The following is a 62,109-nucleotide window of genomic DNA, read 5'->3' as shown; positions in this document are numbered from 1 at the left end:
CAAATGGCATCAAGTCATTCAACAAACACTTGTTCAGCCTGGGCAACATAGGGAGCCTTCATCTCTACAACAAATAAACATAAAAAAATTAGCTGGGCTTAGGCCAGGCACAGTGGCTCACGCTTATAATCCCAGCACTTCTGGAGGCCAAGGCGGGTGGATCACGAGGTCAGGTGTTCAAGACCAGCCTGGGCAACATAGTGAAACCCTGTCTCTACTAAAAATACAAAAAATTAGCTGGGCGTGGCTGGGCGCAGTGGTTCACGTCTGTAATCCCAGCACTTTGGGAGGCAGAGGCGGGCAGATTACCTGAGGTCAGGAGTTCGAGACCATCCTGGCCAACATGGTGAAACACTGTCTCTACTAAAAATACAAAAAATTAGCTGGGCGTGGCTGGGCGCAGTGGCTCACGTCTGTAATCCCAGCACTTTGGGAGGCAGAGGCGGGCAGATTACCTGAGGTCAGGAGTTTGAGACCAGCCTGGCCAACATGGAGAAACCCTGTCTCTACTAAAAATACAAAAATTAGCCAGGCATGATGGCACACGCCTGTTATCCCAGCTACTCGGGAGGCTGAGGCAGAATTGCTTGAGCCTAGGAGGCAGAGGTTGCAGTGAGCCGAGATCATGCCACTGCACTGCAGCCTGTCCTGCAGAGCGAGACTGTCTCAAAAAAAAAAAAAAAAAAAAAAAAAATTAGCCGGGCGTGGTGGCAGGCACCTGTAATCCCAGCTACTTGGTAGGCTGAAGCAGGAGAATCGCTTGAACCTGAGAGGCAGAGGTTGCAGTGAGCCAAGATCGTGCCACTGCACTCCAGCCTGGGCAACAATGTGAGACTCCGTGTCAAAAAAAAAAAAAAAAAAGTTAACTGGGTTTGGTGGTGTGTGCCTGTGGTCCTAGCTACTCAGGAGGCTGAGGTGGGAGGACTGCTTGGGCCCAAGAGGTGGAGGCTGCAGTGAGCCATGACTCTGCCGCTGCACTCCGGGCTGGGTAAGGGAGTAAAGTAAGTCTCAAAACAAAAACAAACTCATTTTCTGAGTGTCTTCAATGTGCCACATGCTGGTTCACAAAGGTGAAAAGCCACAGTCTTGCTCTGAAGCAGTATTAAGTCAAGCAGGGAGGCCGGGCGCCATGGCTTACGCCTGTAATCCCAGCTACTTCGAAGGCTGAGGCAGGAGAATCGCTTGAACCCGGGAGGCGGAGGTTGCAGTGAGCCGAGATCGCGCCACTGCACTCCAGCCTGGGCGACAGAGCGAGATTCGGTTTAAAAAAGAAAAAAAAAAAAAAGAACGGAAAAGAAAGGGGCGGGGGCAGGATTAGGCATCGTGGGGCCAAGATGCTTGATCTCACCTGAACCAGTGCTGAACCAGCCAACTGGGAAGAGGAGCCGCTTGGGGGCGACCGAGAGCCCATCCGTTTCCCCTTTAAGACCAGAGCGGAAGACTACAGTGAGAAGGCCCTTTGTGTCGGCGGGAAAGAAATATGCCTGCCCCTTTAAGAAGGCGGAGACGCCCCAGTGGCGGCGTCTTCGAATGCGGCCTAAGGCGCCTGCCGCCAGTCTCCCGGCGACTTTCCCTATATCGCAGACTCATCCCTCTGACCCCAGCCTGGAAGCACTGTCCCTCGGAGTCCGAGACTTCCACCTGGGTCGTGTCCAAGGCCCCGGCGACTCCCCGGACTCGGGGTGCCGAGCCATCCTCCCCGCCGAGGCCCACCCGCCGTCGCTATGGTAATGCCGCGCCCAGCTTGGGGGCTGGCGGGCCGCAGGGCCCCCTGGCCTCCGGAACTGCTCGTGGGGTTCCAGCCCCTCGCCTGCGCAAGTTGCAGGACCGGGGTCTGGGTGGGGGTTCGGCGGAGTCGGGAGACCTGGGCTGTCGTCAGGGCTTGTCATGGACGCGCCGGAGACCCTGAGAAAGCATTCTCCTCCCCCGGGCCTCAGTTTCCCTCCTGTTGCCTTCCTACCCTCCTGGGAAAGCCCCCTTTCCAGTGCGCTCAGACGTCACTACCGCTTGGGTCCATCCCTTTCCCCTCCCCGCCCCACACTTTCCACTTTTTTTTTTTTTTTTTTTTTGGACGAAGTCTCGTTCTGTCGCCCAGGCTGGAGTGCAGTGGCGTGATCTCTGCTCACTGCAACCGTCGTCTCCCGCCCACCCCTTTCACTCTGATCCTTAGAGTCTTGGGAACTGTATCGCCAGCTGTAGCTCCTGCGGCTCTGGCATCTGGGGTTAGGCACCACCTCTGATCTGGGTTTGACACTCATCAGAAACTGGCTACAGCAGCCCTGCTGGCTAGAAAGAAGGAACAGTGGACTGGGGCACCCTGCTGTCCTGGGACCCTAGTTTTTGGGCCTTGGGTTAGGTAGGGAAACTACTGGCTTTATTTGTAGAAACAATGCCACTGTGCGGACGTGTTTGGATTTATGGTAGTTTCTCTTATGTTTGACATAAGATTGGTCAGGCGAAACCTTTGGGATATTGCAAAATCCTTAGGCCCAAGCCAAGTGCCGTGGCTGACACCTGTTTTTGTTTGTTTGTTTTCTTGAGACAGAGTCTCACTCTGTGGCCCAGGCTGAAGTGCAGTGGTGCGATCTCCGCTCACTGCAACCTCCACTTCCCAGGTTCAAGCAATTCTCCTGCCTTAGACTCCCAACAAGCTGGGATTACAGGCGGGCACCACCACCCCAGCTAACTTATTTCTATGTTTAGTAGAGACGAGGTTTCACTTTGTTGGCCAGGCTGTTCTTGAACTCCTGGCCTCAGGTGGTCCACCCGCCTTGGCGTCGCAAAGTGCTGGGATTACAGGAGTGAGCCACCATGCCCAGCCTGTGGCTGACACCTATAATCCCAGCACTTTGGAGGCCACAGTGGGAGGATCACTTGAGCCCAGGAGTTCAAGACTAGCTTGGGCAATGTAGTGTGGCCCCGTATCTACAAAAATTTAAAAATTAGCCTGGGCGCAGTGGCTCATGCCTGTAATCCCAGCACTTTGGGAGGCTGAGGCAGGCAGATCACAAGGTCAGGAGTTCAAGACCAGCCTGGCTAACATGGTGAAACCCTGTCTCAACTAAAAATACAAAAAAAATAGCCAGGCATTGTGGCTTGGCCTGTAATCCCAGCTACTTGGGAGGCTAAGGCAGGAGAATTGCTTGAACCCGGAAGGTGGAGGTTGCAGTGAGCCAAGATCGTGCCGCTGGACTTCAGCCTGGGCAACAGAGCAAGACTCCGTCTCAGGAAGAAAAAAAAAAAAGAAAATTAGCTAAGCATGGTGGTGCACACCTGTAGTCCCAGTTACTCAGGAGGTTGAGGTGGGAGGGTCACTTGAGCCTAGGAGATTGAGGCTGCAGTGAGCTATGATCTTGCCACTGCACTCCAGCCTGGGCAATAGGGGAAGACCCTGTCTCAAAACAAAAGACAAAAACAAAATGTTGACGCCCATGTGCACAGTCCTGGAGAACTGCCCTTGCTCCCCTAGGCAGCCTTCCCTTTGCCCCCTTTCTTCCCTTCCAGGATTAGTGCAGATGGTTCTGAGTGGATTATGTTACAAGAAAGTTGTTTAATCTTTCTTTCCTTTTTTTTTTTTTTTTTTTTTTTTAAGACAGAGTCTTGCTCTGTCGCCCAGGCTGGAGTTCAGTGGCGCAATCTTGGCTCACTGCAACCTCTACCTCCCGGGTTCAAGCAATTCTCCTGCCTTAGCCTTCCAAGTAGCTGAGATCACAGGCATGCTCCACTAGGCCCGGCTAATTTTTTTTTTTTTAAAGACAGAGTCTTGCCCTGTTGCCCAGGCTGGTGTGCAGTGGTGCGATCTCGGCTCACTGCAACCTCTGCCTCCCCAGTTCAAGTGATTCTCCTGCCTCAGCCTCCTGAGTAGCTGGGATTACAGGTGCCCACCACCACTCCCAGCTAATTTTTTGTATTTTTAGTAGAGACAGGGTTTCAATATGTTGGCCAGGCTGGTCTCGAACGCCTGACCTTGTGATCCGCCCCCACCTCAACCTCCCAAAGTTCTGAGATTATAGGTGTGAGCTACCACGCCCGACCTAATTTTGTATTTTTAGTAGAGATGGGGTTTCACCGTGTTGGTCAGGCTGGTCTTGAACTCCTGACCTCAGGTGATTCACCAGCCTTGGCCTCCCAAAGTGTTGGGATTATAGGCATGAGCCACCGTGCCTGGCAGAAAGTGTTTTAATCTTTTTCTAAGAGGCGGGTCTCACTATGTTGCCCAGCCTAGCCTCAAACTCCTGGGCTCTAGGGATCCACCCACCTCAGCCTCCCAAGTAGCTGGGACTGCAGGAATGAGCCACTGCACACAGCTAAGTAAGTTTTTTAGAATACTTGGGTCTTTTTTTTTTTTTTTGATACAGACTCTCACTCTGTCGCCCAGGCTGGAGTGCAACCTCTGCCTCCTGGGTTCAAGCGATTCTCCTGCCTCAGCCTCCCGAGTAGCTGGGATTACAGGCATGAGCCACCATGCCCAGCTAACTTTTGTATTTTTAGTAGAGACTAGGTTTCTCCATGTTGGCCAGGTTGGTCTCAAACTCCTGACCTCAGGAGATCCACCTGCCTTGGCCTCCCAAAGTGCTGGGATTACAGGCATGAGTCACCACACCCGGCCCTAGATTGTTTAAGTCTTTAACGAAATCCCATTTCTTCTCATTCCTTAGTCCTTTCCCAGCCGTAGCAAAAACAAACAAAAAACAATATACCTGATGGTATTGTTAGTGCTGGGAAGAAGCAGAGTGAGGACAGAATGTGCTTGCAAATGGTATTTCTCAACCCCAGTTGGTTTGTTTTCTTTTCAGGCGTGCAGTTTGCAGAAGCTGTTTGCTGTGGAAGAGGAGTTTGAAGATGAGGTAGGGAAGTGTTGATGATCAGAGGTGGCAGACGAGGTCTTAAAATGTAAACACTCAGGTTCAGAACATTTTGGATTAGCCTGTACCAGCCTCCTTTTAGTTGACATCTGTATGTTTTTGCCTATGAGGTGCTGAGAAGTGATGAGAAGTGTAAACAACCTACTTAACTGTCTTAGAAACAAAAAACCAGAGCAATGAATTGCCTAATTGTCATACCTTTAAATTATAAGGGCTCTTTCCTGGAAGCTGTGTCATCTAGCTGATTTAATTCACCTCTGTGATAACATACTTGCGGTGGGAAGGGCTGTGTATGTAGAGCCAGAACCATGTAAGAGATAGCATAGTTACTGGATGGCAGGAGGCCAGGGGTCAGCAATTGGCTATGTGAATCAGGGCAAGTTACTTTATTCTCTGGTCTTCTGTTTTCTCTTCTACAATATGAGGGACGCTCTTCTGCCTCAGATGTTCTTCCCTTCCCTCTGTCTAATCACAAGATGAGGGGTGAGACTAGATCCAAAGCTTGCACGTTAGAATTACCCTTGTCTAGGCTCTACCACACACCAATTAAATCAGAATTTCTGGGAATGGCCCAGCCAGGGATATTTCTTTTTTTTCTTTTCTTCAACATTTATTTTAAGTTCAGGGGTACACGTGCAGGTTTGTTACATAGGTAAACGTGTGCCATGGTGGTTTGCTGCACAGATCATCCCATCACCTAGGTAATAAGCCCAGCATGCATTAGCTATTCTTCCTGATGCTCTCCACCTCCCTGCCCCCGGCAGCCCCCACTGTGTGAACTTCTTTCTTTTTTTGGAGACAGGATCTCTTTCTGTCACCCAGGCTGGAGTGCAATGGCACAATCACGGCTCACTGCAACCTCAACCTCCCAGGCATAAGTGATCCTCCCACCTCAGCCTCCTCAGTAGCTGGGCCTACAGGTGTGTGCCACCATGCCCAGCTAATTTTTCATTTTTTTGTAGAGACAGGGTCTTACTAAGTTGCCCAGGCTGGTCTCAAATTCCTGGGCTCAAATGATCCTTCTGCCTCGGCCTCCCAAAGTGCTGGGATTACAGGTATGAGCCAGCGGGCCCGTCCTGATTTTTGTTTTTACAAATAATTCACAACTGCCAGTTTTGTCAAGGAGATGTGTCCTTGTCTTTGTCTTTCAGCTTTGGAGATATGTGATTACAGGCTGAAAAAGTGACTGTTAAAATGACCCTCTTGGGTCTTACAAGGTGATGATGGGACTGCTAAGCGAGTAATGGAATTAGAGTAAAGGAATCTGACAGCTGAAGTTTCTGTTCCTTGAAAATGGCAGATCAGTCCCTTCCCCCTTTCTAAAGCAGGTGATGTCATGTCTGAGAGTGAGCTCTTTGGGAGAAAAAAGATCATCAACCTCCAGAGTCATCAGGATTTTATTACTGCTATAGTTCTGGTTATTATTATTATTGTTGAGTCCTGTGGTGGTCCTGCCTGAGTATGGGACTCACTTAATAATACACAAAGCAGGAAAAAGCCTTTCTCTAGCCCAGACAATCCAGTGCAGTAGCAGAGGGTGGGGGTGGTGGGGACCCTCCTGTCAGTTAAATCAGCAGTTCTGACTCAAAACCACCCTCAGAACAGGTCTGTTGCTCTTGAAGGTGTCAATCTCACCTTGCTTCCCAACTGGAATCCATACTTTATTTAACTTGCCTGAAAAGCTATATTTAACTTCTGCCTTTTTTGCTGGCTCCAAGTCCTCTCTGGCTTACTGAAGGGTAGCTATCTCTGTGTAGTGTGTGTGTGTGTGTGTGTGTGTGTGTGAGAGAGAGAGAGAGAGAGAGCACACGAGTGTGTATTGGGGATGAGGAGTGAGCTAAGGACAGGCAGCATGACCAGCTGGATAGATCCCTGTTTAGATAACAGGCCAGACACCAGAAAGTGGTCTCCTTGAGATGGTTGTTGTGTGACCTAGGGTGATTTGTCTGACTTCTTGGTTCCCTGGAACGTTTGCTTCTCCTGCTGTTCTCCTCTAACTGCCCCTCTCCCCATCCATGAAGACTGAAGAAAGAGGTTACCTGAAGACTTAGCCTTAGATTGGAGTGTTTTTGATAGAGCCTTGTGTAGGCCCATGGGTGAGGTCAGAGGTGGTAAGAGACACCACTATTGGCTTTCATGCTTTGGTTTCTTTTTCTTTTTCTTTTCTTTTTTTTTTTTTGAGACAGAGTCTCACTCTGTCACCCAGGCTGGAGTACAGTGGCACCATCTCAGCTCACTGCCAACCTCTGCCTCTCAGGTTGAAGTGATTCTCCTGCCTCAGCCTCCCGAGTAGCTGGAACTACAGGTGTGCACCCCCATGCCCAGCTAATTTTTTTATTTTTAGTAGAGACGGTTTTGCCACGTTGGCCAGGCTGGTCTCGAACTCCTGACCTCAAGTGATCCTCCTACTTTGGCCTCCCAAAGTGCTGGGTTACAGGCATGAGCCACCATGCCCGACCCTCATGCTTTGGTTTCTTTCAAGTATCTACACACAAACATACACGCCATGTGCCTGAATAGTAAAAGCAGAGGGGTTCTTGATTTCCAGATGCCAAGACCTACCATCTCTGCTTCCTTGTAGGATTTCTTGTCTGCTGTGGAGGATGCAGAGAACCGGTTTACTGGCTCACTGCCTGTGAATGCTGGGCGCCTGAGACCTGTCTCTTCTAGGCCACAAGAGACTGTGCAGGCACAGTCCTCCAGGCTGCTGCTGTTACACTCCACTGCTCCCTCAGAGGCTTTGGGCCTGCCGGACTTGAACCTCTGCCTCCCTGCCTCCAGCACACCCAGTGCCAACAGCCGTCCATCATGCATAGGAGCAGCTCCCCTAAGGCCTGTCTCTACTTCCAGCAGCTGGATTGGCAATCAGAGAAGAGTGACAGTGACAGAAGTGCTCAGAGAGCCAGCAAGACCTCAGTCCTCAGCCTTACACCCCCTACTCACCTTTGAGAGCCAACAGCAGCAAGTTGGTGGCTTTGAGGGGCCTGAACAAGACGAATTTGATAAAGTCCTGGCAAGCATGGAGTTGGAGGAGCCTGGCATGGAGCTGGAATGTGGAGTCAGCAGTGAGGCCACACCAATCCTGCCTGCCCAGCAGCGGGAGGGTTCAGTATTGGCTAAAAAAGCCCGGGTAGTTGATCTGAGTGGATCTTGCCACAAGGGGCCTGTGCCTGCCACCCACAAAGCGGGTATCATGTCAGCCCAGGATGAGTCTCTAGATCCTGTCATCCAATGTAGGACTCCACGACCCCCTTTGAGACCTGGTGCTATGGGTCACCTTCCTGTTCCAACTGCCTTAACAGTTCCCACTCAGCAACCCCACTGGGAAGTCTGTCCACAACGCTCCCCTATTCAAGCACTTCAGCCTCTCCAAGCTGCTAGAGGGACCATTCAGAGCAGCCCTCAAAATCGTTTCCCTTGTCAGCCATTCCAGTCTCCAAGTTCCTGGTTAAGTGGCAAAGCTCATTTACCCAGACCTCGAACTCCCAACTCAAGCTGTTCTACTCCCTCAAGGACTAGCTCTGGATTATTTCCTCGGATACCCTTACAACCCCAAGCTCCAGTGTCTTCCATTGGGTCTCCTGTTGGTACCCCAAAAGGTCCCCATTCCTCCCTGGGTCCCCAGGGAGCTCTGCAGACACACATAGTCACCAACCACCTGGTGCAGCTAGTCACTGCTGCCAGCCGGACACCCCAGCAGCCCACCCATCCCTCCACCCGAGCCAAAACTCGCCGTTTCCCCGGCCCAGCTGGGATCCTGCCTCACCAGGTGAGTGAGCTGGCTTTCTAGGATTTGGTGGGCAAGGGAGAGAAGCAGGGTTCCAGCACTGTCCAGCCCTAGCATATCTTCCCTCTTGCAGAGAAGGAAGGAAGGAAGTGCAGAGAGGCTTTTCAAAGCTGCAGGAGAAATAAAAGGGAAGAACTGAATGCTAGAAAATCCACTGTGAAGAAGCGCTTAAGGCTCTGAGGACATCATAATTTTCTTTTTTCTTCTCCTTTTTTTTTTTTTTTGAGATGGAGTCTTGCTGCAACATCTAGGCTGGAGTGCAGTGGTGCAATCTCAGCTCACTGAAACCTCTGCCTCCTGGGTTTAAGCAATTCTCCTGCCTCAGCCTCTTGAGTAGCTGGGACTACAGGCCCCCGCCACCATGCCTGGCTAATTTTTGTATTTTTGGTAGAGACAGATTTTCACCATATTGGCCAGGCTGGTCTCGAACTCCTGACCTCAAGTGATCCGCCCGCCTCGGCCTCCCAAAGTGCTAGGATTACAGGCGTGAGCCACCACGCCTGACCCTCTTTTCCTTTTTTTAAGAAGACCCTCTTTTCCTTTTTTTAAGAATTAGAGATTGGCTATGTTGCTCAGGCTAGTCATGAACTAGGCTCAAGCCATTCTCCCGCCTTAGCCTCCCATATAGCTGGGACTACAGGTGTGCACTAGGGCAGGAAGTCATTCTTGTGCATTTGTTAAGGTCTTATGTGTTGGACAATTTGCTTGGAACTGAGAATACAAAGATTAAAAGAAATAGTTCCTGTCCTAAAGAACTTACAGTGAAATGGAAGAAACAGATGTAAACAAACAAACATGCACAAAGCACACAGTGTGAACAGGGGTCATTCCCTGGGTGCTGGGAAGACACTGGGTCTGCCTTAGGCTTGCTGAGTGGGCTTTGGATGGATGAGTAGGAGGTTAACAGGTGTGTGGTGGAGCGGGTGCTGTGCTCTGTGGATGTTCTGGCAGTGGGAAAGCAGGGAAGAGCATGTGTAAGGGCACAGAGGCAGAAGAGCAAGGTGCTCTCAGATCCACAGAATAGTTCATTGTGGGAGGTGTGGGGAAGCTGGGGCTGAAAAGGAGACAGCCCTGGTGAGACTTGGATTAAACTAGTCTTGGATCAGATCCCAGATAATTGGACTCTGAGGATCTGGACTGGTTGTGATAGGTGTGCCCTCTTCCTCCCATTTTAAGGGTGTTTGAAACAATTTCTGCCTGTTACTTGCTCTTCCCTAGCATGTTAGCAGATATCCAAAGAGGCCGTCTGTGTTCCTCCTGGGCTGGATCTCCCTGGAGGAAAGGGTTAGGATTTGGGGAAAGATGCCCCTTTGCTCATCACAGGCCTCTCAATTTTTCTTTCTTTCTTTCTTTTTTTTTTTTTTTGAGACAGAGTCTTGCTCTCTCATCCAGGCAGGAGTGCAGTGGCACAATCTTGGCTCACTGCAACCTCCACCTCCCGGCTTCAAGTGATTCTCCTGCCTCAGCCTTCCAAGTAGCTGGCATTACAGGCATGGGCCACCACGCCTGGCTAATTTTTGTATTTTTGGTAGAGATGGGGGTTTCTCCATGTTGGCCAGGCTGGTCTCGAACTCCTGACCTCAGGTGATCCACCCGCCTCAGCCTCCCAAAGTGCTGGGATTACAGGTGTGAGCCGCCACGCCCAGCCAGGCGTCTCTATTTGGGTCACTGCCCCCTTCGGGCAGCCCTGGTTTTTGCACCTGGGTGAGCTCCGGCTTCCTCACATTTTCAAACCAGTCCCCAAAGTATCTTTTTTGAGCTGCCAAAGAGGCTCCTGAGACTTTGTTAGGAGAGATGTAATATGTGTTAATAGTCCCTGATCATTTCCTGAACTCATTATGTAAACCAAACAATAAGCTGTACTTGTAAATAACAGCTGCTAAGCTTGCTCTCACCTTCTCCTTCCCTCCCCTCTTAGCAGAGTGGGAGAAGTCTGGAGGACATCATGGTTTCCGCGCCCCAAACTCCGACCCATGGTGCTCTGGCTAAATTCCAGACAGAGGTAACTTATGCAAATGTTAACTTTCTGGGTGTGATTTGAGAGTGAGGGGCGTCCCTGTGTGTTTCAGGAGTTAAGAATCAAGAGCTGATGCTGCTAGGCCTGTTTGCTGGTGTCACACACTAAAAGGCATTTGAGGCAGGTAGTTGGGGGAGGCAGCAATTTTACTGGCATTAAGTGAGGCCTGTCCTGGTGCCAGGTAGGTATTATCTGATGCCATGGGTCCAGCCTTCTTTCCCATCTAAGAAATAAAGGCCCAGCTAGCTCCAGCTTCCCCCAGGGGAGGAGACTGTGATAAGTATTATGAGATTGTGTCTCAGGAACCCTTCCTCTCAGGTTTCTGAGAACTGAGCTGGGAAGGATCTGCCTTCTCTTGCCTTTGCTGGGTTCCCTTTGGTGGGTGAGACCCTGCTTCCCTTCTCCGTGGGGTTCTGGTTGACCTGCTCTGCCGTGAAACCCAGTTTTGCTTTTAATTCTCCCCAGTATTTTTTCTCTGCTGTAGCTCCGCAGATCTGCCAGTCCATTTCAGATCCAAAGCAGCAGATACTCTCTGGATTCAAAGCATGTATTAATGTAAGAAGGTTAATTGTTAAAGCTAGAAGCATCCCAAATAGAATATGACTGGTTTCAAAATGGTTAAGCCACTCTGGAAGCCTATAAATATATGTGGTGGATCCCTACCCCTAAGACTTTTTGAGTCTGTTACAAAAAATAAGCGTAGATAGCCTTCTGCTTCAATGCAGTTAAAGTCAGGAGCTGATTTTATTTTATTTTATTTTATTTTATTTTATTATGTTATTTTATGTTATGTTATTTTATTTTATTTTGTTTTTGAGACAGATTCTCGCTCTGTTGCCCAGGCTGGAGTGCAGTGTCGTGATCTCGGCTCACTGCAACCTCCGCCTCCTGGGTTCAGGCTATTCTCCTGCCTCAGCCTCCTGAGTAGCTGGGACTGCAGGCGTGTGCCACCATGCCTGGCTAATTTTTGTATTTTTAGTAGAGACGGGGTTTCACCATGTTAGCCAGGATGGTCTCCATCTTCTGACCTCATGATCTGCCCGCCTCGGCCTCCCAAAGTGCTGGGGTAACAGGTGTGAGCCACTGTGCCCGGCCAATTTTTGTATTTTTAGTAGAGACGAGGTTTCACCATGTTGGCCAGGCTGGTCTCGAACTCTTGTCTTCAGGTGATCCACCCGCCTCGGCCTTCCAAAGTGCTGGGATAACAGGTGTGAGCCACCGCGTCTGGCCCAGGAGCTGATTTTATTAAAAATTTGTTTTTAATACCTAGTCCTACAGACAGGACCTGATTTTAAAAAGAAAAAAAAAGAGTATCTGCTGAATGAAACCTGTGATACGCGACAAGATTTTCACGTGCTTCAAATGCCAAAGCAATCAGAAAAAAAAAAAGAAAAAGAGAAAAAAAAGATGTCACATACCATTTTCTGGCCTTGGGGATAAATGAGAGGAGAGACTGTGGCCATTGTACTACAGTTTTTCCGAGGGGATTTGCCTTTCCTCTCTCACCCTTCCACCCTGTTTCAATCAAGAGTCTGTAGCAAGGTAGACCTATTCATACAGGCTCCCCCTCTGCTCTGTGGTACCAGATTGTTGCTAGTTCCCAGGCATCTGTGGAGGAGGATTTTGGGCGAGGTCCCTGGCTGACCATGAAATCCGCGCTAGGCCTGGATGAGAGAGACCCTAGCTGCTTCCTCTGTACCTACAGCATTGTCATGGTGCTGCGCAAGGTAAGGATTCTGGGTGCTGAGACCCAAAGGAAAGACCATTTTTCTCCCTCTTTCTGACCTACTGCCCTACTCCACCTTAGGAAGGGGCTGTTTGCTCCCTCGTACCCTATACAAGCAGCAGCACGAAGCCCCTTTGGTTGTATCTTCCACTTACCTACCTTTTCACTGTCATCCATAGGATTGGGCCCAGGCGGAAGGAGAGAGTGGGTTATGGTATGCCTCTGCACTTCCAGGCCCTGGATGGGGTGGGGTGAGCACACTGCCACCCTCAAATCTCCCTAGTGGTTAAGGGTTGTGTGCAGAGACATGTCAGTACATGTGCCAACATATCCCTGCCTGTGACTGTTATGATGGAACATTGTGTAAACACATATAAACAAAAGAAAGTGCTGGACACAGTGGCTCACACCTGTAATCCCAGCATTTTAGGAGGCTGAGGTGGAAGGATCACAAAGGTCAGGAGTTCGAGACCAGCCTGGGCAACAAAGCGAGACCCTGTCTCTACAAAAAAATACAAAAAAAAAAAAATTAGCTGGATGTGGTGTCACATGTCTTATAGTCCCAGCTACTAGGGAGGCTGAGGCCAGAGGATCACTTGATCTTAGGAGGTTGAGGCCACAGTGAACTATGATCATGCCACTGCCCTCCAGCCGGGGCAATAGAGCGAGAGCTTGTCTCCTTTAAAAAAAACCCAAGGCCGGGCGTGGTGGCTCACACCTATAATCTTGAGAGGTCAAGGCGGGCGGATCACCTGAGGTCGCGAGTTCAAGACCAGCCTGACCAACCTGGAGAAACCCTGTCTCTACTAAAAATACAAAATTAGCCGGACGTGTTGGCACATGCCTGTAATTCTAGCTACTCAGGAGGCTGAGGCAGGAGAATTGCTTGAACCTGGAAGGCAGAGGTTGCGGTGAGCCAAGATGTGCCATTGCACTCTAGCCTGGGCAATAAGAGTGAAACTCTGACTCAAGAAAAAAACAAAAACCAAACAGGTCAGGCGGGGTGGGTCACGCCTGTAATCCAGCACTTTGGGAGGCTGAGGCGGGCAGATCACTTGAGGTCAGGAGTTCGAGACCAGCCTGGCCAACATGGTGAAACCCCCTCTATTGAAAATACAAAAATTAGCCAGGCTTGGTGGCACACGCCTGTAAGTCCAGCTACTCAGGAAGCTGAGGCTGGAGAATCGCTTGAACCCAGAGGCGGAGGTTGCAATGAGCCAAGGTCGTGCCATGGTACTCCAGCCTGGGCGACAGAGCGAGACTCCATCTCAAAAATGAAAAAATAGGCCGGGTGCAGTGTCTCATGCCTGTAATCCCAGCACTTTGGGAGGCCGAGGTGGGTGGATCACGAGGTCAGGAGTTCAAGACAAGCCTGGCCAACATGGTGAAACCCTGTCTCTACTAAAAATACAAAAATTAGCCGGGCGTGGTGGTGGGCGCCTGTAATCCCAGCTACTTGGGAGCCTGAGGCAGGAGAATCGCTTGAAACCAGAAGGTGGAGGTTGCAGTGAGCCGAGATTGTGCCATTGCACCCAGCCGGGGAGCGAAACTCCGTCTCAAAAAAAATAAAAATAAAAAAGAACAGAGGCAGGAGAGAGAAATGAAGGACCTCCCAGCTCTAGGTCTGCCCGAGAGAGATGGGATACCTCCTTGTCCTCCACAAGGAAGATCATCACTATAACTATACTCTGACCCCTCCTAACCCCGGTTGCCCTGGCACACTTGGAGACTTGGAAAGTCACAGGTGGGCCGTGGAAGGCTCAGCATATGCCTCTCCTTGTAAGCAGGCAGCCCTGAAGCAGCTTCCTAGGAACAAGGTCCCCAACATGGCGGTGATGATCAAGTCCCTGACTCGGAGCACAATGGACGCCAGTGTGGTTTTCAAGGACCCCACGGGTAAGGAATTAGGTCCTAGGTTGTCTGATGAGTGGGCTCCATTGAGGCCAGGAAATGAGGTGGAATCACCCTCTCCCTTTGCAGACAGGAAAACTGAGGCAGTGAGCAGCCCACTTCCCAGCCAGGGCCCATACCAGTCGCCGTGCTGCCCTTGACCCTGAGACTGATGGGCCATGTGGTATTTGCAGGAGAGATGCAGGGGACGGTGCACAGGTTGCTGCTGGAGACGCGCCAGAATGAGCTGAAGCCTGGCTCGGTGCTGCTGCTGAAGCAGGTATGGGGAGCAGCTCTCCACACCACTGCACCCCGGATAGAGCCCTCAGTGTCTGTCTCCTTACCTGTTTGGCTGCCTTCCTCTACAACACCAGGCACGGAGTGGCTGAACCATTGCTAGGCCCTGGCTTGAGCTGAGGGAAGGCCTGTGGCCCTTGAGCTGGCCCCCATTCTTCAGGGTGGATAGGAATGGAGGGTTGTGTTAAGGGGAGATTGTGGCAAATGGTTCTCTTCTGGCACCAAGGCTAGGCAGAGGACACCAAGTGAAAGGCGGGTGGGAGCCAGGTGTCCATCTGGCAGCTCCCAGTGCTCCATCAGGACACTGACCTTCCCTTTCCTTGACTCCAGATTGGAGTGTTTTCTCCTTCACTTCGAAATCACTACCTCAACGTGACACCCAACAACCTGGTCCATATTTACAGCCCGGATTCTGGGGATGGGAGCTTCCTCAAGCCATCTCAGCCCTTCCCCAAGGTAAGAGGAGCAGGAAGAAACGGGGGACTGGTAAGGCCCTCCTTCTGCCTGGATCTTCTGATTTCTTCCTCTCTTCCACCCTGGGGAGCAGAGGTCTGAAGGGGGCAGGTGCTCTGAGGTGAAAAGGTATCTTTGGGGACAGGACCATCTCCTATCCCTCATCCAGCCGCCTGGCAGATGGCTCAGTAACAGTACCTAGAGGAGCAGCTGGCTTCTTGGTGATCCCTGAGCATCTGATGGCAGGCTTGAACATCTGAGAGGATAGGAGTCACTTGAGAACTAACCAAGTGGAGGGCCCACCAGGGGGTGGTGGCAGTAAATGACCGAGGGTCAGATCTGCTACAGGTGGCAGTGTGGAGAACAGTGAGCTACAAATGGCCTGTCAGGTGAGCCAGCACCTGCTCTGTGTCTTCCCTCTTGGCATCTGCCTCTGCTAAATTAGGGGGAAGCTGCACAGAGCACTGGTGGGGACATCCTCTTTAGGAACCGAGATGAGCATTTGGCATTTATGGGAGGTAAGCATGGGCTTCCAGGCAGATCCACTCCAGGTTGAGAGTGGAGAGCCTGGGCTTGACATGCCCTGCCCCCGCCACCTTCCTGGGATCTTGTGTACTGAAAACGTGTACTGTGACCTTGGGCAAGTCCTGTTGCCTCCCTTGCAACAGCTTCATCTATAGTACGTTTGACTTGATGACCTCTAGTCATCTTAGACAGAGGTTTTCATCTAAGCTCCAACTTTCCACTTCCATTTTCCTCATCTTTCCCCTTAGCCCCTCCACATTCTCTCAAAATCACCCCACTTCTAAACTCTTTCTTTTTCTTTCTTTTCTTTTCTTTTCTTTTTGAGACAGAGTTTTGCTCTGTCACCCAGGCCAGAGTGCAGTGGCGTGACCTTGGCTCAGTGCAACCTCTGCCTTCCAGATTCAAGCGATTCTCCCACCTCAGCCTCCCGAACAGCTAGGACCATGCCCAACTAAATCTTTTTGTATTTTTTAGTAGAGACAGAGTTTTGCCATATTGGCCAGGCTGGTCCCGAACTCCTGACCTCAGGTGATCGGCCTGCCTTGGCCTCCCAAAGTGCTGGGATTATAGGCATGAGCCACCGTGCTCGGCCTATTTTTCTTTTAAATTTCAAATTATCTATACTTATTGAAATAAAATAGCACAGAATAAGCAAAAAATGGATCCTACCCTTCCCCACTCCTATTTCCTAGGACTAACCATGGTTAACCATTTAATTACCAGTATTTATTTATTTTTATTTTTTTTTGAGATGGAGTCTCACTCTGTCACCCAGGCTGTAGTGCAGTGGCATGTTCTCAGCTCACTGCAACTTCACCTCCCGGGTTCAAGTGATTCTCCTGCCTCAGCCTCCTGAGTAGCTGGGATTACAGGTGTGTGCCACCACACCTGGCTACTTTTTGTATTTTAAGTAGAGACGGGATTTCACCATGTTGGTCAGGCTGGTCTCGAACTCCTGACCTTGTGATCCACCTGCCTCGGCCTCCCAAAGTATTGGGATTATAGGCGTGAACTAGGCGTGCCCGGCCTAGTTTTTGTGTTTTTAGTAGAGATGGGGTTTCACCATATTGGCCAGGCTAGTCTCAAACTCCCGACCTCAAGTGATCCTCCTGCCTTGGCCTCCCAAAGTGCTGGGATTACAGGTATCAGCCACCGTGCCTGGCCTTAATTACCAGTTTTAATTACCTGCCCATATATTAGCTATATATTCCTTTGGGGATTGTTAACAGCTAATTTTAAATCTCAGGCTAACTCTTCAATGTATTTCTGAATGGCCTCTTCACTCTCTGCTCTAGTTATAGAGAATCTCTAAAACATTAGATACCAACAGAACTAGGAAAGCAAATCAGCCAAAAGAGGTTTGTTTTTTGTTTTGTTTATTATCTGCTGCTTTGGGTGTTTGGTGTTTCAGCTGCCTCCCTTCAGCATGGGCCTGGGTGGCTGGCCCCTGCCATACTCTTCCATCATGTTTCTTTTTTTTTTTGAGCAAGGATCTCACTCTGTCACCCAGGCTGGAGTGCAGTGGCACGATATTGGCTCACTGCAACCTCTGCCTCCTGGGTTCAAGCGATTCTCATGCCTCAGCCTCCCGAGTAGCTAGGATTACAGGCGCGTGCCACCATGCCCGGCTCTGTTTTTGTATTTTTAGTAGAGATGTGGTTTCACCATGTTGGCCAGGCTGGTCTCGAACTCCTGACCTCAAATGATCCACCCGCCTTGGCCTCCCAAAGGGCTGGGATTACAGGTGTGAGCCACCACACCTGGCCCCATCATGTTTCTTTCCTGAGCCCCACACTGTTCCTTTGAGGTTGTCTGGGTAGAGGTGGTGCCATCTGAAGGGATTTCAGGGACACAGGCATTGGTAACCAGATCCTCTGTCCCCAGGATTCAGGGAGCTTCCAGCATGATGTGGCTGCAAAGCCCGAGGAAGGCTTCAGAACAGCACAGAACCTAGAGGCAGAGGCGTCCCCTGAAGAACTCCCAGAAGCAGGTAAGGCAGTCAGCCCATCTGGGATCAAGAGAGGTTCTATTTCCTGTTGAGTAGCTGAACCAGAATCTTCCTGGCTATATCTTGTTCCTCTTTCCATGAATCTTTGGATCTTATATAATCTTACAGAAATCAGATACAGTGTCTTGTTTGGCAAGGCTGCAGGCCACAAACTCGTTAACAGTGTGATAGGGCCATGTAAAACAAAGTGTCATCCACAGGTTTCCCCCATTTTCAGGTTATGTGCCATCAGCCACAAGGAGGAAACATCACCATCCCCTGTCCAGATGGACAGATGCTATCTTTGTGCCACACTCTGAGTCCTCTGTGGGCTGACGACCAGACCACAGAGGCAGATTTCCCATCCTGAGTAAGCTTAGAGGAGTGCTGAGGAGTCAAGACGTCCACTGGTTTTTGGGAAAACCAGGCTACAAACCAGAGAGGCCCAAATGCAGACCCCTTGTGGTTGGGCCAGCTGCTTCCTCAGAAGGCAGCATCACCCAGGTGAAACTAACACCATTCAGGATCTAGTTTTAGCTTTTTTTACTTTAATTTTTATTTTTGCGACAGGGTCTCATTCTGTTGCCCAGGCTGGAGTGCAGTGTTATGAACACGCCTCACTGCAGCCTCGGCCTCCAGGCTCAAGCAGTCCTCCCACCTCAGCCTCCCGAGTAGCTGGGACTACAGGTATGTGCCACTATGCCCAGCAATTTTTTTTTTTTTTGAGACGGAGTCTCGCTCTGTCACCCAGGCTGAAGTGCAGTGGCGCGATCTCAGCTCACTGCAAGCTCCGCCTCCTGGGTTCATGCCATTCTCCTGCCTCAGCCTCCTGATTAGCTGGGACTACAGGCACCCGCCACCATGCCCGGCTAATTTTTTGTGTATTTTTAGTAGAGACGGGGTTTCACTGTGTTAGCCAGGATGGTCTCGATCTCCTGACCTCGCGATCTGCCCGCCTCAGCCTCCCAAAGTGCTGGGATTACAGGCGTGAGCCACCGCGCCCGGCCATGCCCAGCAATTTTTAAATTTTTTGTAGAGACAGTTTTGCCATGTTGCCCAGGCTGGTCTCGAACTCCTGGGGCTCAAGCGATCCTTCTGTCTCTGCCTCCCAAAGTACTGGGATTAGAGGCATGACCTACCCTGCCCAGCCTGGTCTTTAGCTTTTCAATTCCAAAAATTCAATCCTGTCTGGCCCCAAAGTTCACAGGATTATATGTGGGCGGAAACCTACCCAGGTGCCGAGGCAAGAGACTGAAGGCACAAACTGTTCCAGTATAATACAGAAAATAGTTAGAATAAGAAAAGTTATACTAGAAATAGGATATAGAGATGATTATATATGGATATTACCAATCATTAGTTTTTAGTACTAATTTCTGTATTATTATTATAACTGAGAAAAAAAACAGCCAATATAGAGTCAAGAGCTGAAGGGACATTGTGAGAAGTGACCAGAAGACAAGAGTTGGGTGCCAGATGTAGGGTCCAGCCCTACTGGGCCTTGTGGGTTTTCTCTTCGTATGCAGAGATGAGAGATTGTAGAAAAATAAGACACAAGACTAAGAGAAAGTAGGAAAGACAGCTGGGCCCAAGGGGCCACTACCACCAATGCGTGGCAGTCCGGTAGTAGCCCTAAATGCGTGGAGTCCGGTAGTGGCCCCAAATGCCTGGATGCGCTGCTATTTATTGTATACAAGGCAAGGGGGCAGGATAAGGAGTCATCTCAAAAGATTGATGAAGTCAAGCAAGTCACGTGTCCACGTGACGGGGGCCTTTCCCTTTGTGGTAGCTGAAGCAGAGAGGGAGGACAGCATATGTCAGCATTTTTTCTATGCACTTATCAGATAAATCAAAGACTTTAATACTTTCACTAATTCACTACTGCTATCTTTCAAGAACTTAAAAGAAGAACCAGGTGTACAGGCGGAACACGAAAGTGGACAAGGAGCGTGACCACTGAAGCACAGCATCACAGGGAGACGTTGAAGCCTCCAGATGATTGTGGGCAGGCCTGGCTAATGTCAGGCCTCCCACAAGAGCTGGTGGAGCAGTGTTCTCGAACTCCCCGAAGGAGAGGGAGACTCCCTTTCCCAGTCTGCTAAGTAACAGTTGCCTTCCCAGGCACTGGCGCTACCGCAAGACTGAGGTCTGCTAAGTAACGGGTGCCTTCCCAGGCACTGGCGCTACTGCTAGACCAAGGTGTCCTCAGGCAGCCCTTATCAGGGCGTGACAGAGGACTTTCACTGTTGTCTTCTGCTCACTTCTCACAATGTCCCTTCAGCTCCTGACTCTGTACTGGCTGTTTTTTTTCTCGGTTATAATGATAATACAGAGATTAGTACTAAAAACTAATGATTGGTAATATCCATATATAGCTGGGCGCGGTGGCTCACGCCTGTAATCCCAGCACTTTGGGAGGCCAAGGTGGGCGGATCACAAGGTCAGGAGATCGAGACCATCCTGACTAACATGGTGAAACCCCGTCTCTACTAAAAATACACAAAAAATTAGCCAGGCGTGGTGGCGGGCCCCTGTAGTCCAGCTACTTGGGAGGCTGGGGCAGAAGAATGGCATGAACCTGGGAGGCGGAGCTTCCAGTGAGGCGAGATCGTGCCACTGCACTCCAGCCTGGGTGACAGAGTAAGACTCCGTCTCAAAAATAAAAAAAAATCCATATATAATCATCTCTATATCCTATTTCTAGTATAACTTTTCTTATTGTTTTCTTTATTATACTGGAACAGTTTGTGCCTTCAGTCTCTTTCCCCGGCACCTGGGTAGGTTTCCACCCACAATTATGGATAGGTGTTCTCACACTACCTAATTCACAGTATACCAATGGATAAACCACAAAGGCCATTATATCTTGTGAAAAAGCATATGTCTCTTATCCTGGAATCTTGCATTGCCTGGAAGCCTGCACTCTTTCTTTGTGAGACAAGCCAAGGCATCACCAGAAGGTTGCTGGTAGTGACAGAGAGTTGATTATAGAATATTAGGGCTGTTGGGCCGGGCGTGGTGGCTCATGCCTCTAATCCCAGCACTTTGGGAGGCCAAGGCGGGTGGATCACGAGGTCAAGAGATCAAGACCATCTTGGCTAACACGGTGAAACCCTGTCTCTACTAAAAATATAAAAAATTAGCCGGGCGTGGTGGTGGGCGCCTGTAGTCCCAGCTACTCAGGAGGCTGAGGCAGGAGAATGGTGTGAACCCGGGAGGCGGAGCTTGCAGTGAGCCGAGATCACGCCACTGCACTCCAGCCTGGGCGACAGAGTGAGACTCTGTCTCAAAAAAAAAAAAAAGTTTGTTTCAGGTAAAGTGGGGTTGATAACAGGAGCTAACTGGAGATGCCCTACCTATGAATGTTTATTGAGGCACAGAGCAAGCACTCAGTCAGTATTAGCTGCTGCTAGTAAATAATATTGCTAGGGATTATCGAGGTCAGCTGTGTCCAAGTTCTCGGACATAAGCACCATATCTGAGAACTGTAGTCTTACACAGGCACTTTGAGGAAGGGGGTGATATTTTCCACTGTCAGATGAGAAGCCAATTAAGGAACTGTGTAACTGAACACATCTAATGGCTTTTCCCAGCCCTCCTTCTCCTTCAGCCAATGAGAGTTCCACTAGGTGACCTCTGAAGCCTTCTTGTTTGGCACTATGACTGGATGGAAGGAGAGGAATCAGTGAGGCTCAGGGGAATCCTCTTCCTCGTCAGAATGGCCCAGGGATTACGCCCCTGCCTTTTGTCATGTACGGGTACAAGGGGAGCAGAGGGAAGATGGAAGTCAGGCCAGCCTCAGGCCCATTGGCATGGGTACCACTGCCTGGAGGAGCCGCCTGCCCAGCTATACAGCCAGGCCCAGGCCCTCCTGAAGGGCAGAAACTTTGGACCTGAGTCACATGGAACCCTGATGTTGTCACTAAGGCTACCCATCATTCCCCTCTTTGTAGATGACCTGGATGGACTCCTGAGTGAGCTTCCTGAAGACTTCTTCTGTGGGACCAGTAGTTGAGACTGCCCCAACGCAGGACAACCCACCATGAGCAGGCAGCTCTGGGCATGTGTCTGGTCACATCCAAGGGGGAGAAGAAGGCCAGCATGATTGGAGAGTGGACACAGCGGGGGGCTTCTGTGGTTGCTCCTACCCTGGGTGTTTTCCCTGAGAGCCCCCTCATCTCTGCGCTGCCCTCACTTTGGGCCTTCCTTTGCCGTTGGCACCAGAATCCAGCCGGAGACTGGCTCTCCAGCCAACAGGAAAGGCCTGTCACCCTCGCCTTGGATGTCCCTCTCCTGCCTCAGCTTAATTTTAGAGGATATTGGGCCTGGTTTTCTTGTCCCTTCATACCCTAGTCCCTGGACAGCTGAGGAGATGAAAGGAGCCACACCACAACAATGGCGGCCTGCCCCTCCACACAGGGGAGAAGCACGCTCAGGCTTCCTCTGCTTTGTCTCTTCAGACCTGTGGTTGCTCTGCTCATCCATTCCCGAGGTTCCCAGGTGCAGGACAGAGGTGTGGCCTATTGTACCTTGTTCTGAAATAAAGCAGCTCCTGCTTCTTCTGCCTCCGTTTCTTTTCCACCCCCTGCTGCTCCTGCCTAACTGCCCTGCCAGTGCTGTGTGGCCACAAAAGGGCTCAGGCAACTCTTTTTCTCTTTTTTTTTTCTTTTTTATATACTTTTAGACTTCTAAAATTTTTTTTTTTTTTGAGACGGAGTCTCGCTCTGTCACCCAGGCTGGAGTACAGTGGCGCTATCTCGGCTCACTGCAAGCTCCGTCTCCCGGGTTCATGCCATTCTTCTGCCTCAGCCTCCCAAGTAGCTGGGACTACAGGCTCCTGCCACCACGCCCGGCTAATTTTTTTTTTTTTTTAGTAGAGACGGGATTTCACCGTGTTAGCCAGGATAGTCTCAATCTCCTGACCTCGTGATCCACCCCCCTTGGCCTCCCAAAGTGCTGGGATTACAGGCGTGAGCCACCGTGCCCAGCCTTAGACTTCTAAATTTATAGATTTATTTATTGCAAAGATAGTACAGAGAGTTCCCACATACCCCACACCCAGTTTCCCAGTTAATATTATTTTATTTATTTATTTTTGAGCTGGAGTCTCGCTGTCACCCAGGCTGGAATGCAGTGGCGCAATCTCCGCTCACTGCAACCTCCACCTCCCAGGTTCAAGAGATTTTCCTGCTGGCTGGGCGCGGTGGCTCACACCTGTAATCCCAGCACTTGGGGGGGCCGAGGTGGGCGGATCATGAGGTCAGGAGTTCGAGACCAGCCTGGCCAACATGGTGAAACCCCGTCTCTATTAAAAATACAAAAATTAGCAGGGCGTAGTGGCACGTACCTGTAATCCCAGGTACTCAGGAGGCTGAGGCAGGATAATTGCTTGAACCCAGGAGGCAGAGGTTGCAGTGAGCCGAGATCACGCCACTGTACTCCAGCCTGGGTGCTGGGCGATAGAGCAAGACTCTGTCTCAAAAAAAAAAAAAGATTCTCCTGCCTCAGCCTCCGGAAGCTGGGGATTACAGGCACACGCCACCACGCCAGCTAATTTTTTTTTTTTTTTTTGACATGGAGTTTCACTCTTGTCGCCCAGGCTGGAATGCAATGGTGTGATCTCGGCTCACTGCAACCTCTGCTTCCTGAGTTCAAGTGATTCTCCTGCCTCAGCCTCCCAAGTAGTTGGAATTACAGGTGCCTGCCACCACGCCCGGCTAATTTTTGTATTTTTTGTAGAGACAGGGTTTCACCATGTTGGCCACGTGGGGCTTGAACTCCTGACCTCAGGTGATCCACCCGCCTCGGCCTCCCAAAATGCTGGGATTACAGACATGAGCTACCGTGCCCAGCCTAATTTTTTTATTTTTAGTAGAGACGAGGTTTTACCATGTTGGCCAGGCTGGTCTGAAACTCCTGACTTCAGGTGATCCCCCCACCTCAGCCTCCCAAAGTGCTGGGATTACAGGCATGAGCCACCATGCCCAGCAATTTTTTTGAGACAGGGTCTCTCTCTGTCACTCAGGCTGGAGTGCAGTGGCCCAGTCATAGCTCACTGCAGCCTCGACCTTCAGGGCTCAAGCAATCCTCCTGCCTCAACCTCCCAAGTAGCTGGGACTACAGGCAGCACCACTATGGCTGGCTAATTTTTACATTTTTCTTTTCTTTTCTTTTTTTTTTTTTTGAGACGGAGTCTCGCTCTGTCACCCAGGCTGAAGTACAGTGGTGCGATCTTGGCTCACTGCCAGCTCCGCCTCGCAGGTTCACGCCCTTTTCCTGCCTCAGCCTCCCGAGTAGCTGGGACTACAGGCGCCCACCATCACGCCCAGCTAACTTTTTGTATTTTTAGTAGAGACGGGGTTTCACCATGTTAGCCAGGATGGTCTCGATCTCCTGACCTCGCGATCCGCCCGCCTCGGCCTCCCAAAGTGCTGGGATTACAGGAGTGAGCCACTATGCCCGGCCTAATTTTTTAATTTTTCATAGAGACAGGGTCTCACTATTGTTGCCCAGGCTGGTCTCAAACTCATGTGATCCTCCTACCTTAGCCTCCCAAAGGGCTGGGATTACAGGTGTGGTCTCCCCTATTATTAACACCTTATGTTAGTATGGTACATTTGTCACAATGAATCATTATTAACTAAACTCCATACTTTATTCAGATTTACTCAGTTTCCCCCTAATGTCCTTTTCCCCTCAGAATCCCATTTCACAATCATCCTGACTCTTGGATGTGATAGTTTCTCAGACCTTCCCCGTTTTTGATGACCTTACAGTTTTGGGGAGTACCGGGCAGGCATATGGTAGGATCCCCCTCTATCAGGGTTTGTCTGATGTTTCCTCATGATTAGACTGAGGTTCTGGGTTTTGGAGAGGAAGACCAGAGGTCAGGTGCCATTCTTGCCACATCTTATGAAGGGTTCATGCTGACTTTGATCACCTGACTGAGGTAAACTTTGCCAGACTTCTCCACTGTAAAGTTACTCTTTTTTTCTTCTTTCTGTACTGGACCCTTTGGAAGGAAGTCACTGTGTGCAGCCCACATTTAAGAATTGGGGAATTATGTTCTACCTCCTTAAGGGCAGAATAGCTACACAGGTTTTTTTTTTTTTTTTTCTTGTTGAGATGGAGTCTCGCTCTGTTGCCGAGGCTGGAGTGCAGTGGCACAATCTTGGCTCACTGAAAGCTCTGCCTCCCGGGTTCACACAATTCTCCTGCCTTAGCCTCCCGAGTAGCTGGGACTACAGGCGCCCGCCACCATGTCCAGCTAATTTTTGTATTTTTAGTAGAGACGGGGTTTCACCTTGTTAGCCAGGATGGTCTCGGACTCCTGACCTTGTGATCCACCCGCCTCGGCCTCTCAAAGTGCTGGGATTACAGGCATGAGCCACCGTGCCCGGCAGTTTATTTGGAATTCTTCTGCATGGGAGATTTGCCTATTCTCCCTTATTTATTCATTCATCCATTTATATCAGCATGGACTTACAGGTATTTATTTTATACTTTGGGATATGATCTCAAACTACTTAATTTTGTTGCCAAGCGTGGCCGGGCATGGTGGCTCACACCTGTAGTCCCAGCACTTTGGGAGGCCGAGGCAGGCGGATCACGAGGTCAGGAGATCAAGACCATCCTGGCTAACACGGTGAAACCTTGTCTCTATTAAAAATACAAAAAATTAGCCCAGCATGGTGGCGGGCGCCTGTAGTCCCAGCTACCTGGGAGGCTGAGGCAGGAGAATGGGTGTGAACCCTGGAGGCAGAGCTTGCCGTGAGCCGAGATTGCGCCACTGCCTCCAGCCTGGGTGACAGAGCGAGACTCCATCTCAAAAAATAAAATAAAATAAAATTTTGTTGCCAAGCAACTCTTCATTGCTGTGACTTCTCTGTACCAATTTTCGGACTAGAGGTGGACAAGGGGCATGGGTGGGGTGTAAAAGGTCTAATTATACCAAGTTGCCAACCTTGTTTTCCTTTCTGGAAGGAGGAGTTGGGAAAACTCTCCCAACTCATGGGCAAGAGGAGGCAGGTTAAAGAGCCCGGTTTGGGCCAGATGTGGAGGCTCATGCCTGTAATCCCAGCACTTTGGGAGGCCGAGGTGGGAGGATCGCTTGGGCCCAGGAGTTCAAGCCCAGCCTGAGCAAGGTGGTGAGATGCTGTCTCTTGAATAAGTAAATAAAATAATAAATAGCCCTGTTTGACTGCCAGCCCCTCCTGCCTTAGCCTCAGCCTGCACTAAGCAGCTAGGAGACAGAGGCCTTCCATGGGCATGGGCTTGGCACTCCTCTGGGGGGAAGCGTTAATCTCCTTTTCCCAAAGAGGCTGATCCCATGGATTCCAGTTTTGTTGTTGTTGTTGTTGTTGTCGTTATTTTAGAGACATGGTCTCACTCTGTCACCAAACTGGAGTGCAGTGCAGTGGTGTGATCATGGCTCACTGCAGCCTCGATCTCCTAGGCTCAAGCAGTCCTCCCATCTCAGCCTCCCAAGTAACAGACTACTGGTGCGTGCCACCACGCCTAGCTAATTAACAACATTTTTCTGTAGAGATGGAGTCTTGCTGTGTTCTCCAGACTGGTCTTGAACTCCCGGGCTCAAGTGATCCTTCCCACCTCAGCCTCCCAAAGTGCTGGGATTACAGGTGTGAGCCACAGTGCCCCACTGGATCCCAGTCTTAAGGCTGAAGTGAGTAAGTGCTTTGAGAACTCCATGTTCACTTACCTGCTGATTACAGCAGGGCCCTGTTCTAGAGGCTTTTGTGCCACAAGGCCAGGGCAAGAAGGGGCTAATTCCCCTGCACCCTGGTCCCTTCACATTCCCATTGGGTTTTTCTACCTGAACCTACCATACATTTCCTTCTCTCCCACCTTCCACTCCCTGCTAACTCCCCATCTACACTGGGATCTTCCTGCACCTAAACCCCCACAGCTGGGAGTGGCGGCATGCACCTGTAGTCCCAGCCACTTGGGAGGCTGAGGTGAGAGAATCACTTGAGCCTAGATTGAGACCAGCCTGGGCAACATAGGGAGATCTTGTCTCTAAAAAAATAAAAGCCCCCGTGTGCCCTGGGCCTATTCCCCATTCTTGACACCCATGAGCCCTGGTCCCCCTGCTCAGTCCTGATCAATCCCACACTCACATCCTGGCTTCTCGTGTGCTTCACTACCCCACAGGCTCTGAGCTCCCAGAAGGCAGGCTGGGCATCTGATCACCTGGCCCTGTTCCCTCCAGGTTGAAGTCAAGGCCTCCTTTCTCTGCCCTCAGGAAGCTAACTCTACAGACAAGGGGACTGAACACAGTGGTATCTTGGGACTAAGCTGTTAGGGTACCTAGCTCCTTCAGGTCTGTGTGGCAAGAAGGCAGGGGAGGGGCTAGGCTATGACTCTTGTGTGCCTCAGGGAGGAAGGGGACACCCACCTGCCTTGGCCCCTCTTGGTCTCACCCAGCCTTGCCAGATTCTCAACCCTGGGAACCCAGCTGTGGGTGCCCAGCCAGGCCGTTGGTGTGGCAATTAACACACCAAATGGGTGCCAACAGGGTTCATCACAGCTGCATTTATAGAGGCATCTTTCTCTGAGGACCTCCAGGCTTTGCTTTGTATGATCTAATTCCTCCTCTGGGATCCCCCACCCTGGACTGCCACCAAGAGGCTGGAGCCAGGCAGAGAGTAGGTGAACAGTGGAGTAGGGGCAATGCCGGAAAAAGCCCAGGCTGCTGCCACCCACTTGGGCGGGTGGGTGGATGGACGAGTGTTTGCTCTGGCAGAGAATAGGGACCTTCGTTCAATGCACTACACATAAGAGGCCCGCCTGCCATGAGCCAAGTGCTCTGACTGCCAGGGCCTGCTCTGGAGCTCACATCCAGCATGGCAGACCCACATCAACAGCACAGATAGGTGCTTTACAGCGTGCCCCTGAGTCCTTCAGGAGTGCAGATTGGGCAGTGGCTGGAACTATAAGAGTCGGGCAATGGGTTGCCGAAGAGACCTCTCAGAGCAGGTGACCTTAGGGGTAGATCCTCAGGAAGGTGTTGAGGGAATTCTGAGCTAAGGGAATGGCCTGACAGGGAACGGTTGTGGGGAGCCGTGTGTGATGAGGATGCCTACCCTACGTAAGTGGCATGGGGCCAAACCAAGGAATTGGGGGCTTAGTTGAAAAGGGCAGGCCAGGTGCAGTGGCTCACACCTGTAATCCCAGCAATTCAGGAAGCTGACTTGGGAGGACTGCGTGAGGCCAGGATTTGGAGCCCTATTTTAAAAAAATGAAAGGACAGGTATTGGAAGGCAGCAGAAGTTTTTAAGCAAGGGAATTAACCATTTTAGACAGATCATTCCGGCAGCGGAGCAGAAGGGATATGGCCAGAGGAAGAAACACCAGGTGAAAGGCTGAGTTGATCCAGGTTTAAGGCATTACATCGAGGGGCTGAACTTGAGACAGCCCTGAAAATGTAAGAACAGGAGCTAGAACTTGCTTGTGGGAAGGGCCTAGGGAGAGGAAGAAATAAAAGATCACTGGGCAAGGCGCTGCTGCAGGGCCAGGAGGCAGGACAGGCAGCGGGAGAAGGGCCAGGAGGAGCCCCAGATGCAGAGGGGACAGACCAGCCCTGCCTGCAGGCCGCTGTGCACTGAGTGAGCTCAGGGTGAGCAGAGCTTTTGAGCCCTCCCCTTCCCCAGCTTGGCAGGCACATCAGCTTCTGTGGTTTCACGGCTTCATTCCTCCCCCTAGAGGCTCCTGGACGCACAGCTGCTTTCTCCTAAGAGTGAACAGGTCTGTGGCTTAAACATCTTAGGTCCATTCCCAGAGTTTCCAGCTCAACCCCTTGGCTCTCCTCAGGCCGGCCATGTGAGCCCCCTTAGCAGCTGGGTTAAAAAAATAAATCAAGGATGATTGAAGGGGCCGGGAGCTGTGGCTCACGCCTGTAATACCAACACTTTGGGAGGCCGAGGCGGGCAGATCGCCTGAAGTCAGGAGTTTCAGACCAGCCTGGCCAACATGGCGAAACCTACTACTAAAAATACAAAAATCGGCCGGGCGCGGTGGCTCACGCCTGTAATTCCAGCACTTTGGGAGGCCGAGGTGGGTGGATCACGAGGTCAGGAGATCGAAACCATCCTATCCTGGCTAATACGGCGAAACCTTGTCTCTACTAAAAATACAAAAAATTAGCCAGGCTTGGTGGCAGGCGCCTGTGGTCCCAGCTACTCGGGAGGCTGAGGCAGGAGAATGGCGTGAACCCGGGAGGCGGAGCTTGCAGTGAGCCGAGGTCGCGCCACTGCACTCCAGCCTGGGTGACAGAGCGAGACTCCATCTCAAAAAATAAAATAAAAATAAAAATACAAAAATCAGCTGGGCATGGTGGCATGCACCTATAATCCCAGCTACTCAGGCGGCTAAGGCAGGAGAATCGCTTGAACCCCGGGAAACGGAGGTTTCAGTGAGCCGAGATCACCCCACTGCACTCCAGACTGGGTGACACCATGAGAAAAAAAAAAAGGATGATTGAAGGCAGTTTCTACAGACTAGTCTGTCCTGCTTGGAGAATGGGGGAGGCTGCCAGGTGGCTGCAGCAGCTGAAGCCAAAAAGTGCACCATCTTTTTTTTTTTTTCTTCTTTTTTTAAGAGATGGAGAGGCAGGGGGTGGTGGCTCACGCCTATAATCCTAGCACTTTGGGATGCCGAGGCGGGCAGACCACGAGGTCAGGAGTTCGAGATCAGCCTGGCCAACATGGTGAAACCCTAAATTAAATCTCTACTAAAAATACAAAATTTAGCTGGGCATGGTGGCGAGTGCCTATAATCCCAGCTACTCAGGAGGCTGAGGCAAGAGAATCGTTTGAGCCTGGGAGGCGGAGGTTGCAGTGAGCCAAGATCGTGCCATTGCACTCCAGCATGGGAGACAGGGTGAGACTCTGTCTCAAAAAAAAAAAAAAAAGATATAGGTCTCACTGTGTTGCCCAGGATTGTCTCAAACTCCTAGGCTCAAGCAATCCTCCTGTCTTGGCCTCCCAAAGTGCTAGGATTACAGGCATGAGCCACCATTCTTGGCCCAAAGCACACCATCTATGTGGGGTCCTGGCTCTGCCTCTCACAAACTGTGACCTTGAGCCAGTAGATTACTTTGTTAAGCCTTAAATTCCTCATCTGTAAAACAGAGATAAGACCACCCATCTCAGGGGCATTCAACTGTGATAATTTCATTCATTGTCCAAACCAAGTTTACTAATTATTGGGTGGGCTGGGAAGTATGGTCCCCTGGGTGAAGGTGGATATGAATGTGATTTAAACACTGTGAAACTCTGTGCATATGTACAGAGTTATTGCTGTTACTGCAGATGCTGGGAAGAGCTGCTCACCTTCTCAGTAACTCTGCCTTGACCTCCCCTTACCTCCTGTGCTGAGGTCAGCCCTCTCTCCTCCATGTGGGCCAGTGGTGGCTCCTGCCCTCCAGCCGACATCAGAGAGGCTGGAGGCACCTTGTCTTCCTCCCAGCCCCGCCCATCTCCATGACTGACCTTTTCGCGCACCCTGGACCTTGCCAACCCAAGATGCTCGCTCTAGAGATGAAGGTGGATGCAGATGCTGGGGTTCGGGGGTGGCCTCAGCTGAGGGCCTGCTGACCAACCAAAGGGTATCAGCAGGGGCAGGGGCTGGCCCTCACCCTGGGCTGGGGGTTGGGCCAGCAGCTTCTCAGCACCAGGATCATGACTCTGAGCAAACCATGTTTACCAGAGCAGCAAAGGACCTATTTATAGCCTCAGCTGCTGCTTTCTCTGGCTCACGGTGGCGGGGGCAGGGTGGCTCCTCAGAGCAAGGGAGGTAGTCGGGTCGAGGGAACCTGGCTCTGCCCAGGTGCCACTGCCCAAACCCCTGGGCCCCATCCATGGCAAGAGAGACCTTCCCCTTCACCTCCTCCACGCTGCGCTCTCTCCGCCTGCAGCAGGAGTGGCTGGAATGGGAGGACCGGCGGCAGGCGGCTGCCCAGCAGTGCCGGAGCCGCAGGTGCCCGTCAAGTCCCCGGGCCCGACTCACTAGGCCTCACCGTTCCTGCCGAGACCCAGCTGTCCACCATGCCCTCTTCTCCGGCAACCTGCAGCAGGTCCAAGCCCTGTTCCAAGATGAAGAGGCCGCCAACATGATTGTGGAGACTGTGAGCAACCAGCTGGCCTGGTCGGCTGAACAGGGTAGGGGGCACCAGAAGAGGGCAGAAGAGGAGGGAGAAAGAAGGGGAGTGGGTGGGGAAGGGCGAGAGTCTAGGCCCCTCCTTCCCTGCAGACCACAGCCTATAGCAGCCCTTTCCACCACCTATCCTAGCTCCCTCTTAAACAGAGATGAGGCAGAGTTAGCAGTCTGTATGTCTTTTAAGAATTAGAAGTTGACCGGGCACAGTGGCTCACGCCTGTAATCCCAGCACTTTGGGAGGCCAAGGCAGGTGAATCACGAGGTCAGGAGTTCGAGACCAGGCTGGCCAACATGGTGAAACCCTGTCTCTACTAAAAATACAAAACATTAGCGCGGTGGCGTGCACCTGTAATCCCAGCTACTCAGGAGGCTGAGGCAGGAGAATTGCTTGAACTCGGGAGGCGGAGGTTGCAGTGAGCCAAGATCGTCCCACTGCACTCCAGCCCAAGCGACAGCGTGAGACTCTGTCTCAAAAAAAGAAAAAAAGGAATTAAAAGTTATATTCTTGGCCTGGGCATGGTGGCTCACGGCTGTAATCCCAGCACTTTTGAGAGGCCAAGGCGGGACTACTGCTTTAGACCAGGAGTTCAAGACCGTAGAATATATTTTGGCGAGGCCAGGCGCAGTGGCTCACACCTGTAATCCCAGCACTTTGGGAGGCCGAGGTGGACGGATCACGAGGAGATTGAGACCATCCTAACATGGTGAAACCCTGACTCTACGAAAAATACAAAAACTAGCTGGGCGGGGTGGCGTGAGCCTGTAGTCCCAGCTACTTGGGAGGCTGAGGCAGGAGAATCGTTTGAACCTGGGAGGTGGAGGTTGCAGTGAGCTGAGATCGCACCACTGCACTCCAGCCTGGCGACAGTGAGACTGTCTCAACAACAACAACAAAAAGGGCCGGGTGCAGTGGCTCATGCATGTAATCCCAGCACTTTGGGAGGCCAAGGTGCGCAGATCAGGAGGTCAAGAGATCGAGACCATCCTGGCCAACATGGTGAAACCCCGTCTCTATTAAAAATACAAAAATTAGCTGGCCATGGCAGTACCTGTAGTCCCAGCTACTCAGGACGCTGAGGCAGGAGAATCGTTTGAACTTGGGAGGCAGAGCTTGCAGTGAGCCAAGATAGCGCCACTGCATTCCAGCCTGGGGGACAGAGCGAGACCCTGCCTAAAAAAAAAAAAAAAAAAAAAAAAGAGAGACAAGTTCTCACTATGTTGCCCAGGCTCGTCTCGAACTCCTGATGTCAAGTGATCATCCCGCCTTGGCCTCCCAAAGTTTTAGGATTACAGATGTGAGCCACCACCCCAGGCCCCAAGGTGAACAAGCCTTTGACACTATTATCCATTCAAAGACGCTGAGATTTCCTTAATGGGAGTCACTCTACTTAGTTGGCCCCTGTGGTTTTATACAGCAATTAATTTTTTTATGACACATACTATGTTTTGTTACAGATTGGTAAGCTGTATTAAAAGGCTGTTCCAATTTATTCTTCCACTTCAGGACTTGAATAAGCCCCTTTCCACAGGTACAGCCTGGCACAGTGTTTGTGCTCAGCAAACCATGCAGAGGGAAGGCCAGTGTCAGCTGTCAGCTGGAACCAGCATCCCCACTCCCTGCCCTGCCCTGTCTTATACACTACCTCCCAAAACTATTTGCTCTCCCCAGGGTTCTGGGTGCTGACCCCCAAGACCAAGCAGACGGCACCCCTCGCCATCGCTACAGCCCGAGGCTACACAGACTGCTCGACACCTGATCCGGCAGGGAGCTGAGCTGGATGCCCGTGTCGGGGGTCGCGCTGCCTTGCATGAGGCCTGTGCCCGGGCCCAGCTTGACTGTGTGCGGCTGCTGCTGACCTTCGGAGCCAAGGCTAATGTGCTGACTGAGGAGGGCACGACTCCTTTGCACCTCTGCACGATCCCCGAGTCCTTGCAGTAGGTGCCTGGGGGCTGAGACAGTTTGGGGAGAAATGTGTGTGTGTGTCTCCAGCTCACAAGGCCAGAAGAGGGAACCTGACAACCACATGCAGCTTTGTGGTTCATAAAGCACCGCATATACACATCTTCACAATAACCTGGAGACACCTCATCCTACAGATGAGAAAAATGAAGCTCAGAAAGGCTTAGTAACTTGTCCAAGGTCACATCTGCTAAGCCCAGGAGGCAGAAGCCCTGTTGCTTTTTGGGAAAACTCTGTTCCAACTGCAGTCTCCAATTCCCTGTGAATCCTTTGTAGCCAAACCTAGCTGTTTTTTTTTTGTTTGTTTTTTGTTTTTTGAGACGAAGTCTTGCTCTGTTGCCCAGGCTGTAGTGCAGTGGCGTGGTCTCAGCTCACTGCAACCTCCGCCTCCTGGGTTCAAATGATTCTCCTGCCCCAGCCTCCCAAGTAGCTGGAATTACAGGTGTGTGCCACCACACCTGGCTAGGTTTTGTATTTCTAGTGGAGATGGGGTTTTGCCATTTTGGCCAGGCTGGTCTTGAACTCCTGTCCTCAAGTGATCCACCCACCTTGGCCTCCCAAAGTGCTGGGATTACAGGCGTGAGCCACCATGCCCAGCCCAAATTCCTAGTTGTTTTGAGGTATTAAGAAAGATCTGGCCGGGTGTGGTGGCTCACACCTGTAATTCCAGCTACTAGTAGGTCGAGGCACAAGAATCGCTTGAACCCGGGAGGCAGAGGTTGCAGTGAGCCGAGATTCAGCTGCACTCCAGCGAGACTGTCTTTAAAAAAAAAAAAAAAAAAAAAAAAAAGCCGGGCGCCGTGGCTCACGCCTGTAATCCCAGCACTTTGGGAGGCCGAGGCGGGTGGATCATGAGTTCAGGAGTTCAAGACCAGCCTGGCCAACATAGTGAAACCCCGTCTCTATTAAAAATACAAAAAATTAGCCAGGCTGGGCATGGTGGCTGGCGCCTGTAATCCTAGCTACTTGGGAGGCTGAGGCAGGAGAATCGCTTGAACCCAGGATGCAGAGGTTGCAGTGAGCCGAGATTGTGCCACTACACACTAGCCCCTGCAACAGTGTGAGACTCCATCTCAAAAAAAAAAAAAAAAGATCTATGGGCCAGATGCAGTGGCTCACACCTGTAATCCCAACACTTTTGGAGGCGGAGGCAGGAGGATTGCTTGAGTCCAGGAGTTTGAGAATAGTTTGGGTAACGTAAGTGAGGTTTTTGTCTCTACTAAAAATAAAAACTAGCCGGGTAGGGTGGCATGAGCCTCTAGTCCTAGCTACTTGGGAGGCTGAGGCAGGATGATCTTTTGAGCTCAGAAGTTCAAGACCAGACTGGGAAACATAGTGAGACCCTGTCTCTACAAAAAATAAAATTAGCCAGGCATGGTGGTGTGCATTGTAGTCCCAGCTACTCAGGAAAAGCACTTGAGCCCAAGAGGTCTAGGTTTCAGTGAGCTATGATCATGCTGCCACTGTACTCCAACCTGGACAACAGGGCGGGACCCTGTCTTAAAAAAAAGTGGGAGGAGAGGTATGGGGGTGCCTCACACCGATGTTAGGAAACACAGGGCTAGATTTTTTTTTTGGAGACAGGGTCTCACTCTGTTGCCCAGGCTGGAGTGCAGTGGCACAATCATGACTCATTTGCAGCCTCGATCTCCTGGGCTCAAGTGATCCTCCTGCCTCAGCTTCCAGGGTAGCCGGAATCACAGGCCAGTGCTACCACACCTGGCTATTTTTTTTTTTTTGAGATGGAGTCTTGCTCTGTCTCCCAGGCTGGAGTGTAGTGGCCCGATCTCGGCTCACTGCAAGCTCCGCCTCCCAGGTTCCCGCCATTCTCCTGCCTGAGCCTCCCGAGTAACTGGGACTACAGGTTCCCGCCAACACGCCCGGCTAATTTTTTTTTTTCCTGTATTTTTTAGTAGAGATGGGGTTTCACCGTGTTAGCCAGGATAGTCTTGATCTCCTGACCTCGTGATCCACCCGCCTCGGCCTCCCAAAGTGCTGGGATTACAGGCGTGAGCCACCGCGCCCGGCCCAACTGGCTATTTTTAAAAAAGTATTATTTTTAGTAGAGACATAGACTCTCTATGTGGCCCAGGCTGGTCTCCGACTCCTGAGCTCAGGCAATCCTCCTGCCCCAGCCTCCCAAAGTGTTGGGATTATAGGCATGAACCAATACACCAACCCTCCCACTTTTTTTAAGGTTGGCAGTTTCTTGGAGTCCCTGCATGAGGGTATTTGCACTTTCACAATCAGGTCAACAGACAGGGTGGCAGGTAAGGATTCAAGGGCTCCTGGAAGACTCTCCACTGCCCACAAGCTGGGGACCTCTCCCCACTAGATCTAGATGAAGTCCAAGAAGTGGTCCACATTTGCCAGCCCTTTCTTGGGTTCTTACAGGCATGTGGTGTGCCTTCCAAGAGACTTCATCTTTCTAAGTAAGATGAGAATCCCCACTTACTGGAACCCTACTGAGCGAGCTTTGGAGTGTTAGTTAAATTTAGTATTTGGAAGCCGGGCGTGGTGACTAACACCTGTAATCCCAGCACTTTGGGAGGCTGAGGCAGGCAGATCATGAGGTCAGGAGATCAAGACCATCCTGGCCAACATGGTGAAACCCTGTCTCTACTAAAAATACAAAAATTAGCCAGGCATGGCAGCGCACGCCTGCAGTCCCAGCTACTCAGGAGGCTGAGGCAGAAGAATTGCTTGAACCCAGGAGGCAGAGACTGCAGTGAGCCAAGATGGAGCCACTGCACTCCAGCCTGGGCGACAGAGCAAGATTCTGCCTCAAAAAAAAAAAAAAAAAGAAAAAGAAAAAGACTGGGCGTGGTGGCTCACACCTGTAATCCCAGCACTTTGGGAGGCCGAGGTGGGTGGATCACGAGGTCAGGAGATCGAGACCATCCTGGCTAACACGGTGAAACCCCATCTCTACTAAAAAAATACAAAAAAATTAGCCGGGTATGGTGATGGGCGCCTGTAGTCCCAGCTACTTGGGAGGCTGAGGCAGGAGAATGGCAGGAACCCAGGAGGCGGAGCTTGCAGTGAGCAGAGATCGCACCACTGCACTCCAGCCTGGGCAACAGAATGAGACTCCGTCTAAAAAAAAAAAAAAAAAAAAAAATTAGTATTTGGAAACAAAAATTAGCCCCACGATTAGAATTTACCAAGGAGATAATCCAGTAGCTTATGGAAGACTGGCTGCTACTCACATCTTGGCTACAGAGCAAAGCACCTACCTGGAATATGTGAGCAAGAATTTTGGCCATTTTGGGAAAGGGTATTTGGTTATCAGAGTTTCATCGAAGATGGTGGATCTGCTCCTGTTTCCAGCAGCTGCCGTTCTGGCTTTTAAATTATAAGTTACTGTTAGTTTGGTTTCATCATTATTAATTTAGTTTGTTGCATGTTTGGTTTACCTTGCAGTATGTAAGGATGCATGTTTGCCACAACAGTGTTCTGGCCTATAATTTTCCCTGGAACTGGGAAACATGCACTCTTTAAAACCTGTTTTTGTTTTTGTTGTTTTTCCTTTGGTTTTGTTTGTTTTCCCTAGGGGGAAGTGGAGGAGGATGGCCCCAAGTGCCTGCCTTTGCTTGAATGATTGTGGCCTGGTTTAGAAGAGTGGTCTTTTAAGTGTGGGGGCAGAAAGAAAATATTATAACTTGTATTTATTTTTTTTGGTGCATACTGTTTAATTTTCTATGCTTCATAACGTACACAGAAGTGGGTTTTCAAAATTTTGTGCTATCAAAACGGTAGGAGATAAGGCCCGGTGTGGTGGCTCACACCTGTAATCCCAGCACTTTGGGAGGCCAAGGCAGGAGGCTTGCTTGAGCCGAGGGGTTTGAGACAGCTGGGGCAAATGGTAAGACCCTGTCTCTATAAAAAAAAATTTTTTAAATTAGCCAGGTGTGGTGCTGCCCACCTGTGGTCCCAGCTACTTGGAGGCAGAGGCAGGAGGATTGCTTGAGCTTGGGAGGTCCAGGCTACATGAGCTGTAATCACACCACTGCACTTCAGCCTAGGCCACAGAGAGAGACCCTGTCTCCAAAAAAAAAAAAAAAAAAAAGTTAGGAGACAACTGACAACTGAATGATTCAGAACCAGACCTTGGGGTGGAGACAGAGTAGACTGTGGGAGGGACTGTCTGAGGCAGTGAGTACTATTTCTGGTGCAGCCACTAACTTGCTGTGTGTCCTTGGCTGCACAAATCACTCCTGGGCTTAAGTTTTTCATATGAAAACTGAAGATGCTTCTGGTAGCTCTCAGGACCTTCCAATTCTGTTGTCTGTAGCGGGGCTTGTGTGATTCTCATGGAGGACACCAGGTAGGACCTCAAGGTGAGAGGGGTGGAAAGGCAAGGGAGTGTCACCGCAAGCTGAAGGGGTCCCAAGCCTTCAGGATTTTCCTCGGGACCTTGCTCTCTTGTCCCCAGGTGCGCCAAGTTGCTGCTGGAAGCAGGAGCGACGGTGAACCTGGCAGCAGGCGAGAGCCAGGAGACGCCCCTGCACGTGGCGGCGGCGCGCGGCCTGGAGCAACATGTGGCTCTGTACCTGGAGCATGGCGCCGACGTGGGCCTGCGCACCAGCCAGGGCGAGACTGCGCTGAACGCGGCGTGCGCTGGGGCCGAGGGCGCAGGTAGCTGCAGGCGACACCAGGCTGCGGCGCGCCGGCTCCTGGAGGCTGGAGCTGATGCCCGGGCGGCCGGGCGCAAGCGCCACACGCCGCTGCACAACGCTTGTGCCAACGGCTGCGGGGGCCTGGCCGAGCTGCTGCTACGTTACGGGGCCCGCGCTGAGGTCCCCAATGGGGCGGGCCACACGCCCATGGATTGTGCGCTGCAGGCCGTCCAGGACGCCCCCAACTGGGAGCCTGAGGTCCTTTTCGCCGCACTGCTGGACTACGGGGCGCAGCCAGTGCGCCCTGAGGTGCGCTGGGAGGCCCTGACATAGGAGGCTCCTGTGTGGGGGAGCCCGCGGCTGGAACTGCTCTGCTTCTGGGGAAGACAGAGGGTCAAAGAGACTGAAAGCCTGCCCTCAGCGGCCAGGGGGCTGTCCCCAGCTTGGGAGAGGGAGAGAGGATTCTGGGAGAGAGAGTCCAAGGGAGGGAAGAGCCCCAGAGGAAAACTGGGGCCAAAAGGTTGGAGCATACTTGAGGGTGGGGTAGACAGAGGCACAGAAAAGGAAAGAGAGACTCAGACCTTAGCCCCCCAGATTAGGCTAGGATTGGCCATGTGGGTGAGGCAAGACTTGGGTCTGCCCTCGGGTGGGGGAGGCACGTGCCCAAGACCCTCTTTTGACCCCTAGATGCTGAAACACTGCGCCAACTTCCCTCGGGCCCTGGAAGTCCTGCTTAATGCCTATCCTTGTGTCCCATCCTGTGAGACCTGGGTGGAGGCGGTGCTCCCAGAGCTGTGGAAGGTATGTCTGCCTCAGGGCCGAGATGGGGAGGAGGGACGAGCCACAGGCCTATTCCTTCAGGACCAGCCTCATGGAGGGAGCAGCAGGAGGGCCCCTGGGTAGAGAGGATGGGTAGAGTGGCACCCCTGGGTTTCAGGGTACCCCCTCCCCCGGTACCCCAGGCTGACCCCTAACTCCACACACCTCTCCTGCCTCCCTCACTTGCATCAGCACAGACATTTATCTGGCATCTCTTAACTCGGTGGGCACTGTGCTAGGCTCTCTGGGGTGGGAGTGGGCACAGACATAGTGCAGACCCTTCCCCGAAGTGGAGCCCCAGCCCCCATTATCACTGCAGGGGCTCTATGGTTCTGAATCTGAGTCCTTTGAGACACATGAAACACCCAGGTGGGTGCATGCTGCAAAATCCCAGGACCCCCACCGCTGGGTTGCCCCCAGATGGTAGGGCAAGGGTCATCTGACCTTCTTTCACTCCTGGCCTAGGAGCACGAAGCCTTCTACAGCTCGGCCCTGTGCATGGTGAACCAGCCAAGGCGGCTGCAGCACCTGGCCCGACTAGCTGTGCGCGCTCGGTTGGGAAGCCGCTGCCGGCAGGGTGCCACCCGGCTGCCACTGCCCCCGCTCCTCAGGGACTACCTGCTGCTGCGTGTGGAGGGGTGCATCCAGTGAACCCCATGTCAGACTGTCCCATGGTGTGTTCTGCCCCTCCCACCTGTCCCCGCCTCCAACCCCGGAGGACCAGTTCCTGGCCCTCTTTTCTTTTCGAGACCTAGTCTCACTCTGTTGCCCAGGCTGGAGTGCAGTGGCGCTGTCTCGGCTCACTGCAACTTCTACCACCTAGGTTCAAGCGATTCTTGTGCCCCAAACTTCCGAGTAGCTGGGACTACAGGCATGAGTCACCACACCTGGCTGATTTTGTATTTTTAGTAGAGACAGGGTCTCACCATGTTGGCCAGGCTGGTCTCGCACTGACCTCAGGTGATCCACCCGCCTCGGCCTCCCAAAGTGTTGGGATTACAGGCATGAGCCACTGCGTCTGGTTGCCTGCCCCTCTTTTCTGTACTCCACGTGCTGTCCTGGTCCACCTCACTCCTCCATGGGCTTCTTGGGACACCTGCTGACCTCTAGCCGGACCTGAGCTTCAGACCTTCTCTCCAGCAGGAAGGGCTGCAGACTGGGCCTGTTCCCAGACTCGGCCTTCACCTCTCTTCTCCTCCTGTGTTTAAGTGGATGGCCCCTCTATCCATCCAGGTCCCATGCCAAGAACCAGTGATTCTAGTGGCCCACCACCTCCCTCTCCTGCCACCCTTATACCTGTTCAGCCTCCTAAAGAGGGACAAACTCTGTCTCTGCGTGCACTGGCTTGCCTGCCCTGCCTTTGTCACTCCAAGGGAGGTCTTGAGACCCATGCCCTGAATTGGTGCTGGAATGGTCTTTGGGAGTCAAACTCTGATCATGCCCTCCAGTGGCTCCTCTCACACTAAAATCAAAACTCAGTAAAACAAGCTGGGTGCGGTGGCTTACACCTGTAATCCCAGCACTTTGGGAGACTGAGGTGGGAGGATCACCTGAGGTCAGGAGTTCGAGACCAACCTGACCAACATGGTTAAAACCCTGTCTCTACTAAAAATACAAAAAATTAGGCCAGGCGCAGTGGTTCATGCCTGTAATCCCAGCACTTTGGGAGGCCGAGGTGGGTGGATCACGAGGTCAGGAGTCCTAGACCAGCCTGGCCAACATGGTGAAACCCTGTAAACCCTGTCTCTACTAAAAATACAAAAATTAGCCGGGCATAGTGGCGGATGCCTGTAATCTCAGCTACTCAGGAGGTTGAGGCAAGAGAATCACTTGAACCCGGGAGGTGGAGGTTGCAATGAGCCAAGATCGCGCCACTGTACTCCAGCCTGGGCAACAGAGCGGGACTCCGTCATTAAAAAAAAAAAAAAAAAAAAAAAAAAAAAAAAGCCAAGCAGGCGTGGTGGCGCATGCCTGTAGTCCCAGCTACCTAGGAGGCTGAGGCAGGAGAATTGCTTGAACCCGGGAGGCAGAGGTTGCAGTGAGCCAAGACCACGCTATTGCATTCCAGCCTGGGTGACAAGAGCAAAACTCTGTCTCAAAAAACAAAACAAAACAAACGAAAAAACAACTCAGTAGAACAGAGCCTCTAGCCTCTGCCAAATTATCTGGCCTCCTGACTTCCCTTCTTCCTTCCAAGGTTCATCTCCAGCCTTAGTAAACAAGTCACCAGTTGCTGGATGTGACCTGTTCCTGTTTGCTTTCAGGTGTTTGCATGCGTTATTCCTACCGCTTGGAATACTCTTCCACATTTTTTGGCCTGGTCAAGGCTGATCTGGCCCTCAGGACTCAGTTCCAATAGCACTGTCTCTGCAGAGGCTTCCTTGGTACTTATTTAAGTGCCTGTGGTTGTCTCGACTAGGCTGAGACTGGAACTATATTCCTTGAACAGGTATTTCAGTAAATGACTGCGGAAGGAGGAACATCCATGAGCCTGGGGTCCATCTATGTGCTCCCTCCGTCCCCAAGTGATGAATGGTGTCTTAAACAGTGGTCACCACATACGGTCTCTGAGGGCCCAGCCACCAACTGCCCGAATCCCCCAACTTCTTCCTCTTGTCCCAGAGTCAAAAGTACCACAATACAGCTTTTGGAGGAAGCTTTTCAAAGCAAGCCAGTTTTTATGAGAGCAAATAAATGATTAGTCCATGGAACCAAAGTATGGATGTTGTTTGACTTAAATGGGACAGAGGTCCCCATCATTCCATGTTCATTCCCCACCCCCTGGTGCTGTTCTGTGGTTTCCAAGTTTTCTGCATTGAGCGACTGTTACAAGAACAACACAAGGGCCAGGTGCTATGTAGTCCCACCTACAAGGGAGGCTGAGGCAGGAGGATCACTGGACCCCAGGAGTTTGAGACCAGTCTGGGCAAGAGTGAGACACTGTCCCTAAAACAATTTTTTTTTGAGACAGGGGCTCTCTGTGTTGCCTAGGTTGGAGTGTGGTGGCACGATCACTGCTCATAGCAGCCTCAACCTTCCACACTCAAGCAATACTCCTCCCAAGTAGGTGGTACTACAGGCATGCACCACAACGGGTCTCACTATGTTGCTGAGGCTGGGGAAAAAAAAGGCCAGGCACGGTGGCTCATGCCTGTAACCCCAGCATTTTGGGAGGCCAAGGGGGGCAGATCACTTGAGTCCTAGAGTTTGAGACCAGCCTGGGCAACATAACAAGATCCTGTCTCTAGAAATTAAAAAAAAAATAAAACACAAAATACTTAGCCAGGTGTGCTGGTGCATATGGTGGTTCCAGCTACTCAGGAGGCTGAGATGGTGGGAGGATCGCTTGAGTCCAGCAAGCAGAGGTCGCAGAGAGCTGAGGTCACAGCAAGCTGAGATTGTGCCACTGCACTCCAGCCTGGGCGACAGAGTGAGACCCCGTCTCAAAAAAAAATAAAAAAATGAATAAAAATAACAGAAACACAAAGCCTCTCATAGACCCAGAACCTATAGTACCTATCACAGGAGGGAACTGGGGAGGAGCTCCCAGCAGTCTTCTCCTGAGTCAGCAGTCTTTTTGCTGAGGGATCCTAGGGTCTCCAGTCCCAATACCAGTTGGAGTTACACAGTGGAGACAGGGATCCAAAGTCCTGGGGTCTGCCTCCTGCTGCAGCTGCCCAACCTTCCCTCCTCCAGGAGAGTCGTATCTTTAGGATTCCATTTCATCAACACAAAGACAGTTTTTTCACCTTGTTATGCAGAATGCAACACCCCCTTTCTGGATGAAAATTTGTGCTTTAGTTTTACAGAGCCAAAAGGCCTGACAGAAGAAAAAGAACTCCTCCCTAGAGAGGGAGGCTGGGAGCCTCACTCTCAGGGGCAATGCTGAACTTTCTACCCCTTTACAGCACGCCGACCACAGCCAGCTCAGCCTTTTCTGATATATTTACAACTACAAAAGATACCGTTAAAAAAGAAAAATATCTGGGTGCAGTGGCTCACGCCTGTAATCCCAGCACTTGGGGAGGCTGAGGCGGGTGGATCGCCTGAGGTCAGGAGTTCAAGACCAGCCTGGCTGACATTGTGAAACCCTTTCTCTACTAAAAATACAAAAAGTAGGCCAGGTGCGATAGCTCATGCCTATAATCCCAGCACTTTCGGAGGCCGAGGCAGGCAGATCACCTGAGGCCAGGAGTTCGAGACCAGCCTGGCCAACATGGTGAAACCCTGTCCCTACTAAAAATACAAAAATTAGCCAGGTGTGGTGGCACACACATATACTCCCAGCTATTCAGTAGGTTGAGGCAGGAGAATCGCTTGAACCTGGGAGGCGGAAGTTGCAGTGAGCTGAGATCTCCCACTGCACTCCAGCCTGGGTGACAGCAAAACTCTTGTCTCCAAAAGAAAAAAAAAAAAAAAAAATCAGGATACAAGGCCAGGTGTGCAAATCCTGTTGGTGGACAAATCGCCTCTTTGGGAGCAATTTGGCCACTTCCTTAAACACTGTTCCCAGTTACACAAAAGGCAGGCTACATACAGGAATATTCCTCTCAGTGTTGCTTGCAACAACTCATGTTGGAGTGGTTAGACAAATCCATATTACCCATGGCAGGAAAGAACTAGGGAGGGATTCCAAGTGACCAGCATGTGTACTGCCTTGGGAAGATCTCCCAGAGTGGTCTTTAGTGATTGATTGAAACGGGATCTTTCTGTATGCCAGGCTGGAGTGCAGTGACGCAATCACAGCTCACTGTAGCCTTGACCTCCTAGGCTCCAATGATTCTCCCACCTCAGCCTCCCAGGTAGCTGGGACTACAGGCACACACCACCGGGCCTGGCTAATTTTTAAATTTTTTGTAGCGACAGGGTCTCGCAATGTTGCCCTTGCTGGTTTCAAACTCCTGGACTCAAGTGATCCTCCCACCTCAGCCTCCCAAAGTGCTGCAATTACACTCTAGAGCCACCATGCTCAGCTGAAGACAATTATTTTCCTTTACATTTTTTTAAATTTTGAGACGGAGTCTCACTCTGTCTCCCAGGTTGGAGCATAGTGGTGCGATCACAGCTCTCTGCAATCTTGACCCTAGCGTCAAGCAGTCATCCCACCTCAGCCTCCTGAGTAGCTGGCTCATGGCTCACTGCAGCCTTAACCTCCTAGGGTCAATCATCCCACTTCAGCCTCCTGAGTAGCTGGGACCACAGGCACACGCCACCATGCCCAGCTAATTCATTTTTTTTTTAGAGATGGGGGTCTCACCATATTGCCCAGGCTGGTCTTGAACTCCTGGCTCAAGGGATCCTCCTGCCTCAGCCTCCCAAAGTGCTGGGATTACAAGTATGAGCCACTGTGCCCGGCTTTGTGAATGTACTTAATGCCACTGAATTGCAAACTTAAAAATAGTTAAAATGGTAAGTTTTATGTTACGTATATGTATATATTTATCTTTAGAGATAGAGGTCTCCCTGTGTTGCCCAGGCTGGCCTTTAACTCCTAGGCTCAAGTGACACTGCTGAGTCAGCCTTCAGAGTAGCTGGGACTACAAGTGCATGCCACTGTGCCTAGCTATGTTTATTTTACCACAATGAAAGGACTTACAAAAAAGAAGCTAGGCACTGAAGAGGATACACAGTTGGATTCCATTTATAGCAAGTACAAAAACAGGAAAAACTAATGTATGGTGACAGACGTCAGAATAGTGATTACTCTTTGGAGGTTAATGGCTAGAAGAAGACATGAAGGGGGAGATTCTGGGGTAATTCTTTCTTTCTTTTTTTTTTTTTTTTTCTGAGACAGAGTCTCGCTCTGTCACCCCAGCTGGCGTGCAGTGGCTCCATCTCAGCTCACTGCAACCTCCGCCTCCCAGGTTCAAGCCATTCTCCTGCCTCAGCCTTCTGAGTAGCTAGGATTACAGGCGTGCGCCACCACACCCGGCTAATTTTTGTATTTTTAGTAGAGACGGGATTTCACCATGTTACCCAGACTGGTCTTGAACTCCTGACCTTGTGATCCGCCTGCCTTAGCCTCCTAACGTGTTGGGATTACAGGCGTGAGCCACCGCGCCAGTCCTAATTATCTATTTCTTGATCTAAGTGCTACTTCTGCCAGTGTTCAGTTGGTAGAAGCCACCGAGCTTTTTGCTTATGTTTGCCCCTGTCTGCATTATTTATCCTTTAATCAGTAGTTCTCCAAAACCCCAAACTCCAGCGCTTTTTTTTTTTGGAGACAAGGCCTCGCTGTTGGGTGCAATGCAGTGGCTCAGATCATAGCTCACTGCAGCCTCGAACTCCTGGGCTCAAGCGATCCTCCCACCTCTGTCTCCCAAAGCGGTGAGATTACAAGAGTAAGCCACCCCGCCACCGGCCACAGTAAGTTTTTAGAAAAAATTTTAATTGTGGCCGAGCGCGGTAGCTCACGCCTGTAATGCCAGCACTTTGGGAGGCCGAGACGGGGGCGGATCACCTGAGGTCGGGAGTTCTTGACCAGCCTGACCAACATGGAGAAACCCTGTCTCTACTAAAATACAAAATTAGCGGGGCGTGGTGGCGCATGCCTGTAATCCCAGCTACTCGGCAGGCTGAGGCAAGAGAATCGCTTGAAGCCGGGGGGCGGAGGTTGCAGTGAGCCGAGATCGCGCCATTGCACTCCAGCCTGGGCAACGAGAGCGGAACTCCCGTCTCAAAAAAGAAAAAAGAAAAAATTTTAATTGCAAAAATCTGGATAAGTTCTTGAAAGCTGGACTTTTCCCCCTTTTTGTGTCCTAAGCCTGCGCCAAATCTGTGCCTTCTTTGAAATGATTTCCCGCCTTCTTTCTCCGGGTCCCACACTACCTGGGGCCGCACTCTTCAAGCACTGGATGCTGACTAACTCGTCTCCTTATCTGTCTTCCCGACTGGCCCAGAGCTGAGTTCTTACTAATCCCCGCTAACCTGGAGTTAGGTGCGCGTTGCAAAGCAGTAACGAATCCAATCAGCCCGGGAGGCAGACAGCAAGGCCGGAAGAACAAAGTTGGAAAGGGAAACGTCGCACCGGCTCTACCCAGCGGCGCCAGCCCGGGCATCCTTCCGCAGTCGCGAAGCCACGCCCCTTTCCCAAGTACCTCCCCGCTAACTCCTCCCCCCGGCCCCGCCTCTCACCCTGGATTGCCTAAGGCCCCGCCCACCAGGCGTGGCCCCGCTCTGGGAGGGCCGCAATCCCGCCAACAATGACTCCACCCCTCCTTCCGCTGAGAAACCTGTCCCTTTTATTTAAAGAATACCTTTTACGTCAGCCCGTCTTACGCAGCTTTGCGTCATCAGTGCAAGGCGCGGAGGCGGGACTTCCTGTCCCTGGTATAACAGCTTCCGGGAGGAGCCGGAAGAGACCGGACACTGAACGGAATCGCAGATTGCCAGCCCTTTTCCCGACCCCTACGGAAAGACGAGTCCAGGGGCCGTCCTGGCGAGGTCAAAACATTTAGTCTGGTCTTTTCAGGTGAGGACTTCCCCATCCAGGCACAGTGCCGGTCCAATCCCCCTTTAATTTCCCATGACTCCTCGCGTCCTGAAGCCCCGCCCCCGGTTCCCCAGCCCCGCCCCGAAGTTTGAGGGGTGTGGACGGCTTGTGACCCCCTTAGCCGACCCTACTCCTCACTGGCCGGGACAACTGGTCTTATCACGGAGGCTGGGGCCAGGCAGCCCTTCGATTCGGGTGGGCCCATGGACCCCAGTCCAACGCCGAGGGAATAGGACCATCCAAAAGCGGAACCTTCGCCTCAGAAAAAGGGTGCGGGACCCCTCCTCACCGTGCGGTCACGGTACGGACAGGGTAGATCACAGGCTGAGGGACAGAGCAAAGACCCCTGAGGCCGGACACCTGGGGTCCTGCCGGGCCCCTCCCCACGAGAGTTCCCTGTGTCTGTGCCAATCGTTTTCGTCTTTTTTCGCCGCAGTTTCTTTTTCTGTAAATCATGGTTAATGACATTAACCTTCTTACCATCAGGGGTTAGTTGTGGGTGTGATAAATAATTACTACCGTTATTAAGCAATTGCAATTTGCAGTGTGCCAGGCACTGTGCCAAGTATTTTGCTTCGATGATTTCACGTCATCTTCAAAACAACCTCATGAGGTAGGTACTGTTTTTAACCCCATTTTACTGATGAGAAAGCTGAGGCTCTGAGAAAGTTGTCTGAGGTGTTACAGCTAGTAAGACGCAAGACTGGGGTTTTAATTAGTTGTTTTTCTAACTCCAGGGCCGGTATATTAAATAAGGATGTTGATGTGTTCCACAGATAATTCTTTGAGCAACTACTGGGGCATTATATTGGACACTTCAGTACCAAGAGAAATACATACGATCCTTGTCTACCAGGAGTCTAATAGAAAGATGGACAGGTAGATAAGTATAATGAAGTTTTATAGGTGCTGTGAGAATAGTCTGATAATGGTAATCACCAGACTGGATTTGCCCAGGGACAGCTGTGAAAGCAGCAGATTCTCCAAGGGAAATAGTAGGTACTCCAAGGAGCAAGCAGGGACCCTTCCTGCCTTTCTAAGAAACTGCAGCAGCAGAACCTTCACAGTGAAAGAAGAGAGACTGAGATATGGATTGTGAGAGCTGTTATGGAATCTTTTTCAAATCACTCCACTTGGGGAGTGGTCATTGCAGGAGTGGGCCCATGGTGACCCAGGAAGGTGGTGCTTCTGGTGTCTGTCCCACGTTGCTCCCCAGGGCTTGCCAGAAGTTTCAGAGGCGGCACATAATGTCTGCTGCATAGTATCTGCCCGCGGTCCCTACAGAGTTATCGTTTTAGATTTGTCTGACTCTGCTTTTGATGGTAGGTCAGTTTTCTTTGGCTCTTGACATCTGGCAGCCTGGATCTGTGACCAGGAATGGAATAGGCTCAAATGAGACAATCTGGCAGGGATGGCTAAACAGTGCTTCCAAGGGGGCCCCACAGTAAAATATTCCAGGCTTTTGGGTCTCTCTGAAGCCACTTTGGAGGCTGCTTAGGAGGCATATTTGCTTGACCAAGCGATAGAAATCCTAGAGAAACTCAGGCCTCAGCAAAGATTTTTCCTCATTCACCAAAAAAGCAACAACAGTAGCAGCAGCAGCAGCAGCAAGGCTGTGGGCTTTTCCTGCTGATCCACACTCATTGGGAAGTTGGAGTTTGAGAGAGGAAGGTCACAGAACGTGAAAGCAAGAGTTTCACAATAGAGGCAAAGGGTAGGGTAGGTCTTTAACTTTAGGTTGGGGTGCCGGAATTAGGAAGGTTTGTGCCCCCTTCTACACAACACTGAACTCCTTTTTTTTTTTTCAGGGCTGGGTCAGTTAGAACCTAAACAAACTAGAGACCTGGTTGCAACCCCTCAGGCTCTGCTGATGCTGTCCCCCTTTGTTCCTGCAGCGTGGACCCTGCCAGCAGCCAGGCCATGGAGCTCTCTGATGTCACCCTCATTGAGGGTGTGGGTAATGAGGTGATGGTGGTGGCAGGTGTGGTGGTGCTGATTCTAGCCTTGGTCCTAGCTTGGCTCTCTACCTACGTAGCAGACAGCAGTAGCAACCAGCTCCTGGGCGCTATTGTGTCAGCAGGCGACACATCCGTCCTCCACCTGGGTCATGTGGACCACCTGGTGGCAGGCCAAGGCAACCCCGAGCCAACTGAACTCCCCCATCCATCAGAGGGTAATGATGAGAAGGCTGAAGAGGCTGGTGAAGGTCGGGGAGACTCCACAGGGGAGGCTGGAGCTGGGGGTGGTGTTGAGCCCAGCCTTGAGCATCTCCTTGACATCCAAGGCCTGCCCAAAAGACAAGCAGGTGCAGGCAGCAGCAGTCCAGAGGCCCCCCTGAGATCTGAGGATAGCACCTGCCTCCCTCCCAGCCCTGGCCTCATCACTGTGCGGCTCAAATTCCTCAATGATACCGAGGAGCTGGCTGTGGCTAGGCCAGAGGATACCGTGGGTGCCCTGAAGAGGTGAGTGGCCTGGGAAGTGGGAAGCTGCTTGTGCTCATCCCCCAGCCCTTGGTTGCCTCTAAGGAGGCTGGTGCAGACATGGGAGCTGCAGCAAAGTGTAAGATCCAGCCCCTACCAAGGGCAGGTAGATACTTTCTTAGAAATACACCCTTCAGGCCGGGTGCAGTGGCTCCCGGCACTTTGGGAGGCCGAGGCGGGTGCATCACGAGGTTAGGAGTTTGAGACCAGCCTGACCAACGTGGTGAAACCCCATCTCTACTAAACATACAAAAATCAGCCAGGCGTGGTGGCGCACGCCTGCAATCCCAGCTACTCAGGAGGCTGAGGCAGGAGAATCGCTTGAACCCAGGAGGTGGAGGTTGCAGTGAGCCGAGATTGCGCCACTGCACTCCAGCCTGGGCGACAGAGTGAGACTCCATCTAAAAAAACAAAACAAACAAATACACCCCTCATTAGTTAAGGATAAAGATGAGGGGGGCCTGTCGCGGTGGCTCACGCCTGTAATCCCAGCACTTTGGGAGGCCAAAGTGGGCAGATCACAAGGTCAAGAGATCAAGACCATCCTGGCCAGCATGGTGAAACCCTGTCTCTACTAAAAAAAAAATACAAAAATTAGCTGGGCATGGTGGCGCACTCCTGTAGTCCCAGCTACTCGGGAGGGTGAGGCAGGAGAATTGCTTGAACCCAGGAGGCAGAGGTTGCAGTGACCCGAGATCACGCCACTGCACTGCACTCCAGCCTGGCAACAGAGTAAGACTCTGTCTCAAAAAAAAAAAGGATAAAGATGAGGGAAAAAAAATCCACCCTCCAGTTTTTCCCCACTCCCCTGCTTTGTTGGTCCAGGCCTGTTTGCCTTCTCATTCCTCACCCTCTATCTTTTCTTCCATGTCTTTCATCCTTACAGCAAATACTTCCCTGGACAAGAAAGCCAGATGAAACTGATCTACCAGGGCCGCCTGCTACAGGACCCAGCCCGCACACTGCGTTCTCTGAACATTACCGACAACTGTGTGATTCACTGCCACCGCTCACCCCCAGGGCCAGCTGTTCCAGGCCCCTCAGCCTCCTTGGCCCCCTCGGCCACTGAGCCACCCAGCCTTGGTGTCAATGTGGGCAGCCTCATGGTGCCTGTCTTTGTGGTGCTGTTGGGTGTGGTCTGGTACTTCCGAATCAATTACCGCCAGTTCTTCACAGCACCTGCCACTGTCTCCCTGGTGGGAGTCACCGTCTTCTTCAGCTTCCTAGTATTTGGGATGTATGGACGATAAGGACATAGGAAGAAAATGAAAGGCATGGTCTTTCTCCTTTATGGCCTCCCCCCTTTTCCTGGCCAGAGCTGGGCCCAAGGGCCTGGGAGGGAGGGGTGGAAAGGATGTGATGGAAATCTCCTCCATAGGACACAGGAGGCAGGTACGCGGCCTCCCCTTCTCATCCACAGGAGTACAGATGTCCCTCCCGTGCAAGCACAACTCAGGTAGAAATGAGGATGTCATCTTCCTTCACTTTTAGGGTCCTCTGAAGGAGTTCAAAGCTGCTGGTCAAGTTCAGTGGGGAGCCTGGGCTCTGAGATTCCCTCCCACCTGTGGTTCTGACTCTTCCCAGTGTCCTGCATGTCTGCCCCCCACACCCAGGGCTGCCTGCAAGGGCAGCTCAGCATGGCCCCAGCACAACTCCGTAGGGAGCCTGGAGTATCCTTCCATTTCTCAGCCAAATACTCATCTTTTGAGACTGAAATCACACCGGCGGGAATGAAGATTGTGCCAGCCTTCTCTTATGGGCACCTAGCTGCCTTCACCTTCTTCCTCTACCCCTTAGCAGGAATAGGGTGTCCTCCCTTCTTTCAAAGCACTTTGCTTGCATTTTATTTTATTTTTTTAAGAGTCCTTCATAGAGCTCAGTCAGGAAGGGGATGGGGCACCAAGCCAAGCCCCCAGCATTGGGAGCGGCCAGGCCACAGCTGCTGCTCCCGTAGTCCTCAGGCTGTAAGCAAGAGACAGCACTGGCCCTTGGCCAGTGTCCTACCCTGCCCAACTCCAAGGACTGGGTATGGATCGCTGGGCCCTAGGCTCTTGCTTCTGGGGCTATTGGAGGGTCAGTGTCTGTTACTGAATAAAGTTCCATTTTGTGGTCCTGCAGCCTCTTTCTGTGACAGAGAATGGCTTTGCGCTGCCCCCAGCAAAATGGTAATGAGAGTAGGTAGGCCAGGGCTACCAACGGGAGATGCAGTTTATTTACACCAGCAGCCATGGGGGCAGAGGGAATACACAGCGTTTACAAAGTTAGCTACCTGTACAGAATGGATTACATATGCAAAAATAAAAATCTCAAGACCACAGGACAGCGTGAGCCCCACCCCCCTCCCCCAATGACCCCAGCATGCGGTAATGCCAGGCGGGTGGCCCCTGGGCATGCGGGGGGGAGTGATGCATGGAAGGAAAAGCCACCGGCCATGGAAATTAGTACAGAACCCCCCCACACACACTCAGACACAGGATACAGGGCGGACGACACCTAGCCGGGGTGGGAAGGATGGGAATTGAAACCCACACAGCCTGCTGTTAGAGGGAGGGGAGTGGGGAGCTCCTAGCCCCTGTTCAACTACATGGTAGGGGGGGCACTCTCTCCCCAGAAGGAAAAGGGTTTGTTCCCTCAGGGTCCCTGCTGGACCAAGCCCATCTCTTACCCAGCCTGGGCAGGGGGCTCTGCCCTGAGGGCGGGCCAAGGAACAATGGGGAAGTTTATGTGGACAAACCAGTTCCCAAGCTACTTCCCACTTCTCCCTCCTCCAACCAGAAGGGGGAAAAAGGGAGAGGCCACAGGGCAAAGAGTGTATTAGGGCCTGAGCTGCAGCTGCCTCTCAGAAGGGAGAGTGGCCCACAGCCTTCCTCCCTTCACCTTCAGCCCACTCCCCAGACTGCATCTGGAAGCGGCTAGAGGCCTGCTGAGATCCTCCTCTCCCTCTGGCCTCCTCTCGGAGGGAGACTACGGAGGGCCAAGAATAGAGAAGCCCAGGCCCCGGGATTTATTCTAACTCCTGCCAAAATCTGTTTGGCTTTTTAAAAAATAATCACAATTTGTGGGTTAAAAACCAATTTGCAACCAGGCACAAGCCACAATCAGAACCACCCCAGCGGGAGAGCGGAGTTCCAGACAGGGCATTGCAGCCCCATCTCTGTTGTTCCCTTAACCCTCTAGGGTCCCTAACCCGATCAGTCCAACCAGTCCTGGGTACTAACTACCCAAATGTGGGATGGCTCCTATTGGGAAGAGGGTAGGGGACATGTCCAGCAAGTGCCAGAGAACTTGGCTCAGGGTCACCTCCACCCGTGTCAGTCAGCTCTGCTCCCAGCCCAGGTCGCGGTCCTCCAGCTTGGCTCCTGGGAGTGGTGGTGCCCGCATGGAGGGGGGACGGTACATCTCTTTAGGATGTAGACCAGGCAGGTGGGCACACTGGCATGACAGTCCCACAGAGGGGCAATGACACCCCTTCCCCTCCACTGACAACCTGGGGCACAGAGGCCACCCTCTCTTCCCACCCAACTCCTAGCAAAGGGGGAGAGGCACAAGATTAGGATTTTCCTCAGAGCCCCAAACCACAAGTACAGAATAAATAACTTAAAAGCGCTAAGGAAGGGAAACAGGGCAGGCTTTGGAGGCAGGAGCGCTGAGAGGAACTGAAGCCAGTCAAGGTGAAGGGGGTGGAAGCAGCAGTTGGGAACCTGGGCTGCCCCGGTAGGGCAGTGGGGCAGGGTGGGCAGGAGGAACACGGGGCCACCCCAGGAGGGTGAGGCTGGGTCCCTTCCTGGGGCAGGGAATGAGGTAAGAAAACATTTCAAATAAAGCAGCACCGTTCCCTCTCACCTTGGGGCCCCACTCCTCACCAGCCCTGGGTCAGGGAGGAGAGGCAGGGGGAGGAATTCTGACACTTCTCCCTCTTCCTACCCTCCCTTTCCCATTCCTTGAAGCTGTAGAGGCTGGAGGCCCTTTCCTGGCACCCAACAAAAGGACAGCTCCTGCTGCCAAGGAGGCCCATGGGGACTGAGGGGAAAGGGCTGCCCCTGTGAGGGGCAGGGAAGGTGGCGGCAGTTCTGGACGCCCACCTCAGCAGACAGCACTCTGTGCCTGCCTACCCCTGGGACTGGGGGCATTTGATAAGATTCTGCACACAGACAGGACATGCCCAGCCTTGCCCCTCAGCTCCAAGCACCGGACCCATTCACATTGCTGAGGGCGGCCGAGGCAGGCCCCCTCCAGGCTCAGCTTCCAACCCACAGCCTCCCGGGTCGCCACATTGCCCCTCAGCAGGGCTTAGTCCAGTTCCTGGGGTGGGGGGCAGGCAGTGCCCTGGCACAGTGCCCAGGTCAGGCCCCTGGCCTAGCTGGACATCCAGTAACTCACAGAATAAATAGGAAAACCGCCTCCCCACCAAACTTATGTCCAAGGCATAATATGTCCAGGTCTGAGTCCTGCACGCCGAGGAGTCGTGCTCCATTGCAGAGGACTTTGACACCCCCCAGGGGCGCATAATCGGATCCTCTGCCTGCCTGGCCCACCAAGCTTCCCAAGCCCCAACCCCCAGCAGCCGTCCATTTGCCAGGCTATGCCACCTGGGTGGGGGTCAGGAGAGAGGGCTCTGCTCAGCCAAAGGCTATCCCTTGCACCCAAGTCAGTTGATGTCATCATAGATGCTGGGCGTCGGGGGTGCCGGTGGCTTTGGCTTCTTCTTCTTGTTGGAACCTAGGCCGGAGGCAGTCCCTACCAGGCTCAGATGGGATTTCTTTTTCTTGGTTTTCCGTGACTCAGAGCTGTTGGTACCTGTACAGAAAGAGACACAAGGGATGAGAGTAGGGTTATGGCAGGAGAGGTGGCACCCCCATGGCTTTGGGCACAGAGCCCCTAGGGCCCAACTGCATCACGTACCTAGACCCCATCCCTGATTTTCACTCGTCTTGGAGGAGCCTGAATCAGAAGGTGAGAGGTCAGAGGAGCCGTCCCACTGAAGCCGGCTGATCAGGGCCTGGCTGTCAGTCATGTCAAAGCTGTCATTATCCAGGGAGCTCTCGACCTCTGGAAGGACACTGGAAAGGGGATGAGCCAAAGAAGGGCTTTAGAGATAGTGATCATCACCCTAACTGGTCACAACCCCCCAGCCTTCCTGTAGGGCCACTTACGCCGAGGGCCCGAGAAAATAAATCCGTACGGTTCGCCTCTGCTCATCTGTGTGCTGTGGGCAGCGCAGGGACCTGGTGGTGAGGCAAGGCAGGGAGGGGTCTGAGGAACTCAGGTAAAGCCCCTCCCTTCGGCAAGGCAGGAGCCACGGGCACAGACAGGGAAGGGGTGAATGCAGATTCGTCCCCAGATTGTGGCCAAAGGCCTGATCGTTAGAGGAGGGAAGGGGAAGGGCAGGAGCCCCATTGCTCAAGTCCAGGGGTACTCCCAACCCATGCCCATGGTGAGTGTGCAGGAAGCACCTGGCCCCCCTTTCTAGGTTCTGTGCTCACCTTGTGCACATCTTCTTGGTGTGTTCAGAAATCACCCCACATTGCTGGAAGAGGAATATAAGCTGAAAGGAGGGATGGAAGGAACCTACTCTAGATGTTAGATGTTTCTTTCTGTATAAATGCTAGATAGCACAAGCAGAGATGGCCCAAAGGTGTCCAGAGCAGACGGTCCCAGGACACTATGGGCCAGGAAACCTAATTCCAGAGAGAGAGAATGATACGGCCCTGACTGCTAGGTCACCAGCTTCCTCCCAGGCCTTGACCACTGCCTATGGCTCCAGCCCACTCCCAGGGACCTTCTCTCTTGCTGGTCCTCCCTCACCGTGGTTAGCAGGCTGCGAAGCTCCTCTGGCCCCAGGGTCTCATAGCTGATCCCAGTTGAATTGTTATACTGCAGGAGAACCAGAGATAAAGGTTAGAGATGGGGCAGAGAAAAGAGAAGGACAGGGGTGGAAGTGAGAATCAGTCCCTCTGGTCCCTTTCTAAGTGAGGCTTTAGAACGACCCTGCCGTTTTCCAAGTGATTTCTCTCATCCCATCTGCCAATGAATAAGGGGTGGGACTCAGAAAGAACATAAATATGTAAGATCCAAATAGCTCATCAGTGCCTCTGGCTGTCAGCATTCTGATCCCTACTTGTCCAAATCCCCACCACCTCACAACCAGGACAATGAGAGCGAGCATGAGAGGCGGCCCATACTCACCTTAAAAGGATCCGAATTGCTAAGTTCCCCTGAAGAAGAAAAAAGAAGGGGAAGGGTGTTTGATGCAGAGGTACAGATAGAGAACCCTGAAAATAACCAGAGAGGAAGTGGGGGTGACAGAAGGATCACAGGCCCTCCCTCAATTCCCCTGTCCCCAGGCCCCACCTCCACCCCCCGGCAATGAGTCCCAGAAGACACAGCTAGAAGCATTCCCATTGCTCCGGCTCCACTTACCATTTTTGTGTTTTAAAGACTTGGATCTTCGAGGGGAATTGGGGTTCTGGAATGGGAGATACCATAGCTTTGGGGAAAGGGTAACGAAAAGGGGGAGCCGAGAACCCAGGGAAGGAAAAAAGATTTGACAAAGCAGCATCCTCAAATTCCTACTCTTCCTCCCCAGTAGGAGGCCTGTCTACCCATGTGCCCTCCCCCACCCCCCTTCCCCACCCACATTCCCCGCCCCGGACCCACCAAAGAACCCTCAAGCCCCCAATGACCTCAGCCTTGAGTCATGACACTCGAGGACTCCCTGCCCAAAGGGGAGGGTATCTGTCCTTTACCCATTATTTCCCCAATGCCTGCCCCGGCTCTCACCTTGTCTGACTTTCTCTTCTTGGCTGTGGGAAACAAAAGCATAAAGAGCAGGGTTTCCGTTAAGTTCTCGATCTAAAAGCATCTCAAGAAAACCATACAACAGGCTGGGCACGGTGGCTCATGCCTGTAATCCCAGCACTTTGGGAGGCCCAGGTGGGCAGATCACGAGGTCAGAAGATCGAGACCATCCTGGCCAATATGGTGAAACCCCATCTCTACTAAAAATACAAAAATTAGCTGGGCATGGTAGCACGCGACTGTAATCCCAGCTACTCAGGAGGCTGACACAGGAGAATCGCTTGAACCCGGGAGATGGAGGTTGCAGTGAGCCGAGATCTCACCACTGCACCCCAGCCTGGGCCACAGAGCGAGAATCCATCTCAAAAAAAAAAAAAAGAAAAGGAAAAGGAAATCGCATAACTACACTCTCTCTTCATCATTCAAGGCAACAACTTGTGACCACTGTATACCCAATTCCTGCTTCCCACCTCATCCCAATGCCCCCCCGGTTTCCCCAGATCCCCAAGCACCTTTCTTCTCCGAGCCATAGGACCAGTCGTTGTCATTGATGTCATCATTATCTTCTTGGTCACTCTCAGACTTATTCATATTGTTGCTATTGGCAATCCTGCCAAGGGGAGGGAAGAGAAAGGGGCCAAGGGGAGGGAAGAGAAAGGGGTCAAGGTGGTCACCCCGCTCTGCCCCCAACTTCAGAAGCAGGTGGAGCATCTGGGGCCAAGTAAAACCCACCCTCTGTACCTTCCCAATGCCCCCGGGGGACTACACCATGGCACAGGCTGCAGAGAACGGGCAGCTCTGGTTCCCTCACCGGCGGTTGGCGATTCGGCTGCTGTTCCGACCCATTCCCAGGCACTTCTCCAGATGGGGAGCAAAGCGGGAGGCAGCAATGCTGCGACTGCAATTGGGGCAAACACACTCCTTGCTCTTCCACTGGTTGAAAACCTGTCCAAAGATGTCCAAGCCCGGCTGGTCCACGATCTCTGGGGACAGGAGAGGCTGGCGATCAGGGTGGGCAGGACCCTCTCCTCTTGTTCCCACCTGGGGTCCCACGGCCTCTTCAATCCCTCCCCCGGCTCAAAGGAGCTCCAGGCGCTACATCTAGCACAGTTTCCAGAGAAGGAAACTCCAGGCAGTCCCAGGGAAGGGCTGGACTGCTGCTCCTTCACCCTGAAGCTCACCAAAATCCTTCATGCTATCAGGGTCCGTGTCGTCCAAGAAGAAGTAGCCACACTTGACAGCCCGGTGTACCTCAAAGCAGAATCCCAAACAAGAATCCTCGACCAGGTCCGCGTATATCTCCTGAGCGATGGCCTGGGCCCCAGGGGAGAACATCTACGGTCACAAGAGTCACAGCCCCCTGGACTCTCACCAACCAAATCTGCTGCCAACTGGCCCCAGCCAAAAATCATGCTTTCTTTGCCATTTTCCCCATCTTGACTTCGTGTTCTTTCTTCTTCCTGGATCCTTGGCCTTTTCAGCTGGCTATTCCCTTTAAGGAACAAGGCTGACTACCCAAATTCCTCTTTGGTGTGGATGCCAGATACAGCGACGTAGAGACATCAAGAGAAAAGAACTGGAGGCACACGTGGGGGAGCCCTCACCTCTAGTTTGCTGTTATCCAGGCCAGACAAAGACATTTCCTCCATTTTCATTTGTAAACTCTTGTGGAGACGGCGCTCTGACTGCTCATAGCACAGCGGGCGGCAACACGGCTGCACACACGGGGGTGGGGGTGTTGTTGTGAGTCCAAGGCACCTCTGAATGCGGCCACCTTCCCTCCCCACCTCGCTGCCCAAAGCTCAGTCCTGGCATCAGGGTCTCTCCCTCCCCAAGGCCCAGGCTCACTAAGTCTGGATGGTCCTTCAAGGCCTGAAACCTAAAGGGGGCCTAGTCTTTCCCAGGCCTGAGCTCAGGCCCTGGACTCCACTGCCAATCAGAGCCTGGGTCTATAGGAGGCAGCAGCTCACCCTAGGTCCCCAAAACTCAAACCCCTCTTTGATACCCATGGTGCAATGCAGCAGGGGGAGGAGAAGGAACTCCAAGGCCTCAAAGCAAACCCACAGGGTGTGGCAAAGAACTGCACAGACTCCTAAATACACCCCCCGCCTTCCCTAAAGACTCTCCTCAGAGTCACCTCTGCTTTCAGCCAGGATGTCCACTTGGGGGGGTACTGCTACCAGAAGTAGAAATGGCCCTAGGACCCTACAACCTTCACCCTACTCTGCCTTCCCTTGAAATCAGCCTGCCACTCCACGAGGGGAGCAGAGCCCGCAGGAGCCTAGAGCTAAGGGACATTTCTAGCCACCATGAGCAAGAACGGCGGGGGGTGGGGGGGAAGAGCCCAGTAGGGTGGCACGCCAGGAGCGGGCACTCCCCTTACCTGTTCTTCCTTTAAATAACCACCCGCCCTCCCTCAGGACCAGCCCGGAAGTCTCTCCAAGAGCCCCAAAGTCCAGGAACCCCCACCCAAGGATTCAGACACAGCACCCACAAGCCAGGGCCCCTCGGAACGGTGGGTACGAGTTTCAGGAGCTGCCGGCCTAGAGTGGGGTGGGGACTGACGAATGAGCCGGGGGCACTGGGAAGGGTAGGAGGCCGGGCCTCGGCTCTTCCCCCGTCCCTGCGGCACTGCTGCTGCATCATACCGACTGGGGGGAGGAGAGCCGAGCCGCCGGGGCCGGCGCCGGGCCGGGACAGACCGACCCCCAGAGAGTGGGACGCGTCCCAGCCCCTCTCCTTCCCCGCCCGCCAGCAGACCCGGCCGGCCGGGGAGAGGAGTCCGGGAGGGTGTCTCTATTGTCCCGGGGGCTGGGGCCTGGCTCCCTAACAAAGGCCCCGCGCCCCCTCCCCGGCCGGCCCTGCCCCGCCCAAGGGGGACCCAGACGGGGGAGAGCCAGGGGCCCCGGCCCGGCCGGGAAGCTGGGGGAAGCCGGGCGTTTCCGCGTCGGCCCGGGGGGAGGGGAAGGGGCGCTGACCCAGACCTGGGGGGAGGGGGCCCAAGCCCCGCCTTGGGCCCCGCCCCCCGCCCCCCACAGGCCCCTCCCCCGTCCCCGTCCCCGTCTCCGTCCCGTACTCACCCCGCCCGGGGGGCCGCGCCGGGGCCCGGCGGCCTCTCAGGGCCGCGTCCTCCGGCGGCGGCGACGGCGGCGGCTGCTCCGGAGCCCCATGTCCGTCGGTCCGTCCTCGCCTCTCCCCGGGGCCCAGGGCCCGGGGCCGGGGGGTCGGGCCGCCCCCCGCCTCGCCGCCTCACCGGGCGGCCATGGCCCCTTCCCCTCCCTTCTTGTCCCGTCGCCGCCTCCTCCTCCTCACCTCACCCCGCCCGCGCGCAGTCCGCGCGCCGTCCGCGCGCCCCTCCCCCCGCCCCCCACTCCAGCCCGCCTCTCCCGGGCGGGGGGTGCGGCGCGAGCCCGGAGCGCGCGCGCGTGTGCCGCGACCGGAGGATGGATGGATGGAGCGAGCGTGAACGCGAGCGTGCGCGCGCGCGCCCCTCTCCCCCTCCCTCTGCGCGGGCGCGAGGCCAAGCGCGAGCGCGCTCCAACCTCCTCCTCTTCCTCCTCCCGCCCCTCCCCAACACCCCGCCCTCCCCCTCCCTTCCTCTTCCTTCTTTCGCTTTCGCGCGCCCAGCGACTGCTCGCGCCTGCTAGAAGGGCCCGAGCGCGTGCATCTGCCCCGCGGCCGCAGCTCGGCAGCATTTGCTCCAGGGGGCGGGGACCGGGAGGGGAGGAGGGACGCCACGCCGCCGTCCAAAGTACCGGCGGACGGGGACGGGGGCGGGGAGATGGGCGGGGCCTTCGCGGACTTCCCCGACCAATCGCAGGGAGGCCTCGGCCCGGGAGGACCAATAAGATGGGGGTGGGAGGGGTGGCGTTCAAGGTGAGGTGCGCGGTGCGCTGGGGGCGGAGACGTTTTGCCGTCCCGGCCGGCTCGGGGGCGGGGGCAGCGGGTGGCGTCGAAAGAGAGCGCCGGCTGCCAGCCGAGCCTGGGACGCCTTCCGGCCCAGGCTCCCCCGCCCTTCCCTCGGGGCTCCCCGCTCTCTCCCCCCCCACCCTCCGCTCCCCCCTTTACCCCGAGGCGTGCAGCCACTTCTGTGAAGAGGCCAGACTTGAAGTGGGGCGCAGTTAGGACCTCGAGGCGGAAAGCCTGTGGAGCCGAAGGGGCTCGCCCGCGCCTCAGTTCTCCCGGTTTCTGGGCGGGTCTCAGCCCACTCCAGGCTTGTGGACCAACAAGCGGCCGAGATGAGGGTCCGCTGCTGAGGTCGGAGGCCGAGCTGCGCCCTTCTGCGCGGAGCGCCCTCCCCGCCCCTCGTCCTAATTTAGATCCCACACCTGCTTGCCTTTCCTGCTTCCGGAACCCACGCTGGACCCCCACCCCTCAGACAGCCTCCTTGTCACTGGCCAGATCCTTCCCCCGACCCAGTGCTGTTCCCCTGGGTGCAGCGTGTCCCTATGCTCACGCTCTCAGTCCCTCTTTACCTTAGGAAGGGACAGGCCTTTTCCCAGCCGCGGTGGATGGCTGGATTGGCGCTTTCATCTCGGTTACTCTGTGTGTGGTGTCCTGGAACGGTTGTGTGACAGCCCTCTCCCCTCAAGAGATAAGATTAAAAAGGAGGATAGTCTGAAATCACATACTTGGAGCCATCTTTGGTTTTTAGTTTTCAGCAAATACTTATTTTTTTCTCACCGATTTCTCCCGAGAAACAGCAAACATTTATTGAGGCGATATTCCAGAGTAGTTCAGATCAGGCGTCTGATTTGAATTTAAATCGTTGGGCCTAGCAAATGAGTTTCCTGTGCCTCAGTTTCCTCTGTTGTCAGTGGGCATAATGATAGTCCTATCTCCTTGCGTTGCTGTAGTGATTAACAAGTCAGTGCATGTGAAACTCTTAGCTCTGTGTAAGTGCTTGGTAAATCTTAGCTGTTATTCTCACGGTGCTCCAGGTGCTGGGATAAAAGATGATATAAGACAGTTGTGCTTCTTCAAGAAGTTCACTGTCTTGTGGATAGATAGACAGGTAGGATAATAATTGCAAAATAGTGTGAGGAAAACAACAGAGAGAGAACAGAGGTAGACAAAAGGAGACATCAAATGATGTAAGAGAGTTGGTCAAGAAAGGCTTCTTGGGCAGGGTGCGGTGGCCCAGGCCTGTAATCCCAGCACTTTGGGAGGCCAGGAGTTCGAGACCAGCCTGCAAAAATGCAAAAATTAGCTGGGCGTGGTGGCGGGCTCCTGTAATCCCAGGAGCTACTCGGGAGGCTTAGGCAGTAGTAGTAATCCAGCTACTCGGGAGGCTTGGGCAGGAGAATTGCTTGAACCCGGGAGGCGGAGGTTGCAGTGAGCTGAGATTGCGCCACTGCACTCCAGCCTGGGCAACAGAGCGAGACTCCGTCTCAAAACAAAACAAAAAAGAAGAAAAAGAAAAACTTCTTATAGAGGGAGATGAACCAGGTGAAGGTAGGCCAAGAAGGCATTGGACATCCCCAACTGGAAGCTTCAGAAGCATGGATCAAGCTGGAACAGAGGAGTGGGTGGCGGAGCAGCAGGAGGTGAGCAGGCTGGATAATACAGGACAAAGCAAAGTAGGTGTTGAAAAGTTTGTGGGCTTTAGCCTGTAAGCTGTGAGGAGTCCTCAAGGGGAATAATTCACCAGACTTATATTTTTAGTGGATCATGCTGGAGTATGGTCTGGAGAATAATTTAGAAGCAGTAGGTTTTTTGTTTTGTTTTGTTTTGTTTTTTTAGACAGCATTTTGCTCTGTCACTCAGGTGCAATCTCAGCTCACGGCAACTTCTGCGTCCCGGGTTCAAGCGATTCTCATGCCTCAGCCTCCTGAATAGCTGGGATTACTGGCGCACGCCACCACGCTCGGCTAATTTTTGTTTTGTGTTTTTAGTACAGACAGGTTTCACCATGTTGGCCAGGCTGGTCTCGAACTTCTGACCTTAGGAGATCCGCCTGCCTCAGCCTCCCAAATGCTGGGATTACAGGCATAAACCCCTGGGCCTGGCAAAAGCAGTAGGTTTTTGTTACTGATTGAGGTGTGTGGAGGAAAGGAGAGGGAGGTCTTGAAAACACCTTTAACTAGGATGGGGAACTCAGGGGAGGACATGGGAGGACACAGGATGACTTCAGTCTGGGATATATTGAGGTTACTGTGGGATCAGCTGATGGAGACCCAAAAGGTGGTTGAACTTAGGTCTGGCACAGAGAAGTAAGCTAGGTCTTCAGGAACTTCAACAACATCGCCTCAACCTTTGTTTTCTCTTATCTCGCGCCTCCTTTTCAGGAATTCTTCACTCCAGTGATGCTGATCTGTTTCTTACCTAAATATGCCCAGTACATTCTGCCCTAAGGAATTTGCGCCATGGCCAGAAAATCCTCCTGGCTTCTCCCTGTTTACCTAAATCCTTCCTCATATCCCCACCCATAGCCATCCTCATACCAAACTTCTTTACAACTAGACTGTACTATTCATTCTGTGCTTGGCCTGGGCTGCTCTGTGGTGGTGACCTCTTTGGGCACGTGCCCAGTCTCCACAGTTAGCACCAGTTCATAAACACTAAGGCCTGAGGTGGTCCTGACTCTGGGTGAGGCCCTGGTGTTACAGCAACAAGCAAGAGAGACACACAAACCTTGTCCTAGCACAGCTTACAGCCTAGCAAGGCCTGATGTGAAGGAAATAAGGCCTGAGTGTGAAGGCATTCAGGCTGCTGAAGAAACGTGTAGTGTGGAGACCCTTTTTCTCAGGAGTTCGGGGAAGGAAGTGGTCTTTTAAGTGGAGACCAGAATTAACTAGGCAGAGAGAACACCATGTGTATAGGCCCTAGGAGAGAGCATGTTATGTTCGAGACATGAATGGTCAGTGTGGCTAGAGTTGGGGCAGGGCTAATGGGGGCAGCAGATCCCCAAGGGCCTTGTGGGCCAGACCTATTCACCCACTCAGCAAATCTTTCTTGATTGTCAAATGTATATCAGGCAGTTTCAGGTGCTGAGATTACTGTAATGAACAAGCAGATAAGGTGTCTTCTACTTGGGGAGATAGATAATAAACAAATACATAAACAAGAAGATGGAGGAGGCCTCTCTAGAGCAGGTGGTTGGGAAAGGCTTCTCTGTGAGAGGACATGTGAGTTGAGGCCTAAAGAATGAAAAAAAAAAATCAGGTATGTGTAGAGTTGGAGGAATAGCCATTCTAGGCAGAGAGAACAGGTGCCAAG

At 52.5% G+C, this 62,109-nt stretch overlaps 5 protein-coding genes across 32 annotated transcripts; 4 read left to right on the top strand and 1 right to left on the bottom strand.

Moving 5' to 3' along the window:
- Positions 1 to 1,491: 1,491 nt before the first annotated feature.
- On the top strand, positions 1,492 to 22,106 carry HROB (homologous recombination factor with OB-fold). 6 transcript variants are annotated; one of them, XM_019026150.4, is made up of 10 exons: positions 1,492 to 1,727; positions 4,797 to 4,847; positions 7,447 to 8,634; positions 10,571 to 10,654; positions 12,256 to 12,396; positions 14,183 to 14,291; positions 14,480 to 14,565; positions 14,913 to 15,038; positions 17,445 to 17,550; positions 21,501 to 22,106. In XM_019026150.4, the coding sequence occupies exons 1-10, from the start codon at positions 1,725 to 1,727 to the stop codon at positions 21,560 to 21,562; spliced, it is 1,956 nt and encodes a 651-aa protein (XP_018881695.2). In that variant the 5' UTR covers positions 1,492 to 1,724; the 3' UTR covers positions 21,563 to 22,106. The 6 variants fall into 6 exon arrangements, with proteins under 6 accessions (XP_018881695.2, XP_055243954.1, XP_055243955.1 ...); XM_019026151.4 differs by having other exon boundaries at positions 1,496 to 1,727; positions 10,574 to 10,654; XM_055387977.2 differs by having other exon boundaries at positions 1,496 to 1,727; positions 10,574 to 10,654; positions 14,180 to 14,291.
- An 8,297-nt stretch (positions 22,107 to 30,403) lies between these two features.
- Positions 30,404 to 40,869, top strand: ASB16 (ankyrin repeat and SOCS box containing 16). Its single transcript, XM_063706382.1, is given in 7 exon segments — positions 30,404 to 30,725; positions 32,393 to 32,468; positions 32,470 to 32,658; positions 37,119 to 37,611; positions 37,990 to 38,103; positions 38,587 to 38,795; positions 40,571 to 40,869. Coding segments are annotated over 6 exon segments (1,359 nt in total). The 5' UTR covers positions 30,404 to 30,424; the 3' UTR covers positions 38,773 to 38,795; positions 40,571 to 40,869.
- A 4,553-nt stretch (positions 40,870 to 45,422) lies between these two features.
- Positions 45,423 to 50,210, top strand: TMUB2 (transmembrane and ubiquitin like domain containing 2). Of its 6 annotated transcripts, none has more exons than XM_004041562.5 (4): positions 45,423 to 45,592; positions 46,159 to 46,226; positions 47,509 to 48,075; positions 48,980 to 50,210. In XM_004041562.5, the coding sequence occupies exons 2-4, from the start codon at positions 46,192 to 46,194 to the stop codon at positions 49,341 to 49,343; spliced, it is 966 nt and encodes a 321-aa protein (XP_004041610.4). In that variant the 5' UTR covers positions 45,423 to 45,592; positions 46,159 to 46,191; the 3' UTR covers positions 49,344 to 50,210. The 6 variants fall into 6 exon arrangements, with proteins under 6 accessions (XP_004041610.4, XP_018882915.3, XP_063562449.1 ...); XM_063706380.1 differs by having other exon boundaries at positions 45,452 to 45,592; positions 47,422 to 48,075; XM_019027366.4 differs by lacking the exon at positions 45,423 to 45,592 and adding an exon at positions 45,600 to 45,914.
- On the top strand, positions 49,686 to 50,444 carry LOC134758526 (uncharacterized). The gene has a single exon (XM_063706381.1). The coding sequence runs from the start codon at positions 49,686 to 49,688 to the stop codon at positions 50,442 to 50,444; it is 759 nt and encodes a 252-aa protein (XP_063562451.1).
- Positions 50,284 to 58,111, bottom strand: ATXN7L3 (ataxin 7 like 3). 18 transcript variants are annotated; one of them, XM_063706369.1, is made up of 13 exons: positions 57,972 to 58,111; positions 56,496 to 56,606; positions 56,073 to 56,226; positions 55,703 to 55,874; positions 55,404 to 55,501; positions 54,874 to 54,896; positions 54,514 to 54,580; positions 54,280 to 54,365; positions 53,899 to 53,967; positions 53,577 to 53,620; positions 53,247 to 53,318; positions 52,996 to 53,153; positions 50,284 to 52,890 (listed from the first exon to the last, which is right to left on the bottom strand). In XM_063706369.1, exons 2-13 carry the CDS (start codon positions 56,544 to 56,546, stop codon positions 52,742 to 52,744), a joined length of 1,143 nt encoding a protein of 380 aa, XP_063562439.1. In that variant the 5' UTR covers positions 56,547 to 56,606; positions 57,972 to 58,111; the 3' UTR covers positions 50,284 to 52,741. The 18 variants fall into 18 exon arrangements, with proteins under 18 accessions (XP_063562439.1, XP_030867558.1, XP_063562441.1 ...); XM_031011698.3 differs by having other exon boundaries at positions 54,280 to 54,308; positions 54,514 to 54,559; XM_063706371.1 differs by having other exon boundaries at positions 56,073 to 56,205.
- Positions 58,112 to 62,109: the final 3,998 nt, after the last annotated feature.

This window comes from Gorilla gorilla, chromosome 4, assembly GCF_029281585.2.
Source record: "Gorilla gorilla gorilla isolate KB3781 chromosome 4, NHGRI_mGorGor1-v2.1_pri, whole genome shotgun sequence".
NCBI lineage: Eukaryota > Metazoa > Chordata > Mammalia > Primates > Hominidae > Gorilla > Gorilla gorilla.
This window is presented reverse-complemented; position numbering and strand designations above follow the sequence as displayed.

Excerpts from the sequence above, each read along its gene's own strand:
- ATXN7L3 (XM_063706369.1), bottom strand. The coding sequence starts at position 56,546 with ATGAAAATGGAGGAAATGTCTTTGTCTGGCCTGGATAACAGCAAACTA. Across the intron at positions 54,581-54,873 it reads AGAAGAGAAAGTCAGACAAG|CTATGGTATCTCCCATTCCA; the intron begins GTGAGAGCCGGG and ends CTTTCCCCAAAG. Across the intron at positions 54,366-54,513 it reads GTCTTTAAAACACAAAAATG|GGTTCTCTATCTGTACCTCT; the intron begins GTAAGTGGAGCC and ends GGTTATTTTCAG.
- LOC134758526 (XM_063706381.1), top strand. The coding sequence starts at position 49,686 with ATGTCTGCCCCCCACACCCAGGGCTGCCTGCAAGGGCAGCTCAGCATG.
- HROB (XM_055387976.2), top strand. Across the intron at positions 4,848-7,446 it reads AAGAGGAGTTTGAAGATGAG|GATTTCTTGTCTGCTGTGGA; the intron begins GTAGGGAAGTGT and ends GCTTCCTTGTAG. Across the intron at positions 8,635-10,570 it reads CTGGGATCCTGCCTCACCAG|CAGAGTGGGAGAAGTCTGGA; the intron begins GTGAGTGAGCTG and ends CTCCCCTCTTAG.
- TMUB2 (XM_004041562.5), top strand. The coding sequence starts at position 46,192 with ATGATTTCACGTCATCTTCAAAACAACCTCATGAG. Across the intron at positions 46,227-47,508 it reads CTTCAAAACAACCTCATGAG|CGTGGACCCTGCCAGCAGCC; the intron begins GTAGGTACTGTT and ends TTGTTCCTGCAG. Across the intron at positions 48,076-48,979 it reads ACCGTGGGTGCCCTGAAGAG|CAAATACTTCCCTGGACAAG; the intron begins GTGAGTGGCCTG and ends TCATCCTTACAG.